This window comes from Anabrus simplex, chromosome 8 (genome assembly GCF_040414725.1).
Source record: "Anabrus simplex isolate iqAnaSimp1 chromosome 8, ASM4041472v1, whole genome shotgun sequence".
Classification (NCBI taxonomy): Eukaryota; Metazoa; Arthropoda; class Insecta; order Orthoptera; family Tettigoniidae; genus Anabrus; species Anabrus simplex.
Genome location: NC_090272.1, coordinates 224,519,155 through 224,591,243, shown reverse-complemented (window position 1 = coordinate 224,591,243; position 72,089 = coordinate 224,519,155). Strand labels below are relative to the sequence as shown.

Here is a 72,089-nt window from a genome sequence, read left to right as displayed (position 1 = left end):
CTTACATAGCTTCACCAACATCTCTCCGTTGCGGTTTGTTCTCTGGTGTGCCGGATAGTTTCCGATAATATTTTGGAACTTTCTCTCTTTACCCAGCTGTGCATTGAAATCTCCATGAAGTATAATCGTGTGTCTGTCTGGGATCTTACAAAGAACATCCTCAAGATCTTCCCAGAATTTATCTGTTCCTTCTGGGTCTCTCTTATTCGCTTGATTGGCGCATGAACATTCACAATAGTGTAAGCTTTGTTTGTGCTCTGGAAGGAGAATGTTGAAACTCGGCTACTAGATGAAGTGAAGTTAATGACCGAATCTAGAATCTTCCTTCTGTAACCCTCTGACTCAGACACTTCTTCATCAATGAATCTTGTTATTTGAATCGCTGCAATCAATATCTGATGGTGGGATAAAGTATCAGTTAGTTGTTTCAGTTTGCCAATCTTCCAAAGGGAATCCGTGTGAAAGGTAGCATAGAAATTCCGGTGTTTGTGTTGGATCTTTCCTGGAGTCTCCGATACCTCCATGCATGTATAGACAAGAAGTGTGTTTTCCACCAATCAATACTTAATTTATTGTAAATAGATTACACTAGTACCGGTTTCGGCCCTTAACGGCCATCATCAGCTAGTACATGATTAGTTTCCAGCCATTAGACAAAATCACAAGTTGCTATTATGTTAGACATCCGGATGTCTAATAATAATAATACCTCCATGCATGTCTGTACAGGCTCTTCAGAATCCGAAGGCCTGGATGATTTGCTCAACGCGAAGGTGGATTGGGTAACACCTGGGGTAGTAGCTTCTGCTGAACTTTCCTCCCTACTATAGACAGTTGAAAAACTGTAGATTGGGGTCAGTGATATTTCACACTGACCGAAATACTACCAAGGCTGTGAGCCTTGGAGAGCCTCATGATGCTTTCTGGCTAAGAGCAGGCATTTCTTCCTACTCTAACTAGGTATGGTTTTCCCGCCAATACTCGGGTGGCTGATTGAGTGGTTACCCACTGGGCGTTATTATTATTATTATTATTATTATTATTATTATTACTTAATGCCATGAAAGTTTCCGCAGTCATGGTCATGCCCGTTATTCTTACAGAAGGGTACAAGAATGGTCTTTCTCCACAAATCAGGAACAGTATCATGAATGAGTATATTATTGAGGACTCCTGTCAAATATTTGATACCATTATAGCCTAATAGCTGGGCAACTGCCCTAAATGCAGATCAGTAGTGATTGATTGAGTGATTGTATTATTTTTATAATGGTATTAAGGCAACCACTGATTGATATATCACATGACGCGTTAAAGATAAAGTTGGAATTCAAGAGGACAAATTGATGCAAGTGAAACAGACTAGTATAACTTGGAAACAATTCTCTAAACCCATGGGTAAATAGTGGAAATATCAAGATCATTTAGTAGGTATTATTAAGAAATTCAACAGAATTGAATGTCAGATTAGTGATACAAAGCTAGAACAGGTCGATAATTTCAAGTATTTAGGTTGTGTGTTCTCCCAGGATGGTAATATAGTAAGTGAGATTGAATCAAAGTGTCGTAAAACTATCGCAGTGAGCTCACAGTTGCGATCAACAGTATTCTGTAAGGAGGAAGTCAGCTCCCGGACGAAACTATCTTTACATCGATCTGTTTTCAGACCAACTTTGCTTTACTGGAGCGAAAGCTAGGTGGACTCAGGATACCTTATTCATAAGTTAGAAGTAACAGACATGAAAGTAGCAAGAATGATTGCTGGTACAAACAGGTGGGAACAATGGCAGGAGGGTACTCGGAATGAGGAGATAAAGGCTAATTTAGGAATGAACTCGATGGATGAAGCTGTACACATAAACCGGCTTCAGTGGTGGGGTCATGTGAGGCGAATGGAGGAGGATAGGTTACCTAGGAGAATAATGGACTCTTGTTATGGATGGTAAGAAAAGTAGAGGTAGTCCAAGACGACGATGGTTAGACTCAGTTTCTAACAATTTAAAGATAAGAGGTATAGAACTAAATGAGGCCACAACACTAGTTGCAAATCGAGGATTGTGGCAACGTTTAGTAAATCCACATAGGCTTGCAGACTGAACGCTGAAAGGCATAACACTCTATAATGATACTATGTATGTATTATTATTTACGTAGTTATGCACAGAATTTATTTGGTATAAATCGTGGTCGTATCATTTATTATTTGTGTGTTGTATGATCTGTCTTGTGTAACAAAACATGTGAGGTTATGTCACGAAACGTCTGCTGTTTGTATATTAATAAGAGTTTATTTAATGTAAGAACACGTAATTAATAGTAGGCCTATATAATTTATTATTAGCTGTAAACATGACGTCTAAATCCAATGTAATGTTGTGCAACACAAGATTCCAAAACAACGAATTTTTGTCACTAGAGTTTTTATACATAGGTTACTGGAGACTCGAGAAGATAGAGAAAACATGTTGTGTCATACTTTTCTAGAGCCTGGCCAGGCAAGATATATAAAGAGACAGTCTTGGGTAGTAGAGTTGAGTTGTCTGTGAGGAGTTGTTATTAAGTGTGTGAACTCATGTTGTGAGTTTGTTGGATTGATTGACATGCTAATGTGGCAGTATTCTTCTTCTCTGTCTTCTTCCAGTTTCCTGTGTACCGTTAATGAGCCACTTCCACTTCTTCCTGTCCATATACAACTTATCACAGAGAACATCATCACTCTCCATCCTCTGGCAACTAGATCAACCTTGATCATGTCCATCCATCGGGTTTTAGGTCTTCCTGCAAGTCTTTTCCCCTTCACCTGTCTTTCCAAAATTATTCTGGCTGTTCTTGTACGCTCCATCCTCATCACATGCCCGTACCACCATAGTCTGGATGTGCCGATTCTGTCTAATAGGGATGCCTTTATTCCGGCTTCTTTCCTCACTACCTCATTTCTTAACTTGTCCATCTTGGTCTTCTGGATGGTGGATCTAAGAAATTCATCTCTGATGCTTGCAGTCTTGATGAATCTTTTTGTGTGGGTGCATGCTTCAACACTATACGTCAATACTGGTAAACATCATCAGTTTGGCCGGTTTGGGAATCATGTCATCCCATAAGTGTTCTTATTTGTTGGTTGAATTCTGATCCCTTTTGCATTCTGTTTGTAATTTCCTTTCTGACCAAATTAAAACTGGAGATTACACTTCCAAGGTAAGGAAAACTATCCACACACTCTAGCTGATGGTCTACCTTAACACTTGCTGGAAGTCCTTCTCTGTTGACTGCCATCACCACTGTCTTGGTCTCGCTGATGTTGAGGTTAAATTGCTGGAACTGGGATTTCTATACGTTGAGTCTGGTCTGTACTTCCTCTTCTGTTTCACCCCAAATCATGATATCATCAGCAAAGGCCACTGCATTCAGTTCACCTAACGTTTCCTTGCGTTCTTCATTATATTGTCCATAACAGTGATGAACAGTAGTGGGGACAGTGCACTTCCTTGCTGAACTCCACTCTTGCTCTCAAACCATGATGATTGACCTTCCCCAGGTTGTACACATCTAGTACAGTCTTTGTACAACATCTGAATTTTCCTTACCAGTCCTTCAGACACATTTCTTTTCCTCAGCCACTCTCAGATCTTATCTCTTATAACACTATCATAGGCATTTTCTATATATCCAGGAATACAATGACCAGATTATTGCCTTTATCCCAATATGGGTGCTAAAAATTAGATCCATTGTTGATCTGTTACTTCTGAATCCACCGAGCTCGATAGCTGCAGTCACTTAAGCGTGGCCAGTAGCCAGTATTCGGGAGATAGTAGATTCGAACCCCACTGTTGGCAGCCCTGAAAATGGTTTTCCGTGGTTTCCCATTTTTGCACCAGGCAAATGCTGGGGGCTGTACCTTAATTAAGGTCACGACCGTTTCCTTCCCACTCCTAGCCCTTCCCAGTCCCATCGTCGCCATAAGACCTATCTGTGTCGGTGCGACGTAAAGCAACTAGAACGTCTGAATCCATATTGCTCCTCCTCTAACTGTGGTTCAATGATGGTTCTCAATATCCTTTCTATGATCTTCTCTAGAAGTTTTAGCCCATGAGACAGCAGTGTTATTCCTCTATAGTTGGTGGGTTTCCGTCCACTGCCTTTCTTAAACAGGGGAATTATAATGCCCTTGCTCCAATCTGCAGGTATTTTGTTGTTTATCCATACGGCATTCAGTACTCTGTGCAGCCACTGTATACCCTGGATGCCTGCTGCCTTTATCATGTCCGCATTCACTTCATCTGCACCTGAAGATTTTCCTTTAGGCATAGACTTAAAGGCTGTCTCAGTTTCTGTCCAGGTAATGGGAGGTTCCTCATTGTAGGCTTGGATTTCCAGTTCTGTATTTTGTTCTTGAACTGGTCCATTCAGTAGGTGGTCGAAATGGTTCTTCAGGACTTCTCTCCTGTCACTTTCTGTCCTAACCAGATTTCAATTTTCATCTTCAAGTTCCTTTATGGTATTCATTGGTTTCCTTTTAGCACTTATAACACTACACAGTAGTTTCTTATTGCCTCTGCTGTCTTCCTCCAGTTTCTGAGTGAATATATTCCATGCCTTGGTCTTTTATTCAGCAACTGTTCTTTTAACATCTAGTTTCTTGATTCGATATAACTGTTAGAGGTTTCTGATCTTTGCCTCGTCTCTAGTAAGATCCAAGTTTATTTTTCTCCTGATCCCTTTCTTTCTGCAACAGTTTTCTTTCCCTGATTGCTGCTCTCACTATTTAAGTCCACCAAGGTGTTTTCTTCTCCCTTGTTTTCATACTTGTCTTTCCACACAATTCAGTTGCTTCCTTAACCAATGTGTCCCTTAGTCTGGTCCATTCTGCCTCTCCATGTTTCCTTTCATCTCTTAGTAACAGGGTTTTTGTCCGGTTCTGATACTCAGTTCTATTATCTGTTTTCTGGAGTACCCATACTTTGATTTTTGGCATTTTCCTGTTCTGTACTTTTGGCACATAGAAGTTTCTCAGGTCTGCTACTAATAGACGGTAGTCACTGTTAAGACTCTTGCTGGGTATTACTCTGACATCTGTTACCATTCTGCTCCTTTTTCCATCTGAGATGACAATCAATTACAGTCTTTCATAGTCCATCCCAGCTGTATCGTGTTATCTTATTGCTCTGTCTCTTCTTGAACCAACTATATTTTACCACTAACCCATTCCTCATACAGAAGTCAAGGAGATGTTCACCTTCTATATTTCTTACACCATATCCATGAGGTCCCATTACGTTCTCATATCCTGTTTTATCTGTCCCAACCTGTGCATTCACATCTCCTATAATAATTACTCTACCTTTACTAATAACTTTTCCAAATCATCAAGAAACTGGTTCTTATCCTCTTGACAACATCCAGTTTGAGGTGCATACACCTGTACCAAAATTAGTTTTTCTTTCCCTAAATGCATGGTCACCTTTATTATTCTCTCACTAACATACTCAATGCCAGCAACTCCTTCTAGATCTTTACTCTTGATGAAACCAACACCATTCCTCATCTCTTTGTTATTTCCATTTCAATACAGTGTATACTGTTTTCTTAATTTCTTCATTCCTTTCCCTCTCCATTTGGTTTCACTCAGCCCCAGTATCATTAATTTCCTCCTTTCCATGAGGTCCACTAGTTCTTTACATTTTCCTGTGAGACTGAGTAAGTTGATGAAATGAAATGTTGTATGGCTTTTGCTATTTGCTTTACGTCGCACCGACACAGATATGTCTTATGGCGACGATGGGATAGGAAAGGCCTAGGAGTTGGAAGGAAGCGGCCATGGCCTTAATTAAGGTACAACCCCGGCATTTGCCTGGTGTGAAAATGGGAAACCACAGAAAACCATCTTCAGGGCTGCCGACAGTGGGGCTCGAACCCACTATCTCCCGATTACTGGATACTGGCCGCACTTAAGCGACTGCAGCTATCGAGCTCGGTGTGTATGGCTTTTAGTGCTGGGATGTGTCCAAGGACTTCAGCTCGCCAGGTGCACGTCTTTTGATTTGACGCCTGTAGGCGACCTGCGCGTTGTGATGAGGATGAAATGATGAAGACGACACGTACACCCAGTCCCCATGCCAGGGAAATTTTAACCATAATTGGTTGGTGGGAATCTTGCTGGCTCCTAAACTTTTGGGCTGGCTCCTCGATGCAGAGAAAACTTCTGCACCCCCGAGTTACACAATGTAAAATTTATGGAAAATTTCATAATTTGTATGGAGAATTTTTTTATTTTTACAAGTTGCTCCACGTCACACCGACACATAGGTCTTATGGCGACGATGGGACGGGAAAGAGTTAGGAGTAGGAAGGAAGTGGCCGTGGCCTTAATTAAGGTACAGCTCCAACATTTTCTTGGTGTCAAAATGGAAAACCATCTTCAGACCTGCCAACAAATACTGGATACTGGCAGCACTTAAGCGACTGCAGCTGTCGAGCTCGGTGTACGTATGGAGAATTAAGATGATTTCCAGATAGATTTTTCGAGTAGGCGATTTGTCGCGATCAACAATCTTCATCAATCTTAGAAGTGAAGCTTCCACGGTGTGAAGAATTATTTAATTTAATTTCCGGGTTGAACCGTGTTGTACTTGTACGCACATCATGTACAGTTTGCTGACGTGTAATTTCTGCCTGGGAGACTGATTACCTCGGATCGAGTAGGGGTATTTCATAAACTGTATATAGGATAATATCTTTTGTTTATTTCCACCTATTCAATACATTACAAGAAGTTGGCATTTACTTTAAAACATTATTCAGATGAGACATGTTTCGCCTCTCACTGTGAGGCATCTTCAGTCATTATCAAAAACCTTATTATTTTACCAGGCATTTGGTTAAAGATATTCAAAAATGTGTTTGATGATTATAAGAGAGGTAAAATTTACGTTAGTTATAAACATGTTCATGAAGTAACTAAAAATCTAATATATTGATAAAAACATATGTAGTTCTTTGTTGAATAGGATTTGTTTGATTGTACTATAGTAAAAGAAGGTGGCTTGAAGCCGTAGTCATTAATAGATGTCTAATACATAGTGAAAGGCATAAAATATCAGTTCTATGAGAATATACATTACATTCAAATGATACTAGAAACTAGTGGATTCAAAGGTAGTAAATATAAAATGTTCAATGAAATAACTATAGATCTAATAAAATGATAAACACATATGTAGTTCTTTGTTAATTAGGACGTCGTAAGATTGTACGGCTTAAAGCCGTAGTCATTAATAGATGTCTAATACATAGTGGAAGGCATATGAAATCAGTTCAATGAGAATATATAATACAAATAGGGGTATTTCAGTCGCCTTGACAAAGAATACTGCAATGTATTCGAAACGTCGGCAAACTGTACGTGATGTGCGTACAAGTACAACACGGTTCAACCCGGAAATTATATTAAATAATCTTTAACAATTATTGCACTGAAACTTCTTAAATGGGCTGATTAACTTATGATACACTGCCATATTGTTGTAAGTCATAATATTTGATTTTTACCAGGTTTCAAATGGACTAACATTAAATTTTATCTAAATTACGTAGTGTTTCGCTTTTTTGCCGGTGAATGTAGTTTAATCTCTTTGCCTTTAGGTACATTTTATAAGCTCTTCTCTGGTTGGTACATTTCCACGTTGTTGGTTGTGCCTTCATTGATAACATATGTGACTTCTCTACTGTTTATGACAAATATGTACAGTGGAACAATCAAAAATTGATCCATGAAAAATTTTAAAGCACTGATCAGGTATCATCCTCTTGGATGAAGCAGTGCAGCTACAGCAAAAAGTGATGCAACTCTCTCAGGCTGCTATTAGCCATGGGCAACTAGTGGCGCAACTAGTTGCCAGTGGATTTAAGTATCGGGCAATCAGTGGCGCAACTTGTGAATACTTGCTCGGTTCATACCGGGGAATATCCAGTTGAGAGAATGGCGTCCTACGAAGAACTTCTTCTTGAGCATCTATTAAAAAGGAAAAACCGAAGGGTTAGGAAAGTGCGGAAACATCCTACATTTGTTTCTCGGCTGACTAGAGGATTATATTATACATTGTTTGACGATCTAAATGGGGATGACAGTAAATTTTTCAATTACCTGTGCATGTCAAAGTAGTCATTTTGCGAACTGCTTGGCCACATAAAAGAAGAAATAACGGGAAACGACATACGACTAAACAAGTGTTTCCCAGTTGAGCTGTAATTCAATAATAGAGCCATATAATGGATCAATGGTACTTGTAAATGTAAACCATTATTGAATTTATATGGGCATTATATACTGTATTTCCATACAAGAGTAGTAAACGTTTTATCATACTCACACACCGAGAGAGTTGGCTGTGCGGTTAGGAGCACGCAGCTGTGAGCTTGCATCCGGGAGATAGTGGGTTTGAATCCCAGAGTCGGCAGCCCTGAAGATGGTTTTCCATGGTTTCCCATTTTCACACCAGGCAAATTCTGGGACTGTACCTTAATAAAGGCCACGGCCGCTTCCTTCCAACTCTTGACCCTTTCCTATCCCCTCGTCCCCAAAAGACCTATCTGTGTCGGTGCGACGTAAAGCCTCTAGCAAAAAATATATATATATATATATATAATACTCACCTCAAGTTCTTTAAAATGCTGTTCCAAGAATTCAGTGTTTTTATTTTGTCAGTGTAGGCCTAAGCTTCAGTTCTGGAATCCCAAGTGACCAGTTTTCATTCTAAGTCAAAAATGGTCTTCATTATTTATTTGACTTTTAAATTATTTTGCCATCTCCTTCATTTGCTGTTGTAGTTTATTTGATGTCTCCATCTTCAATAAATAAACTATCACAATAAGTAAAATATTCACTCTGCCGCAGCACGATACCAAACAAGGTAATGAAGAAAGATAATGGTTAGGTGGATCGCTGATTCAATTGCGTTCCATCGTGCGCATTACGTCAAGCTGGTGTGAGAACACGAACTTGAGTGACGTTTCCGTATGCGCGGGGAGGTACATCCGGCGACTAGTTGCGCCACTAGTCGCCCACGGCTAATAGGCTACATTTACTGCAATGCCCCGTCACGCAGTTGAGCAACTAAAAGTCGCCAGAGCAGTCGCCGGCTCAGATGACGGCCAGCAACTAGTTGCTCAGTTGCGCCATTAGTCGCCCGCGGCTAATAGCGGCCTTATTGTTTAACAACATGTTCCTGATGAAATGTAACTATCAGTACACAATGCAACTGTCTGCATATCATAACAACATAAAAGAATACAATAAAATGGAAAAAAAGCTGCCATGTTGGTTAAATAAATATGTGAAGTGAGAGACACCCTGAACTAATGCCCCAACTGAATGAGTATTTTCACTTATGAATAGTTTTTGGACACGTTATCAAACTCATCTGCCAGTACAAACCCTTAAATCAATCTTAATCAATAAGGTCAACTTTGATTACACAAGTGTCAGTTTTTATAAAATGTTGTGATAAAAAATATCCTATGGAAGAGTCATCCTTCAGAAAAATACCAGTAACCACAGTCAGTCAATATGTAAGATTGCCATACATGGTTATATACATGTAGGGTACACAGTGTGATTCAGCAACCCCTTTCAATATCGTTTCCTGCAACTCAACTAACGTGCACATGGTTATTAGGGTGCTATTCCCTTGCAGGCGTATCGTATGGTATTAATGTTCAGTGAGCACATTTTGCACACGATTCTGAACTCTAGTGAAATGTTATATCATCTGTTCGCAAAACATGATGCCTTGAAATCATGCAGCAACGTCCTTTTACCATGTAACTATATTAATGTGTCGTGTTCGTGACTGGGTGTAATGAAGAGGAGAATCAATGCATAAAACTAGGTAACAGTGCAGTATTTAATGTCTTAAACACCAAACTGGGTGGTGTATGTACTCTGCTCTCGTCGTTCTACCAGTATGTTTCTAGCAGTGTAGCATAACAGATGTGGTTAGGCGTTCGCCTAGCAATCGACTAAATGTGCCAGCGGTGGTTCAAATCTTGCATCGTTCAAATATTTTGTAATGGTATAATGTTTGAATATGTAAACACAGGCCCACGTCTGCCACATTCAAACAGTAGAATGGCGCAGTTATTCATCTTATGCCCTGTGCATACTCCGCTGGTTAGGGCCTGAATGTACTGTGATCTCTGCTGTCATTCGGCATGTTTTCCACAGAGGAATACGTTGACATGCTTCTCATTTATGGGGAAGCAAGACAAAACGCGTGAGAGGCACTATGTCTGTACCAGGAACAGTACCTCGAGAGGCGACATCCAGCTGCTACAACATTCGGCCATACTGAAAGATGCTTGCTTGTCGTTTTACGGGGCCTAACATCGAAGGTCATCGGCCCCCGTATTGAAAGATGCCTAAGGACAACAGGCGTGATTTCCAACCAGCCACCAGTCCACGACAGGCCCATTACATCACGTGAAACAGAAGAGGCCTTTCTGGAGGCAGCTCAATAATCTACACATCAGTACAAGGGCAATTGCAAGACAGACCAGCCAGCCGTCCGTCTGGCGAATACTGCATGAACATAGTTTTCACCCATACATCTTGAGCTACACCAAGAGCTCCACGGGCGGGATTTCGTAGCTCAAATCGAGTTCTGAGGATGGCTATTAGGCAGGCTGGACAATGATGCAGCATCCATATCGCATATCTTATTCTCGGGCGAATCGTGCGTCCACAATAATGGGTACGTCAATCACCTCAACATGCACTATTGGAGTCCGGACAATCCTTACTGGGTGCAACAGGCAGCCCATCACGTATGATGGGGAGTGAATGCTTGGTGTGGAATCTTGGGGGATCACCTGATTGGACCTTATTTCTTTGAGGGCCATTGGACGAGCCCACGCCACCTGCACTTTCTGTATCAGGAACTCCCACTGCTGCTGGAGGATGTGCCCTTGCACGATCGTTTGACAATGTGGTTGCAACAGGATAGAGTTCCACCACATTCGACTTTGCCCATTCGTAATCATCTGAACGAGGAACTGCCAGGGAAATGAACAGGACAAGGATGCCCTGTTTCTTGGCCTGCCAGATCACCGGATTTAACGCCGTTAGACTTCTTCTTGTGGAGACATTTGAAGAACATCGTTTACACTCAAGTGCCAGTAAGCCCCGACCAGCTCTGGCAACTCATCACAGATGCCTGCTGAGCAATTACACCTCGAATGCTTCGGCGCACAAGACGATCTATTGGACACAGGGCCCGAATATGCATAAACCAAAACGGTCATCACGTCAAGCATTTGCTGCGATAAAACATTGTCAGGGCAGTTGTGTTCTTATTATTTCCGGTCTGTATGTGTCCGGCCTACTAACTAATCGACCCTTCTTAGGACCACAAACACATTCATTCACACATAATTTGCATGAAAACGGGTATTGAACTTACATTGCGTACGGTACGTATTAAACAAATATTTCAAAAATTTGTAATCTTCGCCCCGGACTTGAACCTCCCGCTCCGCCACGCCTTTACCAACTACACTACGGTTCCGTACGACACACTGGGCAGCTTATAGCAATTATTCGGTTAACTGCAGTCACAATATCAATTTAGTGTTTCACCGGCGTGTCAGGTCATATGATCTTGAATGCACATGCATGTCTTCCAGTGTTTAATACGAGTATAACATTACGGCATCCTATCGTGGTGAGGTGGTAAATACCAAGATATCCGGTTGTGTTGTCTGAGCATACCGGCAGGGCAGATGTTTTCAGAATGGAATGAATATTGTGGGTTGCATAAAACTACACTGGAAGGGGCGGCCGAATCACGCTGTATAAAAAAGAGTACCTACATATATTCTTCCTTCTCTATATCCACTCTCTCTTTGCTGGACTGATTATTGGAAAGTATAATGTCATCCCAACCTCATGATACAGTAAACCTTAATGTGATGAGAAGATTATTTGATTTCATATTTTAGTAAACACTAATAGGCCTAGGCCTTCTAAATTTCTCTGACTGCTGGCTACAGTGTTACACGTTGGGACAAACCAACAGTACAGTACACAAATTAATGCTGTATTAAATGATACTCAAAATACTCTCTTATTAAGATTAAATTGAAATAATATCAATAATGCTGCCAGTATGACTTTAAATTTCTGCACAGTGCATAATAGTTGTAATAACCCAGAAGCTGGATCATTTTCTGTGGAAGTAATTTCTCTAGGGCTAGGATAATTTCATTACACATGTATAACCATTTTCTTCTGGCTTATCTCTTTCTATTTGCAGACCCATTACAAAATGTAGTTTTCCTTAAAAGCGGTATCCCTCTTATGTCATCCTTCAATTTTTTTATGACAGTATGGAATTTCACGGAAGAACAAGTACATTTTCCCGTAATATTCGACGTATCTCACAAAAACAAAAGTCAAGAGTATTATCATCATTAACAGCTAGGCATTATGTCAATAAGGAAGACGAATGATTGCCGACTCACCCTCCTTCATCTTCGTCTGAACTGAAGTTTATCTGAATTCCAACTCTCTTCTTCCAATCATCGTCTGCCATGTGATTCACTTTTTTCGATCACAGTAACGCCACTTTAAATAAAATACTCCACAATCTAAAACCTACGAAGTTCATTCATAATTTCCACTCCAACCATGATCTTTGTCAACTAGATAAACATGTGAACCGCGCTACGGCGCTTGTTGCAAGTTAGGCAACATTTCCGTCGTGCATGAAATAAACTTGTCAATTGCAACCAAATAGTGCGTAAATAATGCTTCGGTAATATAATCACAGGCTTTTTCCAGGCCCTTTAAAGTGCCTAACTAAACGTAGAATTGCTGCAGTTAAGGAAATAGTAAAGCTAATACATGACAGGCACTGACCTTGCAAATTTCTCGTCTCGTGCGCAAGTACGCATTTCTTGTAAATTCACCTGGCTTAGCACGTGAATGGTGTATCTCTGCGTATGGTTAATATCATAATTGAAAGTAATTCATATATCTTCAGAAAACTAATCAAATGTCACAATCCTACCCTATCGCGTATTACACACAGTACCATAAACGGTTATACCCCGCTGAGGACTTTGTCCGTAACATTGCATCAGCTTTCGGTTTTGTGTCCGATACATAGGTACCGTATTTGAGCAATTATACACATGATTTATATGATATATTAGTTACATTTCACAATGTAGTTATTGTCAAAGTTTACAAAACGATCAAAGCAGACTTTTAACAGCCACCTAGCATCAAATCAAATTTGTTCCATCTAAATCCTCTGCCTGCCACAAGGGGTGACTCCCAAGGTGTTCTCCACTTCAGAGCGTTGACTGACAATCACGAAGCATCCAGCAAAGACCAGCTTCAATACTTTCATATTTTCTATCCAACATCCCTAGGCCACCCTAAGGATGTTAGGTTTGCGATGGAGTCTGTCATTTTCACATCCTCCTTCTTTATTTTGTTGATACGATACGTCCCTTTTTCAAAAGATCAGACCTCTTCCTTTCTCCCTCTTATTTAGAATTCAGGAGGGATAGTCACGAGTATACCAGGTACTGTTGGGAGATCAGAAGAATGCACATGCCCGGTGAGGCACGAGACAAAGGGGTTTTCACTACCAGAGCCAGTGACACAACTCCGCTACTATCCAGGCGACTTTATATGTCTTCTACTGGCAGCTCTTCGCTCTTGTCAGTTGTAATCCAGCAAACTGCAAAGTGTCAGTCAATGTTTTCGTGTAGCAGATACGAGCAGATAAGAGCCGATCTGTCTGGGCAGAACAGGAAGTTCGTGCTTGTAGGCCACATTCCTCATTCTTGCATTCTTCTCATCTCTACACAGTACGTTTGCTATAGTTTTATTCTAATTTCATTTCCTTTTACTAACAACACCCTCAGAACCGAATCCCATGGCGCAACAGCCCCGAAGGGCCATGGCCTACCAAGCGACCTCTGCTCAGCCCGAAGGCCTGCATATTATGGGGTTTCATGTGGTCAGCACGACGGATCATCTCAGCCGTTATTCTTGGCTTTTCAGACCGGGGCCGCCATCTCACCGTCAGATAGCTCCTCAATTGTAATCACGCAGGCTGAGTGGACCTCGAACCAGCCCTCAGATGCAGGTAAAAATCCCTGACATGGTCGGGAATCGAACCCAGGGCCTCCGGGTAAGAGGCAGGCACGCTACCCCTAATCTGCGGGGCCAGTTAACAACACCCTCAGAATAACATAAATTAATAAAATTATAATAGTTACATTAATTTACTAAATAACATTTAGACTATAAAATTATAATATAATGTCTACACTTTTTTTTGCCCTACCAGTACTTCATTAGTCAAAAAGATAAAAAATGCACAGGCAAGGAAATTTCTTAATATGAAAAAAGTCCACTATGTGTTGTTTGTTATAATACTTATTGTTGTTATTCTCAATATAAATTTGTTGATAGCCAAAACCAACAATGTGCTTTCAATTCATGTTTGAACTGCGACAATCTCTTTAGTTTAACGGCCTCAGTGCAGTGCAGAAGTGACAAGAGCAACACTTACAAGAAGACTTTGCTGGCTATGGTGAGAACTTTCAACCCCCTGTGGGTGGGGGAGGTAGAATAACACCCACAGTATCCCCTGCCTCTCGTAAGAACTTTGGAGCGTGGGTTGGCGACCACAGGGCCCTGAGCTGAGTTCTGGCATTGCTGCCACTTACTTGTGCCAGGCTCCTCACTTTCATCTATCCTATCCGACCTCTCTTGGTCAACTCTTGTTCTTTTCCGACCCCGACGGTATTACACATGGAGGCCTAGAGAGTTTTTCATTTTCACGCCCTTCGTGGCCCTTGTCTTCCTTTGGCCGATACCTTCATGTTTCGAAGTGTCGGACCCCTTCCATTTTTTCTCTCTGATTAGTGTTATATAGAGGATGGTTGCCCAGTCGGACTTCCTCTTAAAACAATAATCACCACTACCACCACCACTGAGAACTTTCACCCACTCAAATGGCAAGGCATAACTCACATACAATTCTGAGAAAATGTATTCTGAATATTAAACTATTTAATGTAGAACTCTGAGCAAGCTCTCCGTTAGCTAAGGTTGTGACCCACAAATCGAGCATCTATTGTGCTATCGTGGGTTTGTTTTAACTTTCACCGCTCGGAACATCTTGTCTCACTCTTCTCTCTCCGTGTTCCTTCCCGCTCCACCAGAACCAAAGACCTCCACATTCCCCACACTCAGCACTCAATACTTCAATGATCTTTCCTAATCTGCCTCCCAACACTCTTTAACAATATTAATAGGGGACAAGAGCTTGATATAGCATCACATAAAAGCATATTCGAGAGGAGTGTAAATAGTCAAGTTGATGTGAAGGGATTATACCGTCATCTTGACCCACGGCGACTTGGTTATGAACATGGACGTTCTCATGGTTTTCGATTTGGACAGTTGTTATTAGTAGGCTGTGTACCTGATCTTGTTATATTTTGTTATGTTTGTTATATTTTATTATGAAAGTTTACATTTGTTAAATAGTCTGTTGACAGTGCAAGTGAAATTTGCTCAGTGTAGCTGTATCTTGTGCTTCGTGAATAAATACAAATACAAATAAAATACTTTATATGTTATTTGCATTACAAGTACATTAAAGATATGCACAGTAATATGTACCATATTTAACAACACTGTTGACTAATGTGCATACTGTCATCTGCCAGCTGTGCCCGTTGAGATGGGTGGCAATGCTGTGTTACGTAGTTCCTATGTACACCCAGCCGCAGCTGCACAGGATCTTGCAGACACCTGCTGTCTTTAGCAGCCAGCTGGGACAGGCACAAAGTTTATCAGTCAGTGAACACTCTCTGCTAGCAGGCCACGATATACAGTACAGCAACACTGAACTACTGTCAACTACTGTTCTTCTCATGCCTGGCTACAAAGGGAAGTCACTGAAATCCTAAAGCACACCAACAGCTTCAACCGTAACGAGAAATCTGAACGGGTCAACAAACATTCATTTCCAGTCCTGAAAACCTTCAATCCTAGAGGACATAGTGGCCGTGGCAGGTCAGAAAAGACAACGGGCGATCAGTTGCCTGTCTCCGCCAAGGCAGGTCGACCAACACCGGGCTCCACACTGCTTCAATCATTGGCCAAAGAATATCCAAATAGCGACCGACCCCCACCATAGCGGACAAAATGACAAGCAGTGCACCATAGCCTGCACTAACATTGGCCAAAGAACAGCCAATCGGCAACCACACCCCCACAATGGTAGACCACAGCCTGCGCTATATGTTGAGGTGGTATTGTAACACCACTTCATTCTACTGTGAATTTCGTAGCTATCAAAGGCAATTGGAGCCCTTGAAAATGCCAACACAGTTTTCAGTGAAACACAGGAACCATCATATGCTCTTGGACCACAGCCAACAAGTCTGGAAAATACAGACATTAGTTAGAATGAACATTATTAATAGACATTTCCTGTTGGAAAGGTTGTGTATTAATTTCTTGCATTTTCTAGCGTTTTTTTCAGAGTGGTGTATAGGATACTAATGAAAATATGGATGAGTTCACTGTTAGAATCAAGAAGCTTAAATCTGAAGAAGTAAAAACGAATACACTACTAAATGAAGTAGAACTTGAACATGCTGTGTTTCTATAAGTGCGGACCCAAGTGTTTCTATTAGTAACACAATTGAGGATGTGTTTCCAAATCAGTCAGCCTGATGGCCATGATCGTTAAGGCATCAGCTCTATTTTGTCTGACACTGTGGTTCAAGTCGCGTGAGTGGAAGGAAAATTCATCATCAGGATGTTGGCCAACAGGGTAAGAGAGGTGGTGGTATACAATTTCTAATCACTAGATTGCATGCCAGAATTCTGGATTCAATTCTGAACCTTTCCACAATCTTCATATTAAGAGCGGGCATATGACAGTATTGCTGGTGATTCATCCATCAGATGGAGATGTTAAGCTTTGAGTAGACCCCTTAGTGATATTCAACAGCAGTAGGCTGTGTGCCAACACTGGGTTTCATCATCATCCCACATCCATATGTTCAGGTTGCCCATGGACGTCAAATGGAAAGACGTGCACCAGGTGAGCCTAACATGTTCTCGGACACTCCCAGCACTAAAATCTGTTTGTTGATGTTCCTCATGTAAACTTCATGGAGTTAATACATGAAAATTAAATTTAAAGATTAAAATAAAACTTACCCAGGAAAACATGGGTAATTTGGTCAAACAGTGCTATTTTCTTGATAGTAACCAACTAAAAAGTTATCTTCATAATATGCAGATGAAACAAAGCAATTAGTTCATAAAGATCCACTAATTCACAGGAGATTGTTCAATTAAATCAGCAACTGCAGCACATGTTTCTAATTGTGTGTGTAACTGTATGTACTTCTTACTTCTGCCATGACTGCACACTGAAATATGATTGACTGCAATACTCACATCCTTCCTCAAATGCAATAATAATACCAATATAAACTGGGGGGGATATCCAAACACCATGAAATAAGGAATGTAGAATACGGAAATTTTGGAAATTTATTTGTTAAGGTAACATATTTAATTGATTAAAGGAACAAGACTACAGGTTAATATATGTGCGAAAAAAGCCATTGCAAATGTGCCATGCTGGTCCAATAATAACCAGTGTAATTGCCTGACTGTTGAATGCAGGCGTGCAAACATGCATGCATTGTGTCATACAGGTGCCGAATGTCAGCTTGTGGGATGGAGTTCCATGCCTGTTGCACGTGGTTGGTCAATATAGGAACGGTTAATGTCGGTTATGGATGACACTGGAGTTGTCCAATGATGTCCCATACGTGCTCAACTGGGGACAGATCGGGGGATCGAGCAGGTGAAGGCAACATATCGACACTCTGCAGAGCATGTTGGGTTACAACAGCGACATGGGGGTGTACATTATCCTGTTAGAAAACATCCCCGGGAATGCTGTTCATGAATGAGAGCACAACAGGTCGAATTACCAGACGGATGTACACATCTGCAGTCAGGGTGCGTGGAATAACCACGAGAGTGCTCCTGCCTTCATAGGAAATTGTTCCCCAGACCACAACTCCCAGTGTAGGTCCAGTGTATCAACGCCACAGACAGGTGGAATGCAGGCGCTCACCTGGCCTTCTAACCAACACACCGCCATCACTGGCATCAAGGCAGAACCAGCTTTCATCGGAAAACACAACGGACCTCCACTCCATCCTCCAATGAGTTCTTGCTTGACACCACTGAAATCACAGACGGTGCGGTGGTGATTTGGGGCAAGTGGAATCCACGCCGCAGGGCGTCTGGCTCGTAGCTGTCCTTCAAGTAACCAATTTCTAACAGTTTGTTGCGTTACTGTGGTGCCAACTGCCGCTCGAATTACTGCTGCAGATGCATTCCGCTGCACCACAGGCATACGCCGAATACAGCGGTCCTCCCTCTCGGTGGTGCCACGGGACGTCTGGAGCTCAGTCTGCTTGGGAGCGTACCTTCTCGTGACCACTGCTGCCAGCATCCATGCACAATGGAAACATTCCTGCCAAGTCGTTCTGCAATAGTGCGGAAGAAAAATTCACCTTTACGTAGCCCTAATATACAGCCTCATTCAACAGCAGTGAGCAGTTGATAATGGCCTCTTCATGATTGTGAAGGCATTCTTGACCCACTCACAGTCACTCCATCCACTCTGACAGGTAACTAACGCTTTCGCACAGTTCTGCCTGTATTTAAAGCAAGCCTGATATGCAAAGTTATGGAACCGCTAATGCGATTTGCGAAAAATTTGAATTACGTCATCTTTCAGATGTATAAACACATCTACCAACGTTCGTTAATCTAGCACAACCCCTTCTTGGTGTTTGGGTTTTTTTTTCTGCCAGTGTAATAACCACCTAAATTTTATTGCCAGCAATTAAAGAACATTGCCTGCAATTGAAATTATATTTAGTACTATATTTGGTACTAAATAGAGGAGGTATGGGAACTTCTTGGCCACATGAACATACAGTATTCCATATTCCTTTTGTGAATTATGATTTTTAGATGGAATACCAAGCCTTGCTGGGAAGAAATCTAGATTCATATAACTCAAAGATTTGCAATACAAACTGCACCTTGTATCACCACGGAGTCTGATGTAGGTGGCTAAGTTAAGTTTCTGATCATGTGTGGGGTCCTGGTTGAGGATTGTCAGAGAGTTTTCATAGTGCCTCACAGTTATAGTCATGGTGGTTTATAAAAACTATAGAGTATAGTGAATCCTTTGTTGTCTGGAAGTATGATGATATCTGGGTTGTCCCGTAGTTCTCTAAGAGCATAGAATTAGCATTTTTTTCAAGTTATGTTCCATAGGAAGGGAGAGGAGGACTCTGCAGAGTATATGAAGGGTCTATCTGAAACCTCTAATCAATCTCTCCTCATCCCAAACCAACCCCATACTCCCAAGCTCCACATGCTTCCCAAGATCAGCAAGGCCAACAATCCAAGGATATCCCATTGTTTTCAGTTCAGGTTCTTTCATAGAACCCATTTCAACACCAGTTTACCAACATCTTCAATGCTTTGCACTTTCCCTCAACTCTGACATTCGTATACTGGTCATTTTCTAGAATGTCTTGCGACTCTTCCCCAAGTTCCCTCAGACTGCCTTCTAGTCTCCATCATACCACACACTGATGAACTTAGGACCATCCAGGCTTTCTTGAATACAAGATAGCCCAGTTCATTTCCTGTAATCAACTGTTGCTCAGGTCTAGGGAGCACCCAGCCTAAACATTAGATAACCGTTTTCCATTCTCTTGTCTTGCCTGTCTTCTCCTCCCTTTACCTGACAACAGTGATCACCACCATTCTTATTCTATCCTCCACCAACAAAGGCCTCAGCCAAACATTTTGGTCCTATGTCCCTCTTTTATGTCTACTCTATCCATAGTAAGTCACTGATCTCTATCCATTTTCTATTCATATACACTATGTGAACAAAAGTATCCGGAAACCTGGCTGAACATGGCGTACAAGTTTGTGGCGCCCTCCATCGGTAATGTTGCAATTCAGTATGGTGTTGGCCCACCCTTAGCCTTGATGACAGCTTCCACTCTCACAGGCATATGTTCAATCAGGTGCTGGAAGGTTGCTCGGGGAATGGCTGCCCATTCTTCATGGAGCGCTGCACTAAGGAGAGGTAGCGATGTCGGTAGGTGAGGCCTGGCACAAAGTTGATGTTCCAAAACATCTCAAAGGTGTTCTATAGGATTCAGGTCGGGACTCTGTGCAGGCCAGTCCATTACAGGGATGTTATTGTCGTGTAACCACTCCGCCACAGGCTGTGCATTATGAACAGGTGCTCGATAGTGTTGAAAGATGCAATCGCCATCCCCGAAGTGCTCTTCAACAGTGGGAAGCAAGAAGGTGCTTAGAACATCAATGTAGGCCTGTGCTGTGATTGTGTCATGCTAAACAACAAGGGGTGCAACCCCCCTCCATGAAAAGCACGACCACACCATAACACCACCACCTCCGAATTTTACTTTTGGCACTACACACGCTCTCAGATGACGTTCACCGGGCATTCGCCACACCCACACCCTGCCATCGGATCGCCACATTGTGTACCGTGATTCGTCACTCAACACAACGTTCTTCCACTGTTCAAATCGTCCAATGTTTACGCTCCTTACACCAAGTGAGGCGTCGTTTGGCACTGACCTGTGTGATGTGTGGCTTATGGATAGCCGCTCAACCATGAAATCCAAGTTTTCTCACCTCCCGCCGAACTGTCACAGTACTTGGAGTGGATCCTGATGCAGTTTTGAATTCTTGTGTGATGGTCTGGATAGATGGTTGCTTATTACACTTGACAACCCTTTTCAACTGTCGGTGGTCTCTGTCAGTCAACAGACGAGGTCAGCCTGTAGGCTTTCGTGATGTACGTGTCCCTTCACGTTTCCACTTCACTATCACATCAGAAACAGAGGACCTAGGGATGTTTAGGAGTGTGGAAATCTCACGTACAGACTTCTGACACAAGTGACACCCAATCACCTGACCACGTTCAAAGTTCGTGAGTTCCGCGGAGCGCCCCATTCTGCTCTCTCACGATGTCGAATGACTACTGAGGTCGCTGCTATGGAGTACCTGGCAGTAGGTGGCAGCACAATGCACCTAAGATGAAAAATGTATGTTTATGGGTGTGTCCGGATACTTTTGATCACATAGTGTATATATTATTACACTCCTGTTACCTTTCTTACCTGAGCATTAAAGATAGATGTAAAATAACTTTCTAGATTATCATAATTTAAATGAATAAACTTCACTGTTTGTCTGTACTGAACTAAGATTACAATGTTTTATTATAATTTTGGATCCACCTTATTCAATACATAAAAATTTGTTGCATGTAATTACAATATATATTTTTTCAATCAGTACCAGTTTTGATACCCTACCTCATCATCATGAGCTGAATAGAAGTTTGTCGCTTAGTCAGCGCCTTTAGAGGTGAGTCATGTAGACAATTATGTTATAAGACACAGATTTCGTATCTTGCCTCATCGGTGAAGTGATGGTTTATTACATTCTTGTTATTACAGGTCCAGATTGAACTGGGAACATTGTTCTTGATAACATCACAAAGGACTTTGTGTTCGTTTTCACCTCATTAGGATTGCTCCATTAAATGATACTGTTAAAGGGACACTGTAGATTTTATTGAAATATTTCTATTACGATACTATGTGAAGTTTTAAGAAGTGCGATAAATTAAGCACATAGTGTTTCAAGACTATTTCTATTTTATAATTTGTTGTTCTTATATAAATCCACTTTATATCATAATTGAGCAAGCCAGTTTGCATATGTTTTGATCAGATTGTTGCATAAGACTTGCAAGTCTTCGACTTGTTGAAAATATGAACTTAGAGACAGTATATTTTTAACACAGTTTCATTGTTATCAATGGTTGCTAAATAGTTAGCGTGCTGGCCTTTGGTCACAGTTCGATTCCTGGTAGGGTCGGGAATTTTAACCAGCATTGGTTAATTTCGCTGGCACGGGGGCTGGGTGTATGTGTAGTCTTTACCATAATTTCATCCTCATCACGACGTGCAGGTCGCCTACGGTCATCAAATCAAAAGACCTGCACCTGGCGAGTCGAACATGTCCTTGGACACTCCCAGCACTAAAAGCCATACGCCATTTCATTTTCATTTCAATATTATCAATATGGTTTTAAATTGTGATGAATTTGGTATTGATAAACTTAGATGATTGTCAATTTTTCTACAAACTTCTATTCAGCTGATGATGACGCAGTAGGGCATAGAAACTGGTACTGATTGAAAAATATATGTTGTAATTACATCTATGCAACAAATTCTTATGTATTGAATAAGATGGACCCAAAATTATAATAAAATGTTAGAGATTATCATAATACATTAGTGCTACACAAAAAGGAAAATATAGTTTAACTTGCCATTCTACACCAAGATAATCATAATACTGGAATCAGTGGAATACTGTGTAGGAGGGGTATTGACTGGAGGATGATTGGGGTTTTAAATGAGACTATAGAATGGGTATGTGGGAATCTGGGAGTGAGATTTCTAGATCCTAATGGGTGGGTAGGAGATAGGGATCTGTGCTCAGATGGCCTTCACTTAAACCACAGTGGTACGTATAAGTTAGGAAATTTGTTTGGAAGGGTTATAGGGAGGTACATTCAGAAAAACAAGGTGATCTAGGGAGTGGTGATGATGTACAGGGATCTGGAAGTCAAATAGGGACGACATAAAAATGTTAGTGTTGAATTGTAGTATTGTAGAGAAAGGAATAGAATTAGTTTAATAGATATATACTTACCAAATATTGTAAGAGGAGCTGAATCATGGCTGAGAAATGATATAATGGATGCAGAAATTTTCTCACGGAACTGGAGTGTGTAATTTGCATACAAATTTTTATTTTTTATTTTACATGTAACTGGAGTGTGTATCGTAGAAATAGGATTGGAATGGTGGGAGGGGGAGTATTAATTCTGGTGAAAGAAGAATTTGTAAGCTACGAAAAAGTTAAAGATGACAAACATGAAATACTAGGTGTAAGGCTCATTTTTAAAGATACAGGCAACCTGATGTCTTTGGAGTGAACAGACCGGGAAAGGATAGCGCTGACGCTGATTCAGAATTATTCGATAAGATAATCAGCTATGTGAGAAACAACATGGGAACGAATGTGATTGTAGCAAGAGATCTGAATTTACCAAATGTCAATTGGGAAGGTAATGCGAACGACAGGAACCATGACCAACAAATGGCAAATAAGTTAATATGCGAAGGACAGCTGATTCAGAAAGTGATGGAACCAACTAGAGGGAAGAATATCCTGGACGTGGTGCTGGTAAAACTAGATGAGCTCTATAGAGAAACCGAAGTAATAGATGGTATTAGTAATCACGAAGCTGCTTTTGTCATAGTTAAAAATAAATGTGATAGAAAGGAAAGTCTTAAAAGTAGGACTATTAGGCAGTACAATATGGCTGATAAAACAGGCATGAGGGAGTTTTTAAAAACTAACTATGAACGATGGAAAAGGTAATTAAAAATGTAAGTAGACCCTGGGATGGGTTTAAAGCAATTGTTGAGGAATGTGAAAAGAGGTTTGTACCTTTAAAGGTGGTAAGGAATGGTAAAGACCCACCTTATTTTAATAGAGAAATAAAGAGACTAAGGAGGTGCAGAATGGAAAAAAATACAGTCAAAAATGGCTGTGAAAGTCAGGAGAAACTGAAGGAACTTACTAAGAAACTGAATCTAGCAAAGAAGTCAGATGATGGCAAGCATAATTGGCAGTCATACAAATTTTAGTGAAAAATGGAAGGGTATGTATAAGAACTCTAAGACAGAAACACGTTCCAAGAAGGACATTCCAGGAATCATTAATGAACAAGGGGAGTGCTTATGTGAGGATCTTCAAAAGGCAGAAGTATTCAGTCAGCAGTATGTAAAGATTGTTGGTTACAAGGATAATGTCCAGATAGATGAGGTGACTAATGTTAAAGAAGTATTAAAATTTGCATATGATAACAATGACATTCACAATAAGATACGAAAAGTTGAAAACTAGAAAAGCGGCTGGAATTGATCAGATTTCTGGGGATATACTAAAGACAATGGGTTGGGATATAGTACCATATCTGAAGTACTTATTTGATTATTGTTTGCATGAAGGAGCTATATCAATTGAATGGAAAGTTGCTATAGTAGCCCCTGTGTATAAAGGAAAGGGTGATAGACGTAAAAGCTGGAAATTTCAGGCCAGTAAGTTTGACATGCATTGCATGTAAGCTTTGGGAAGGCATTCTTACTGATTATATTAGACATGTTTGCAAAATTAATAACTGGTTTGATAGAAGGCAGTTCGGGTTTAGGAAAGGTTATTCCACTGAAGCTCAACTTGTAGGATTCCAGCAAGATATAGCAGATATCTTGGATTCAGGAGGTCAAATGGACAATATCACAATTGACCTGTCCAAGACATTTGATACGGTGGATCATGGGAGACTACTGGGAAAAATGAGTGCAATTGGTCTAGACAAAAGAGTGACTGAATGGGTTGCTATATTTCTAGAAAATGATCTCAGAGAATTAGAGTAGGCCAAGCTTTATCTGACCCTGTAATAATTAAGAGGGGAATTCCTCAAGGCAGTATTATTGGACCTTTATGTTTTCTTTTATATATATATATATATATCACCAATCAATCACCAATCACTACTGATCTGCATTTAGGGCAGTCGTCCAGATGGCAGATTCCATATCTGTTCTTTTCCTAGCCTTTTCTAAAATGATCGCAAAGAAATTGGAAAATTATTGAACATCTCCCTTGGTAAGTTATTACAATCCCTAACTCCCCTTCCTATAAACGAATATTTGCCCAAATTTGTCCTCTTGAATTCCAAGTTTATCTTCATATTGTGATCTTTCCTACTTTTAAAGACACCACTCAAACTTATTCTTCTACTGATGTCCTCCCACACCATCTCTCCACCGACAGCTCGGAACATACCACTTAATGACATGAGTAACGAAATGGAATCAAAGATAAGGCATTTTGCAAATGATGTTATTCTGTATAGAGTAATAAATAAGTTAAAAGATTGTGAGCAACTGCAAAATGACTTTGATAATGTTATGAGATGGAGAGCAGGCAATGGTATGATGATAAATGGGTTAAATGTCAGGTTGTGAGTTTCATAAATAGGGAAAGTCTTCTCAGTTTTAATTACTGTGTTGATGGGTTTAAGTTCCTTATGGGGATCACTGTAAGTACATAGGTGTTAACATTAGGAAAGATCTTCATTTGGGTAATCTCATAAATGGGATTGTAAATAAAGGGTTCATATCTCTGCACATGTTTATGGGGGTGTTTAGGGGTTGTAGTAGGGATGTAAAGGAGAGGGTAAAGGAGAGGGCATATAAGTCTCTGGTAAGACCCCAACTAGAGTATGGTTCCAGTGTATGGGACCCTCACCAGGATTACTTGATTCAAAAAGTTTGGGCTGGGAAGACTTGGGAGAAAGGAGACAAGCTGCTCGACTAAGTGGTATGTTCCCAGCTGTCAGTGGAGAGTTGGCGTGGAATGACATTAGTAGATGAATAAGTTTGAGTTGTGTCTTTAAAAGTAGGAAAGATCACAATATGAAGATAAAGTTGGAATTCAAGGGGACAAATTGGGGCAAAGATTTCTTTATAGGAAGGGGAGTTAGGGATTGGAATAACTTACCAGTGTAGATGTTCTATAAATATCCAATTTCTTTGAAATCATTTAAGAAAAGGCTAGGAAAACAACAGATAGGGAATCTGCCACCTGGGTAACTGTCCTAAATGCAGATCAGTATTGATTGTATGATTGATTGATTGATTGATTGATTGAATACTAAAATAAAAGAAAGAGGATAAAGTTGGATACAGAAAATAAAGTTAATCAAAGTGACTTACCTCAAACATAAGAAATATTTAAACACAGTATCATCATCTTAAACCATCTGGGGTGCCTAGATGTGATGTACTCATATGAGCTCTCTCCATCTTGTCTCATACTTGTACCACTTTTCTACCACTAACTTGTCATAGTCATGTCCTCTCTGCAGTACATCCTCCTTCACTAAATAAATCCACTTTCTTCTTGGTCTTCCCACAGATTGACTTCCTTCCACTTTTCTTTCAAATTCCCTCCTTACAGTTCTGTTTGCTGCCATCCTCCTACCGAGCAATTGGCTCTGCAGCTTGAGTCACACAGCTATCAGCTTATATTCGGGAGATAGTGGGTTCAAACTGCACTGTCAGCAGCCCTGAAGGAGGTTTTCAGTGGTTTCCCATTTTCACACCACGCAAATGCTGGGGCTGTACCTTAATTAAGGCCATGGTTGCACCCTTCCCACTCCTAGCCCTTTCCTCTTCTAGCATCACCATAAGACCTATCTGTCCTGGGCGAGTTGGCTGTGCGATTAGTTGCGCACAGCTGTGAGCTTGCATCCGGGAGATAGTAGGTTCGAACCCCACTGTCGGCAGCCCTGAAGATGGTTTTCCGTGGTTTCCCATTTTCACACCAGGCAAATGCTGGGGCTGTACCTTAATTAAGGCCACGGCCACTTCCTTCCCATTCCTTGGTCTTTCCTATCCCATCGTCGCCGTAAGACGTATCTGTGTCGGTGCGACGTAAGCAAATTGTAAAAAAAAAAAAAAAAAAAACTTATCTGGGTTGGTATAACATAAAGCAGATAATATTGCCATCATCTTCATATGTCCACACCACTTTAGTCTCGATTCCTGGATCTTGTTGAGGAGAGAATTTCCTACTCCCACTTCTGCTTTAATCTTCTCTTTCTTGATCTTATACAAGAGGGAGGGGAAGGAAAGGGAGGAGTTGTAGAAGACAGGTGGTCTAATGTTCTAAGAGGAAAGAGATTGCAGGCTAAGGGCTCTATTCAGGATCAGAATTCAGGACAGGTGTCTGTGCGAAATCGGTACGAGTCACTCCAGGTAGAACAACAGAGGGAAGATGAGGGACAGGGAACCGTTGCTGAGATGTGTGGAAGTAGGAGGAAGGGAAAAGGTAGGAAAGGGAAATGTAGAGTAGAGGATAGGAAAAGACAGGTGGAACAGGGTCATGGGGAGGAGAAAAGGGAGGAGGAAGTAGCTTCTGCAGCTATCAGGAAAGATAGGGCTGACCAGGAGGGGAGGGGATCAAATGAGGTGGGTAGGGTTGAGGCTCTGGTCATGGGGGATTCCATCGTTAGACACGTGGGGAAAGTGTGTGGAGGAAAGGGAACCAGGGTAGAATGTTATCCAGGAATTAGGTTGAGGCAGATGTTGAGGAAAGTAAAAGAGAGGGAGGAGGGGAAGGAGAAGGTGGTAGTGTTTCACGTTGGTACCAACAACGTAAGGCAAGCTGATATAAGTACCAACATAGTTGGAGATGTGTGGGATCTGGTAAATGCAGCACGGGTGAAGTTTACAAAAGCAGAGATTGTTATAAGTAGAATACTGTGTAGGAGGGATACTGACTGGAGGGTGATTGGGGATTTAAAAGAGACTATGGAGTGGGTATGTGGGAAACTGGGAGTGAAATTTCTAGATCCTAATGGGTGGGTAGGAGATAGGGATCTGCACTCGGATGGCCTTCATTTAAACCGCAGTGGTACGTATAAGTTAGGAAATTTGTTTGGAAGGGTTATAGGGAGGTACATTCAGGGAAACGGGATGGCCTAGGGAGTGGTGATAAGGGAACAGGGAACTGGAAATCAGGTAGGGATGACATAAATTGTTAGTGTTGAACTGTAGAAGTATTGTAAAGAAAGGAATAGAATTAAGTCATTTAATAGATATATATTTACCAGATATTGTAATAGGAGTTGAATCATGGCTGAGAAATGATATAATGGATGCAAAAAATTTTTCACGGCACTGGAGTGTGTATCGTAGAGATAGGGTAGGAAGGGTGGGAGGGGGAGTGTTCATTCTGGTGAAAGAAGAATTTGTAAGCTACGAAAAAGTTAAAGATGAGACACATGAAATTCTAGGTGTAAGGCTCATTTCTAAAGATAATAGGCAACTTGATATATTTGGAGTGTACAGATCAGGAAAGGGTAGCACTGATGCGATTCAGAATTATTTGATAGGATAGTCAGCTATGTGGGAAACGACATGGGAAGAAATGTGATTGTAGCGGGAGATCTGAATTTACTAGATGTCAATTGGGAAGGAAATGCGAACAACAGGAAGCATGACTAACAAATGGCAAATAAGTTAATATGGGAAGGACAGCTGATTCAGAAAATGATGCAATCAACCAGAGGGAAAAATATCCTGGATGTCGTGCTGATAAAACCAGATGAGCTCTATAGGGAAACTGAAGTAATAGATGGTATTAGTGATCATGAAGCTGTTTTTGTGGTAGTTAAAAATAAATGTGATAGAAAGGAAGGTCTTAAAAGTAGGACTGTTAGGCAGTACCATATGGCTGATAAAGCAGGCATGAGGCAGTTTCTAAAAAGTAACTATGATCGGTGGAAAACGGTAAATAAAAATGTAAACAGACTCTGGGATGGGTTTAAAGAAATTGTTGAGGAATGCGAAAACAGGTTTGTACCTTTAAGGGTGGTAAGGAATGGTAAAGACCCACCTTATTATAATAGAGAAATAAAGAGACTAAGAAGGAGGTGCAGACTGGAAAGAAATAGATTTAGAAATGGCTGTGGAAGTAAGGACAAATTGAAGGAACTTACTAGAAAATTGAATCTAGCAAAGAAGGCAGCTAAGGATAACATGATGGCAAGCATACAAATTTTAGTGAAAAATGGAAGGGTACGTATAGGTATTTTAAGGCAGAAACAGGTTACAAGAAGGACATACCGGGCGAGTTGGCCGTGCGCGTAGAGGCGTGCGGCTCTGAGCTTGCATCCGGGAGATAGTAGGTTCGAATCCCACTATCGGCAGCCCTGAAGATGGTTTTCCGTGGTTTCCCATTTTCACACCAGGCAAATGCTGGGGCTGTACCTTAATTAAGGCCACGGCCGATTCCTTCCAAATCCTAGGCCTTTCCTGTCCCATCGTCGCCATAAGACCTATCTGTGTCAGTGCGACGTAAAGCCCCTAGCAAAAAAAAAAAAAAAAAAAAAAAAAAAGAAGGACATTCCAGGAATAATTAATGAACAAGGGGAGTGTGTATGTGAGGATCTTCAAAAGGCAGAAGTATTCAGTCAGCAGTATGTAAAGATAGTTGGATACCGAGATAGAGGAGGAGACTAAGGCCAAAGAAGTAATAAAATTTACATATGATAACAATGACATTTACAATAAGATACAAAAGTTGAAAACTAGAAAAGCGGCTGGAATTGATCAGATTTCTGGGGATATACTAAAGACAATGGGTTGGGATATAGTACCATATCTGAAGTACTTATTTGATTATTGTTTGGTCGGAGGAGCTATACCAGATGAATGGAGAGTTGCTATAGTAGCCCCTGTGTATAAAGGAAAGGGTGATAGACATAAAGCTGAAAATTACAGGCCAGTAAGTTTTGACATGCATTGTATGTAAGCTTTGGGAAGGCATTCTTTCTGATTATATTAGACATGTTTGTGAAATTAATAACTGGTTCGATAGAAGGCAATTCGGTTTTAGGAAAGGTTATTCCACTGAAGCTCATCTTGTAGGATTCCAGCAAGATATAGCAGATATCTTGGATTCTGGAGGTCAAATGGACTGTATCGCGATTGACCTGTCTAAAGCATTTGATAGGGTGGATCATGGGAGACTACTGGGAAAAAATGAGTGCAATTGGACTAGACAAAAGAGTGACTGAATGGGTTGCTATATTTCTAGAAAATAGATCGCAGAGAATTAGAGTAGGTGAAGCTTTATCTGACCCTGTAATAATTAAGAGGGGAATTCCTCAAGGCAGTATTATTGGACCTTTATGTTTTCTTATATATATAAATGATATGAGTAAAGGAGTGGAATCGGAGGTAAGGCTTTCTGCGGATGATGTTATTCTCTATAGAGTGATAAATAAGTTACAGGATTGTGAGCAACTGCAACGTGATCTCGAAAATGTTGCGAGATGGACAGCAGGCAATGGTATGTTGATAAACGGGGTTAAAAGTCAGGTTGTGAGTTTCACAAATAGGCAAAGTCCTCTCAGTTTTAATTACTGCGTTGATGGGGTGAAAGTTCCTTTTGGGGATCATTGTAAGTATCTAGGTGTTAATATAAGGAAAGATCTTCATTGGGGTAATCACATAAATGGGATTGTAAATAAAGGGTACAGGTCTCTGCACATGGTTATGAGGGTGTTTAGGGGTTGTAGTAAGGATGTAAAGGAGAGTGCATATAAGTCTCTGGTAAGACCCCAACTAGAGTATGGTTCCAGTTTATGGGACCCTCACCAGGATTACCTGATTCAAGAACTGGAAAAAATTCAAAGAAAAGCAGCTTGATTTGTTCTTGGTGATTTCCGACAAAAGAGTAGCGTTACAAAAATGTTGCATGTTTGGGTTGGGAAGAATTGAGAGAAAGAAGAGCTGCTCGACTAAGTGGTATGTTGATATAGATGTTGATTCCCATAGGGAATCAGAAATATTTGTCCTGAATGAGTAAATTTATAATACCAATATAAATGGTCCGTTATTGGACATTATAAATTTTCCAGCTAACTCATTCTTGGTTGCCAGCATTTCGCCCTCGTGTGCTAGGGTGGGCTCATATTGGTATTATAAGTGGTATGTTCCGAGCTGTCTGCGGAGAGATGGCGTGGAATGACATTAGTAGACCAATAAGTTTGAATGGTGTTTATAAAAGTAGGAAAGACCACAATATGAAGATAAAGTTGGAATTCAAGAGGACAAACTGGGGCAAATATTCATTTATAGTAAGGGGAGTTAGGGATTGGAATAACTTACCAAGGGAGATGTTCAATAAATTTCCAATTTCTTTGAAATCATTTAGGAAAAGGCTAGGAAAGCAACAGATAGGGAATCTGCCACCTGGGTGACTGCCCTAAATGCAGGTCAGTATTGATTGATTTGATTTGATTGATTCCTGGACTTCAGTACTATGGTGCAAAAGAATTTAATTTAAGCTGGCTGGAATTTAGAATTGTCCCTATTAGTCACTAAATATAGTATTAGATAAAATACCATCATAAATCAGAGAGGAAAATCATATCTAATATGTATGCCATAATAGGCTGGTACGTACTCTTATACTTCTACCTGCCCATCTGTCACTAATCTCTCTCTCCTTGTTACCTTCAGCACTTCAGCATTGTACTTATCCCATTCAGATTCTCTGCCAGTATATAGTGTCATCTTGCACAGAATTCTTAGTTCTTTCTGCCTGCTGATGACATAATGTCAAATTATATTTTTTCTGTCATTCTAAACTCCTATGTGTATGTATCCTTAGTGTCCTTCTCTCTATATTTTATTCATCCATAAAGCAGATTACATATCTGAAGTGGGTATACAAACAAGTATATCTGTACATATAAAAACTCAAGTTTTATAGGTAAATAAAGTTTTGAACCCTTTGTAGAAGTTCCCCCGATTCTTAAGCCCTATTATGTTAGTTATTGCCCTTAAAAATACACCCACCTTTTTCTTCCATGATTCTGTATTCTGGATGATACATTTTTGGTATAGCTAATGGCTCTTTTTGCAGTGTTCATTATTAATATTTGAATAAAGGTTGCTCATTTTGATTCAAGTTTAAGATCAAGAGCCTCACTTGTCATGGCTGTGGAAACAGTCTGATAGCCTGTGTCCGAGGAACTCTAACTGATTATTTCAGCCTAGGTTAAGCACCCGCCCCTGAGGCCACGTGCCTACTCTTGGTTTCCTGGAGTGGAAATGTTAATTGTTGGGGAGGGGAAGTAGGTCAAACCATGTTTAAATATTTCAGCCATTAAAATCTTATAAAGTGAGGAATGTAATCCAATTAGACACAGCCAATAATCTGGGAAATTTCTCATTTTACTTCAGTACTAGCCATGTATAGACTTTAAAACTTAACTTACTGTCTGCAGGTACAAACAAAGAAATTTTCAGCCCTTTTACTTCCTTGGAAACTAGACATAACAGTTATCATTTGATCAAATAATTTATAACAGGTGTACGATTTTCAAACATGAAACTATAATTACAACACAAACATTATATTCTGATCATGATCCAAGGGCATCAACATTAAGATCATTAGCTTCATGGCTCAAAAGAGAAAAAGAACAGTGAACAGTTATAACTCCTCAAAAATGAGAGTATCAGGCAAAGAAAAGAAAGGAGCGTGAAAGACAGGTGCAGTAAATGGAACACTGTCAATATTGGAATAGAACTCAAATTGAGGAAGGGTGATCAAATAGGAGAGATTAAGGAGAGGAACTGGGCACAAGTACAGTAGAGTCTCGATTAACCAAGGTTCCGTGTTATCCAAGCTTGGTCCAAAAAAATAAAATAATGCCAAACAATTCAATTATTTCACAGCTTGAGTTCAACCACTCTCTTCTAATCAGTATCAAATTGAACGTGCATTGCAATGATTCCATTGTTTTGTGGCTCAGTCATTTGTCATAAACCGCTATCAAATTGCTGTTTCACATTTTCATTTGTCAGCGCTGTAATCACTGTGTTGGCTGTCGGTCAAATGAGTGGGAAAAGAAAACATGTAGTGGTATGATGAACAGTATGAATTAACTGATGGAGCCATTATCAGCTTAGTATTCCAAGATAAAAATTATGACATAAACAATGTAGAAAGCAAAATCTGACATATTGATGGTTTGACTGTGGTCAAAAAGACAGTGACTGCTCTATTCAGGACAGCAAGATGATGTATCACTGTCCGACATTAGGATGCTGCGTTGTCTGCGCAATATGATGGCAAAAAAGTGAGGCAGCATAATCAATCTGAAGACTGTTAAAGGCTAACGAAAATATAAGCTTAATTATTTGATACATACAGTATTGTTTATTGGGTTTTTTTAAATGTATACATACCATATTTTTAAATACCTAGAGTTCATTTTAACTTGATTTGTTCCTTCTTTTTCGTGTAATGAGTAAAGGGACTGTCTAATTTCTAATCAGTTTTCAGTAACAACACTGATCAACATCAACACCAGTGGTCACCACTTGTAGCACAGACATCTAGACGCGGTATGTATGAACAGCACATTGTTAGGTCCCCTGAGTGTATAGTTTATTCATTATCCCTGTTGGTGTTTGCTTGCTTGGTTATTGATATGGCTGTGTGTAAAGGCCGTGTTGTGAACGCTAGCAATTTTTCCTTTAATTATAAGAATGATTTCTGCAATTTATCAGTTTTATCAATGACATGAGTTGATTTCAAGTACAGACTTTGTGAAAGGTGTGGGCATAATATAAAATTAAGTATGAACAAGAATCACATAGCTTTTACAGGTTATCACCGAGTTGAAGGCAGTGGTCAATGTCGTTGGTATGTTAATGGACAGGAAATACACTTTTTTTTTGGTGACTTTAAATAGTTATTATATGAAATTGATTACTTTGTTGTTCTGCGGTGTCTTCTACCAAAACCTCTCACCCCTATTATAAAGCTTAAATTGCATTTCAATATTCTGCTAGCAAGTTGTACCCTCCCTGCATTACAGCAAGTTTCATACCAAATATTCTCCTTTACAGATTTTATTTACTTGTGTTTCTATTATGCACGGGTTGGTAACGGAATCTGTCAGTGTGAGAGGAGTAAGTAAAGCGGATCTGGGGGCGTAAGCTCCCAGGTCATGGCCGCGATCTATTAACAAGCTGAAGTTGGGTGACAGCAGCGCATTCTACCTGAATGCTGAATTAATATTTCCACTATTTAAACTTCATTATTATGCTATTTAGGGTGGTCAGCAGGTAGTGAAGTTCTCCCAATCAACCTTTTACCCAACGTAGTCTTGGTCCATATTAACTTGGATAATCGAGACTCTACAGTACGTAGAATAATGCCAGACACAATTAGTAACTTGTTTCCACCACACAAACAAGATACAAAATTAACTCGTCTTTCAAATTTCATATTAAGCAGTCTCGTTCTGAAGCACCTCTCTGGACAGGAATATTGACCACTTTGAGAACATGAACACTGCCATCAGTAAAGGATGGAGTTGCACTATCCTCCAAGTCAGTTGAGCTTGTCGGAGGATTCCAGGGCATGGCATTCCGGGAGCTGTACTGTAGGGGAGAAGTCTGTTCTAACTGATGCTGCTCCTCTGCCTGCATCACAACCTGGAATAGCTCCCTCTTGATTGTGTTCTGATATGGAGGTGGCAGCCTCTTGGTAGTCTCACACATGCTGGCAAAGAACATATCCAGTGGGTCTGTACATTTTTTCTGAGGCTGATCCACAGCTGTCAGGTATCGCACCACTGTCTGCGTGTCATCACATCCTGGAGTTACTACTTCTGGTAGATGATATTCAATTTCTTCTTCTTCTTCTATATCTATCTTATTAACTGAGCAATCACTTTCAAAAGGTGTGATCTGAGACGTATCAGGAGCACAAGATATATTCCTGTAACACACCAAGAACAGCCAAGATAAAGGATTCATTCAATCACTAGTCTAGCATCAGATGAATAACTGAAGTTTTTCCAAAGATAGATATATCCTGGTACTAAAAGTGGATATCCTGAATGTAAGGGTTTCACACTAAACTTATTTATCACCTCTCTCAATACTAGCTGTTATAATTTACAAATATGAATACCTGTGCAAACATAACATCAGAGAGCAAGCCAGGACTTCAGAGTACAAAAAGAAAATAAACAGATCTAAATACCGGTAACAGTTTAAAAGTTCACAGAGCTAATACGTTTGTACAGTAGAACTTCTCATAACATACATCTCTGAATAATGGACAATTCTAAATAATGGACACTTCATAATTCCCTGGCAGAAATACACGTTTTAAAATTATACAGTTATTTCTAAATAACAGACACTCTCAATAATGGACGTGCACACAAAAGCTATACTCCAGCGTTAGTTTAAAACTTCTAGATAATCGATACTGTGAAAGAAAAGGCTTAAAAATTCCTGCAATTCAGAGGTAGACATAATGCCTTTCAGCATTCAGACTGCAAGCCTCTGTGAATTTATTAAATATCTCTACAATCCTCCATTTATAACTACCTCTGTGGCCTTGTTTAATTCCATACCTCTTACCAAACCAAACCCCATGGCACTACAGCCCTTGAAGGGCCTTGGCCTACCAAGCGACCGCTGCTCAGCCCGAAGGCCTGCAGATTACGACGTGTCGTGTGGTCAGCACAATGAATCCTCTCAGCCGTTATTCTTGGCTTTCTGGATTGGGGCCGCTATCTCACCATCAGATAGCTCCTCAATTCTAATCACGTAGGCTGAGTGGACCACGAACCAGCCCTCAGGTCCAGGTAAAAATCTCTGATCTGGCCAGGAATCGAATCCGGGACCTCCGGGTAAGAGGCAGGCACGCTACCCCCTACACCACGGGGCCGGCTCCATACCTCTTATCTTTAAATAATTACAAACTGAGTTCAACCATTGTCATCTTGATCACTTCTTCTCTTATCCTCCAGACGGAGTCCATTATCCTCCTCCATTCACTTCATATAACCCCACCACGGACGCCTGTTTATGCGTACAGCTTCATCCATCGAGTTCATTCCTATCGTAGCCCTTACATCCTCATTCTGTGTACCCTCCTGACATTGTTCCCACCTGTTTGTATCAGCAATAATTCATGCTACTTTCATATCTGTTACTTCTAATTGATGAATAATACATCCTGAGTCAACCCAGCTTTCACTACTGTACAGCAAATTTGGTCCAGAAACAGACCAGTGTAATGATAGTTTCATCCAGGAGTTGACATATTTCTTACAGAATACAATACAATACAATACAATACAATACAATACGATTTATTTTGTCTGGCAAGATTAAGGCCATTAGGCCCTCTCTTCCATCTAACCAGAAAATACAGTTTCTACATGTGCAAAATTGAAATAAGTACACTTACAATTGAAACATCTTGCAACTACTAAACAATACAATATTATGATTTAAAAAAGGAAAAAATAGGAGAATGATGATGATGATGATGATGATGATGATGATGATGATTATTATTTACACAATTATGACATGATTAGCTAATTTCTATTATCCTTGGTAATAACAGTGGGATTATATAAAGTCTATAGTTTGAGGAAGGCTAAATCTACAATATTTCCATAGCATTACTTAGTAGGTAGCGGTGACAAAGTTGCCTAAAACTAGCAGGTGAGGCTCCTCTGACAGAGACGGGTAGTGCATTCCATTGTCGTGCTGAAGAAATAACAAATGAGTTTGTGTATCGTGTGGTGCGGTGAGGTGGAATAGATAAGAGTGCATCAAATTTTGACCGTGTTCCAAAACTGTGATTGGATGAGAGGTGGTGAAATTGACTGTACAAGTAGGGAGGTGTGCATGAGGAGAGTATTTGACGAAGAAGGCATAAAGCATGAAGATTACGGCGCTGTTTGAGTTTTAGCCAACCGAGCTCATCATAGGCAGGTGTAACATGGTCAAAGTAACGTAGGTCACATATATAGCGAACACAGGCGTTTTGCGCGCGTTGTAGTTTGTCGTTAAGAGTAGTAGTCAGTTTAAACCTAGGAATTTCATTTTTGTCCGTATTGAACTGAGAAAGGATGATAGGAAAAACTTTTTAAGTAGTAGTCAGGTCGTTGTACACGGCATCACAGTAGTCGAAGTGAGGCAATACTGCTGATAGCAACTGCAAGCTCACTGCATTAGCTTTACTGCACCTTGATTCAATTTCTCTCGCTGCTGTTCTTAGGTTTCTTACCTACTGACATCACTTACGTCTTGGAAACGCTAATTTTCATATCTTGCACCTATTTTTTTCAGTTCCAAGGTATTAGATTGCAGGCTTTCAGCACAGTCTGCCATTAAGACCAAGTCATTGGCATACGCCAAACTGCTTACTACACTTCCACCTAACTGAATCAATCCCTCCCTCCCACATTCTACCTCTCATTGGATGATCTATGTAAACATGTATGATTACAGTCTTAAGTTCCTTAAACCAAGAACTCATTCTACCATCAATTCTCACTGCAGCCCGATTGTCAATGTAAATGCCTTTGATGGCTTTTAATAATCTACCCTTAATCCAATAATCCCCCAGTATAGCTAATATCTTTTCCCTCTGTACTTTTATTTTTCCAGTTAAGGACGTGAACTCTATTGAAAATTCTTGTCTCTGTGGGACGAGGGTGATGATTAACTGATAGAAGCTGTAAAAAGTCAGTTAACGACTGCTTGCTGCATGTGAATGTTGCAGTTTCATTCTCTCAAACACATTTTGTAGCTTTCATAAGTTCAAAGCCTCAAATTCGGTTGACAATGATTTCTAGTCAACAATAAATATCTTCTCTTAGGTTTGCAGTGTGTTTTAATAAGATTTAAACTCCTCCATTGTTTTACAGGTGTTCTACTTCAGCTTCATTAAGAAGTCAGCTTTTAATATTCAATAAGTCATCATCATCATCATCATCATCATCAATGTCCCACTCCAGTCGCCCAGATGTGGTTTACAAGCCTCCTCCACTCCTTTCTGTCATTCCACTTTTCATGCTCCATTACTTCTGCCACATCCAATCCAGCTTCTCTAATGTCCTTCAAAATCTGATCCATCCACCTTCTTGGTCTTCCAACTGGTCTCTTTCCCTTAACTTCTCTTTCCAATTCCCTTCTTCCTACCCATTCCTTTCCCATTCATTTTACATGTCCGAACCATTTCAGTCTTGCTTTCTGTATGTTCTGTACTAACGGTTCTATATTCAGCTCTTCTCTGATTTTAATATTTTGAATTCTATCTCTTCTTGTCTTTTTAACTGATGTTCTTAAAAATTTCATTTCTAGTGCTTGGATCTTACTATCTTGTCTCTTATTAGTTACCAGTGTTTCTAGTCCATATGTTACAATTGGTATGAAATACTGTTTATATAATGTTAATTTCGTTATCTTAGGTACTTTGTCATCCCATATAAGTTCTTAGCCTTGATGATAAAATGTTGTACCTTTACTTAGTCTGTTATTAATTTCAGGGTTGATTTCATTACTTCCATTAATAATGCTACCCTGTATGTATCAATCACTACTGACCTGCATTTAGGCAGTCGCCCAGGTGGCAGATTCCCCATCTGTTGTTTTCCTAGCCTTTTCTTAAATGATCGCAAAGAAATTGGAAATTGATTCAAAATCTCCCTTGGTAAGTTATTCCAATCCCTAACTCCCCTTCCTATAAAGAAATATTTTCCCCAATTTGTCCCCTTGAATTCCAACTCTATCTTCATATTGTGATCTTTCCTACTTTTGAAGACACCACTAAAACTTATTCATCTACTCATGTCCTCCCACGCCATTTCTCCACTGACAGCTCGGAACAAACCACTTAGTCAAGCAGCTCGTCTCCTTTCTCCCAAGTCTTCCCAGCCCAAACTTTGCAACATTCTTGTAACGCCACTCTTTTGTTGGAAATCACCCAGAACAAATCGAGCTGCATTTCTTTGGATTCTTTCCACTTCTTGAATCAAGTAATCCTGGTGAAGGTCTCATACACTGGAACCATACTCTAGTTGGGGTCTAACCAGAGACTTATATGCCCTCCCCTTTACATCCTTACTACAACCCCTAAATAACCTCATAACCATGTGCAGAGATCTGTATCCTTTATTAACAATCATATTTATATGATTACCCCAATGGAGGTCTTTTCTTATATTAACACCTAGGTACTTACAACAATCCCCAAAAGGAACTTTCACCCCATCAACACAGTAATTAAAACTGAGTGGACTTTTCATATTTGTGAAACTCACAACCTGACTTTTAACCCCGTTTATCATCACCATTGTCCACCGTCCATCTCACAACATTATCAAGGTCAGCCTGCACCCGCTCACAATCTTGTAATTTATTTATTACTCTGTACAGAATAACATCATCTGCAAACAGCCTTATCTCTGATTCCATTTCTTTACACATATCATTGATATATATAAGAAAATATAAAGGTCCAATAATACTGCCTTGAGGAATTCCCCACTTAATTATTACACGGTCAGATAAGGCTTCGCCTACTCTAATTCTCTGAGTTCTATTTTCTAGAAATATAGCCACCCATTCAATCACTCTTTTTTCTAGTCCAATAGCCTCATTTTTTCCAGTAGTCTTCCATGATCTACCCTATCAAATGCCTTAGATAGGTCAATTGCAATACAGTCCATTTGGCCTCCTGAATCCAGGAAATCTGCTATATTTTGCTGAAATCCTACAAGCTGAGCTTCAGTGAAATAACCTTTCCTAAACCCGAACTGCCTACTGTCAAATCAGTTATTAATTTTGCAAACATGTGTAATATAATCAGAAAGAATGCTTTTCCAAAGCTTACATACAATGCATGTCAAACTGACTGGCCTGTAATTTTCAGGTTTATGTCTATCACCCTTTCCTTTATACACAGGGGCTACTATACCAACTCTCCATTCATTTGGTATAGCTCCTTCAACCAAACAATAATCAAATAAGTATTTCAGATATGGTACTATACCCCAATACATTGCCTTTAGTATATCCCCAGAAATCTGATCAATTCCAGCTGCTTTTCTAGCTTTCAACGTTTGTATCTTACTGTAAATGTCATTGTTATCATAGATAAATTTTAATACTTCTTTAGTATTACTCACCTCCCCTATCTGGACATTATCCTTGTAACCAACAATCTTTACATTCTGCTGACTGAATACTTCTGCCTTTTGAAGATCCTCGCATACACACTCCCCTTGTTCATTAATGATTCCTGGAATCTTTGAACCTGTTTCTGCCTTAAAGTACCTATACATACCCTTCCATTTTTCACTAAAATTTGTATGACCACCAATTATGCTTGCCATCATATTATCCTTAGCTGACTTCTTTGCTAGATTCAATTTTCTAGTAAGTTCCTTCAATTTCTCCTTACTTCCATAACCATTTCTAACTCTATTTCATTCCAATCTGCATCTCCTTCTGAGTCTCTTTAATTCTCTGTTATAATATAGTGGATCCTTACTATTCCTTACCACCTTTAAAGGTACAAACCTATTTTCACATTCCTCAACAATTGCTTTAAACCCATCCCAGAGTCTGTTTACATTTTTATTTACCATTTTCCAGCGATGATAGTTACTTTTTAAAAACTGCCTCATGCCTGTTTTATCAGCCATATTTTACTGCCTAATAGTCCTAATTTTAATACCTTCCTTTCTTTCAGATTTATTTTTAACTACGACCAAAACGGCTTCGTGATAACTAATACCATCTATTACTTAGGTTTCTCTATAGAGCTCATCCGGTTTTATCAGCACCACATCCAAAATATTCTTCCCTCTAGTTGGTTCCATCACTTTCTGAATCAGCTGCCCTTCCCATATTAACTTATTTGCCATTTGTTGTTCATGCTTCCTGTCGTTCGCATTACCTTCCCAACTGACATTTGGTAAATTGAGATCACCCGCTACTATCACATTCCTTTCCATATCATTTCCAACATAGCTGATTATTTTATCAAATAATTCTGAATCAGCGTCAGCGCTACCCTTTCCCGGTCTGTACACTCCAATTTCATGTTTTTCATCCTTAACTTTTTTGTAGCTTACAAATTCTTCTTTCACCAGAATGAATACTTCCCCTCTTACCATTCCTATCCTATCTCTACGATACACACTCCAGTTCTGTGAGAATATTTCTGCATCCATTATATCATTTCTCGGCCATGATTTAACTCCTATTACAATATCTGGTAAGTATACATCTATTAAATTACTTAATTCGATTCCTTTGTTTACAATGCTTCTACAGTTGAGCATTAACAATTTTATGTCATCCCTACTGATTTCCAGTTCCCTGTTATATACTGTTATACATTCTCCAACTGTTCTCTATCTAAGTTCACTTGGCTTCTCTTTTTCTCTTTTCCACAGTGCATGACTATAGTTTTTTTTTTTTACTAATTGCCATTCCAAACTCCTTCACATTTTCATTCCAAACGTCCAGTGTCTCCTTTGTACTTCCTTTTCTCCATTTCCCCAAATCACCACATAATTTGCAAATACCAAAGCATTCACTTCATCACTACTGATACTCTGTTTTACACGTTTTATGATTTCATCCATCAATATAATAAACAAAAATGGCAACAGTGCACTTCCTTTCTTGAGACCTGTTTTTTATAAAATGTTTCAGTCACCACTCCCCACTTGTACACTGCTTTTACTCTCGTGATACAACATTTTTATCTTGTTAACTAATGATTTTGGTACATTCCTTTTCAGTAGGCATTCCCATACATGTTTTCTCTTAACTGTATCATAAGCTTTATCCAAATCCAAAAACACGAATATGATTTCCTTGTTCCTTTTCAGATGTTTTTCCATTATCATTTGCACTGTAAATATCAAGTCTATTGTTGATCTATTCGGTCTGAAGTCATATTGTTCTTTCTCTAACTGTGTTTCTATTATATCCCTCAGTCTTTTGTCTATGATTTTCTCCATTATTTTTAACCCATGTGATAATAGAGTTATACCTCTATAATTTTCACATTTCTTCCTATTTCCTTCTTTGAACAGTGGAACAATGCTTCCTTGCTGCCAATCTTCAGGTAACCTTTCATCCTTCCATACGGCATTGAGGGCTCTGTATAGCCACTGCAGTCCAATGCTTGCTGCTGCCTTAATCATATCAGCATTGAATTTGTCTTTTCCACTTGCTTTACCTTTGGTCATTGCTTTCGCTGCTCTTTCAAGTTCCAACCATGTTAATGGGTTCTCTTCTTTTTCTCCATCTATTATTTCCATTTTCTTATCTCCTCCTTCCTCCGAGCAGTTGTCCTCATTATAAAGTTTTTCAAAATACTTTGCCATCACCATCTGAAGACCCTTTTTGTCATGTACTAGGATCCATCTTCTCTCTCTAATGCCTTGATTTTTCTTGATTTATTCTATTTGATTTTATTTTAATATTCACTAAGTATGAGCTTGATTATGTCAGGTGTTTATGTTAAAATATTTGGGGGTAAGATTTTCATAATTATGCATGTAATCATTCATAATTACATGTATTTTATAAATACTACTGTATATTTATGAACTCATAGCCATCCATTGCAATTAACATAGAAGTCCTACAGTCAGTATTAAATAAGTAATAATCACAAAATATAAATATAGAAGCTTATTTGTAATAATATTACCCCCTATGGGTGGGGGTGGTAGAATAACACCCACATTATCTCCTGCCTGTCATAAGAGGTGACTAATAGGGGGCCACAGGAGCTCTGAACTTGGAAGCGTGGACTGGCAACCATGGGGCCAAAAGCTCAGCCCTGGCACTGCTTCCACTTACTTGTGCCAAGCTGCTCACTTTAATTTATCCTATCTTTTCCGACCCCAATGCTATTTGAGCATTTGAGGGCTAAGGAGTCTTTTATTTTCATGTCCTTCATGGCCCTTGGCTTTCATTGGCCAATACGTTCATTTTTTGAAATGTCAGATTCCTTCATTTTATCCTATCTTTTCTAACCCCAACGCTATTTGAGCATTTGAGGGCTAAGGAGTCTTTTATTTTCATGTCCTTCATGGCCCTTGGCTTTCATTGGCCAATACGTTCATTTTTTGAAATGTCAGATTCCTTTTTCTCTCTGATTAGTGTTATATAGAGAATGGTTACCTAGTTGTACTACCTGTTAAAACAATAATCACCACCACCACATCTAATGAGATTCATTTGGGGATGTATGAGTTATTGTTCAAGTACAAAGAAATCCGTAATCAAAAATGTCATAGAGCAATAGTCAAGTGATTTGAAACCTTTCAAACTGTTAGAACTATCACTGTTGTGGTTGATCGAGTTTCTCTTTTGAGGACGCAGTTTGTGGTTCAGGTGTGGGTTAAGAAGTGGGTTACAGTAATCACGTTCAAATTCATGAATCAATAGGCAATGGTTGAGGGGTCTTATAAACTGTCCTGAGAGTCGGAACACTAGTTCCTGTAGAAGAGAAGTAGGCATCTCAGACATATTCTGATTCATGGCCCTCATTGTGCTATGGCTAAGGAAAAAGTCAGTAACTGCAGAATTAAACAAATGTGGAGAGTTTTGTATCAATTCTGCAACATAATACAGCCATTAAAAGCAGTAACATGACTTTTTGTTCAAAACATAAGGAAAAATCAGTAACTGCCTTTGCAATTCTTTCAACGTCTACAATGACAGAAAGCAGTACATAGAGACTGCACTGTAGAAAGCATTATCTGCAGAAGTACTGCATTTTAAGCTTTTACTTTCATTCATTCATTCCATGCACAACATTGACAGAGGACAGTAAATACTGGCTACAATACAAGAAAGCAGTGTCTGCACATTGCTACCTTAAAAATAAAATTCAGGAAACTCAATCGTCAAAAAATTACCAGTATTTCGCCCAGAGTGCGGTATGGGCTCATTAGTAGGATACCGCACCTTTCCAAGACACTGGCCGGCACTGCACTGTGCTTATCACGTGTATGGCTTACAGTGGTGTCGCTACCGGTGTGCTAGCCAGCCAGTGTCTTGGAAAGGTGCGGTATCCAACTGATGAGCCCATGCCGCACTCTGGGCAAAACACTGGTAATTTTTTGACAATTGAGTTTCTGAATTTTATTTTTAGCTATCTAGCTATCTCAATCAGAAGCCATATTTTTTGTTACATTGCTACCTTGTTTATTTCTTGTTGGTAATCTAATCATTCTAGTAAGATGCTGTGCCATAAATACATTTTCCTGCTTGTTTTATAGTTAATACATTAATTTTAATGTCATCCATACAGTAGAAAGTAATGGGAAATTGATTAAACTTTAATTAGTAAATATTCAAGATAAACTTAAATATTATAAATTAAGTGGTCCACCTATTCAATACAATATATAATTTATTATATTTAGTACATGTTTCGTCCCCTAACATTAATATATCAGAAATACAAAATAGATATTATAAAAATTGGAAAGACACATTGAAATATTGATGTATGGTTACGACATTTCAAATGAGATCTTAGAAATTTTGTTAAAATTGTAAGTCATATGATAGATAAAACAGTTAAATTGTCCATTATACTCTTGATGATATTCTTGGAAAACACCAGTTGTGCTTTATAAAATCTTAAATGATCAATTGTCGTAAATAGCACACTTGATTTGTATCTCTTGATGAAAGATTTGTTAAATCTTTGGTATGCATTCCTTAGATAGTATAATATATTGAATGCTTCAGAATTTAAAGTCAACTCAGGGCCGTAGTGGCAAAGTTCTTTGTAGTAATGGATATAATTTTATTCCTTATTATTGGTCCCGATGTGCAAAGAAGGACTCACTTCTAGCGAGGTAAGTGTGCATCTGCTTTAAAACAAGTACTGGTAGTTACTACGCTGAGCGGGGAGTGGAATAAAATTATATCCATTACTACAAAGAACTTTGCCACTATGGCCCCGAGTTGACTTTAAATTCTGAAGCATTCAATATATTATACTATCTAAAGAAAGCATACCAAAGATTTAACAAATCTTTCATCAAGAGATACAAATCAAGTGTGCTATTTACAACAATTGATCATTTAAGATTTTATAAAGCACAACTGGTATTTTCCAAGAATATCATCAAGAGTATAATGGACAATTTAACTGTTTTATCTATCATATGACTTACAATTTTAACAAAATTTCTAAGATCTCATTTTAAATGTTGTAACCATATATCAATATTTTAATGTGTCTTTCCAATTTTAATAATATCTATTTTGTATTTCTGATATATTAATGTTAGGGGACGAAACATGTACTAAATATAATAAATTATATACCGGTATTGTATTGAATAGGCGAACCACTTAGTTTATAATATTTAAGTTTATCTTGAATATTTACTAATTGATTATAGTCAATACGGTATTAGTAATACTTGAAATGAAGCTGTTAAAGCTTATCACTTGTGAACTTTAATCTCCATATTCTCATTTTTCAAATTCAGGTAGTCCCTGCCCTTTTCCTTAGTATGGCAATATACAACCCACCACTGGTCCCTAAACTGTTAGAGGAGAAATTCTCATAGGGACTATGTGTACGAAAGGTAGAATCCTACTTGACAGAAATTTACCTTGCTCAGAATGTTTGAACATGCCTTGGACCTCTTAATTAATAACACATACCATAATAACATGTTTTTCAATTTGAAGAATAATGAGTGGTACTGTATATCTGTGCTTTTGGTTGGCTTTTGTCTGATGAGTTTTGTAGTAGTCTTTCTGGTCCATATGGGATACTTCTTGTAAATTATTTGCTTATAGAATTATTATTGTAGAGCTCAAAAAAAGGACTGAAGAGGCAGTGAGACCTACACAGACGAGGGTAAGAAGAGAAGAAGAAAGACAATTTGTTGCAGATGAAAAATGACTGAAATTGAAATAATTGATAAAGAGATTTAACCTATTCAATACAATTTTAACTGTAATATTCTTCAATACGGAACAATGAAATTTTTAACTTTAGAAATGACTGAAGTTCTTTACATCCTATAATATACTTACTCCCTAGAATTCATGAAAGGTAAAATGAATTCCATCTCTGTACGATATTTCCATTGTGCAAAAGTTCTATCTGGCTGGTCATTCAGACATCTCTTTTCTCTCTTCAGTGCCTCCCTGAAGCAGTCACGAAGTTTCTTCCATTCAACTTTCAAAATTTTAGCTGAAAATTAAATTATCTTAATGTTAGTCATTTCTTTTTCTCAGATTGGAATATAATTTTATGCAAAAAAAAAAACTCTCTCACACAGTGCTCAGTCTGAGTTTTTTTTAAGAGCTGAAAATCAGCCAAATATACCATAAGTTCACATTTATTTGTAGTCTGTCTGTTAGGTCATCAGCCCAGAGGCTGGTTGGATCCTCAAATAGCACCAGCAAAGGTTATGCGGTTATGAGGAAACCCCAAAAACCAATCGCAGCACCAAAATGAGGCGTACTAGGCAAGATGAGGAGTGAGGTAGTTTGCCATTGCTTTCCTCACTGGGTCAGAAAGTACTATTGCAGCACAACTGACCCTATGAGCAGCACCTTTCATAACACTCAGATGCACTAGTCATGCTCTGAATGTCATTACTCAGCACTACCCATACCCCAGCAACTTCCATATTGTCACAGCCATGGATGTTGACTGGGACTTCGATGGAAGCTACACTTTACTCTGGCCTGTGCCAAGAGATGGATGCAAAAGTACTGTATCCATCAAGAAATGACAGCAGGCATGTTATTTGTAGTACCTACATAAAATACACTGCTTATGCAAAAACGTACAGTTAGATATTTTAACATCTCTTTGCATACAGCTTTGATGTTACAAAACTTTTCTACCACAGTGACAACTCTATTAAATAAGGATATAGAATTTGATTTAAAAAAATGTCTGTACACACAATCATGAATGATCTGCATTTAGGGCTGTCACCAGGTGGTTGATTCCATATCAATTCTTGCTTAGTATTTTCTTAAATAATTTCAAAGAGCTTGGAAATATTGCTGTATTCATGGTTTTCTGATTCAACGTCTTTTTTTTTTGTTAAGTTATTGCAACAGTTGCCTCAATTAATCACTGTCAACGTACACCAGTGATCTTATGATTCGATGATTGAAGTCTTGCGCAATGATCAGTGGCGGTACGTGGTATTGTTGCAGTGTTGCACAACTCCCAATAGTTTTACACTTCATTTGTCGTCTTTTCTTCTAATGTTTTGGTTTAATAAACCTAACATATATTCGAAAACATGTTAAAATGAACCATCTTTGGTCGTTCGCTATACTAATGCTTCGTAACGGACCAACAAACACTCCTGGCTTCGAATCAAACTCAGGGGGTGTGCTTTCCTACGGCAACTCCGTAGCAGACAGCGCAGCACAGTATACCTCAGCAGGGACGAGCCAAGCCTGCATAGCATCAGGTAGCATGCTCGCCAGTATTAGTCTCAGGGAGTTGCACAAGACTAGCAAGTCCCCTATCGAGAAGCAATTCCAAATGACCCCGTTAGATTGCGCCACTCTGGAGATTACTTAATTCCTACTTTCTCTCCTCTCGCAAAGGTAATTTCATTTCCATTTTTTTAGTTTAAAATTTTTGCTTTACGTTGCACTGCCGCAGATAGGTTTTACGGCGACGATGCAATAGGAAAGGGCTAGGAGTTGGAAGGAAGCGACCATGGCTTTAATTAAGGCATAGCCATAACATTTGCCTGGTGTGAAAACAGGAAACCGTGGAAAACCATCTTCAGGGCTTCCGACAGTGGTGTTCGAAGCCACTATCACAGCTACGCGATCCTAACAGCACGCCCAACTTGCTAGGTGATTTATTTCCCGCGCCATACCACACCACCCCCAATATTAGACCTACCAACATCTTGTTTCAATGATAAACAGGACGGCAAATTTTCTATTCAAGTGAGACAAAAGTAACTGTGCCAGGCTGAGTGGTTCAGACGGTTAAAGTATAGATAAGAAATGTGTTTTTCCACCATTCAATACACAATTTATTTTAATAGATTAAGCTAGTACCGGTTTCGGCTCTTTAACGGCCATCATCAGCGAGTACATGTTTTGTTTTAGCCATTAGACAATTCACAAGTTGTTATTGTATTAGGCATCCGGATGTCTAATGGGGGATGGAAATGTATACAATAGCATATAATAAATTTAAAGAGCCGAAACCGGTACTAGCTTAATCTATTAAAATAAATTGCGTATTGAATGGTGGAAAAACACATTTCTTATCTATACTTTGAATCTGTCAATACGGAAAATGAAATTTATAAATAATAATCAGATGGTTAAGACGCTAGTCTTCTGACCCCAACGTGGCAGGTTCGATGCTGGCTCAGTCCGTTGGTATTTGAAGGTGCTCAAATACGTCAGCCTCGTGTCAGTAGATTTACTGGCATGTAAAAGAACTCCTGCAGGACTACATTCTGACACCTTGGCGTCTCCGACAATTCTAAAAGGTTGTTAGTGGGACGTAAAGCCAATAGCATTATTATTAAGAGTAACCGTAGTTACAGTGTATAATTAGCCTCTTATTTCCTGGGTTGTAATTGCCAGATATATTTCAGTTTTAGTAGGAATGTAGTTCATTACTTAATGATAATATAGTTTCTTGTTATTTCTGTAAGCTATAACAATGTGACACTGAAACTTTTGGTGCAACACCCAGTTTCAGATACCACCAGCCACCACTGGCAATGACGCAGCATACAAACTGAGAAAATACTGAGTGCTGGTTCTTCCCAATATACTGTAAAAATAGATAATTTTGAGTGGTCATGAGCATGACTCATACTTGCAGGGTAGGCTAGAGAGCTGACTTGAATTAATTGTCGAATGTCAACTAAGTTATAAATAATAAGATTCATTAAATTAATAAATAGAATAACCTAATAGCCTACCTACTTACTAGCTACTTAAATTATGTTTTGACTACCTTTTTAACACTGCAAATAAATCCAACTATTATTTTAAACCTCCCTGTAAGAAGAGGACAGTGAATGCAAGTAGGTATTATTTTCAAATGAGCTGAGAGCGAGAGTCCATTATAGTGTATCTCTCGCTCGCAGTGGTAGTTTGGCTATCCGCCAATGTCCAGTGTTCCAATTATGACCTGTAGGTTGTTTCTTACTGATCCATGAGTGCACCACTTAGCACTGTCTGCTATGAGACAGCTTAATCATGTGCCATGAGCTCGCAGTTACTGCAAATCGATTCACTCGGACAGTTGAATGAATCAATACACTGCTTCGAATCATACACTCAGTAGCCAACACTAACACAATAGTGTCAGAAGGGAGAAGGTCTGGCAGTGTTTGTGAAAGATGAAGGTGCCTGAAGGACTTGTAAATAAAGTCCAGATGATGTACAGCTGCATGTGGGTTGAACAGGGACACTCATCACAGTTCGAGACCAAGAGTGGCATCCAAACGGTCAGTGTAGGCCTACTGTTCCCACGGCTGTTTATTGCAGTTATGGATGAAAAAATGAAGAGCATTAAAGTAATGTCGGGTGCGGTAGTTACCTTTGATGACAACATCGTGATCTGGGGAGAAACAGAAGATGAGGTGCGGGCAAGACTCAACGTGCAGAAGACCAAGTTTCAGGAGTTCTACCTCAAGATCAGCAAAACGAATACAGTAGTGATGGCAGTGAACAAAGACAGCCACCATTTGGAGAGTGTGGACAGTTTCACCTATCTCAGCAGGATAGCCTCCAAAAACAACTTAGCCTACTGATAATCTCTTACTCAACAGAACCTAACCATAAAACTAGTGATAATAATTAATATATACACCCCCATGCTGAGTGATTATTGGTATTAATATGACGGCATCATCAGTGGCGTATGCTGGGATCAAGACGTGGGCTACACTACCACTAGACTTAGGTTACCCCTTTTCGATGGTTGGTTTAGTGAATGTCAAGTCTTCAGTGTTTTGAGCTGCAGCCAATAGCCAATGGAGTAGCCTCCTGTGTTGTCAAGGCTGCTTCACAAGCTACTGTTCTGGCCTCTGCTACTGTCAATGCTCAACCTTTGATCAGAGGAGACTGTAGCCTACGGTTTAGCAAATTAAAGTCTGGCTTCATGGCTAAATGGATATAATGCTTGCCTTTGGTCTGAAGACCCCGGTTCAATTTTCAGAATCAACCCCTCATACTGTTAATTCCCCTGGCTTGGGGACTGGTATTTATGACGTCTTCGCCATTCATTTTATCCTCATCAGGTCACCACCAAGCCTACACAGATGCCGTGCACCATTATTATTATTATTAATATTATATAAAAATGTTGAATTTTACAGAAGTCGCACCTATCGTTCACTGGTTAATTAGCTTCCTCGGGAGATCAGTGGTTCAATTTCAATCAACAAAAGAGAACACTATAACTGAAAGACTGCATTTCATTTTAGCAGATCTACCAATAAAAGAAAACTATATTGCACTATAACAGCAGCCCTGCAGCGTCTTCCTACAAGGATGTAGAAGTAAACGGGAATGAAATACCAGCACTCTCTTATCTATATAATTAAGTCAGAAGTATGAGGTGAGGAAGTATATACGATGAGTAACGCATGGTTGATAGTTAGCAGTGGAGAAGGACGAGAGTCTGGGTTGCAATATCAGTTTCCGATGTCTTGCTCTCAGAAATATGTGCAACGTTTTTTCTCACTGCTTTCAAGTGTTCTAAATGGAACAATGTGTCAGATGCTTACATTATAGTGTGTTTTAGACTTCCATCATTCTCAATTAAGGTTTGGGCTTCACTGATAGCCTTGGTAGCCCTCAGTATACGCCACTAAGCATCATCATCGTCCGACTTCATGACTAACTGGTTAGCATACTAGCCTTTGATGTCAGGTTCGATTCCCGGCAGGGTCAGAGATTTTAATCTTCATTGGTTATTTCCCCTGGTTTTGGACTGGCTTTTTGTGCCATCTTCAACATTATTTTTTATCTTAGGTAGGGCCCCATCCTCATAGACAAGCAGGTTTCCCATGGGCGATAACTTGGAAGATCTGCACCAGACATCTCAAAAGGCCACAAGCCAGTATTATTATTATTATTATTATTATTATTATTATTATTATTATTATTATTATTATTATTACACCTATCATAATTTTGAAATGTCTATTCATTTCTTCTGAGGCTATGAGTCATTAGCTCCCTGAGGCTAAACGTGCGGTATCACAATTGATCTAAAAATGTACGGTATTTCCTCATTCTGCGACATTCCCGCGTCTCACTGTTAAAAATTTGAAAATCTTTAAAAGACTTATAAGACTAGAAACCGAATTTCCCTCTTGGGGACTTGAGCGCAGGCGCAAAATGTCTGCCTAACGACAAGCTAAGCTACGCTATGTACTTTGAGTTGACAATAGCTTGGCTTGGCACAGCACGGTTGTATTAACAAGCCAAGCTTTGGTTTTCTATTCGCTGATCATCCGCTATAAATACGAGGTATTCCTAATTATATGAGCAAAAATCCGACACTTCAGCTGTAATCTTAAATGTACTTACGGTCCTGTTGCAAAGCTTGTCCTATAGAACTCCAAGCCTTTTCTTTGGCATTTGTATCTTTGTAAATTTCCAAAGTTTTATCATAGAGGCAAGGATGTGAGCGGACCTCTTTAATGAGCTGGTCCATAGAACCTTTAGATCGTCTCAGTGGTCCCATCGAAGAATTTAAATAACATAACTTTAAACGCAGCAGTATCTATCTCCGGCATTAAACTGCAGGCTCACTACACATGCGCAGACGATTGTTATGATGTGGGACGTCATACCGTATGCTATGGTCGTAAGTTCTGCGTGAGTCCACGAACTCAAAATTTGTTGCTGGCGTAACCGTACTACTCTTGGTCGGATTCATATTAGGTATTACAAGTGTCTGCGGCCATCATTCAGCCTGCTGACTTGTTCGTACGCACGTACGAGTGCAGGTGCTTGTTAAATGAGAGTAGGCCTACCGGTACCTGTGTTAAAAGTGATAACTGTAGAATTGCGCACAGTTGTGATTATAGAAAACGTTGTAAGGTGCAAAATATTTTTATTAATCTGACCCGTTGGCTGAATGGTCAGCGTACTGGCCGGATCGGTGATTTTAATCGCTTCTGATTAATTCTTCTCGCTCGGGGACTGGGTGTATGTTCTCGTCCCAACACTCTCCTCTTCATATTCAGACATCATACCACACTACCCACCACCACAGAAACACGCAATAGTGATTACATCCCTCCAGTAAGGAAATCAGAAACGAAATTGTCCCCACTAAGTGGGGCACATGGTCCTGAGGTTCCCTCCGTCTACATCAAAGATGAATACCAGGTTAATTTCTGGAGGCACTCTGCTCCACTCAATTTTTTTTACAAGTTGCTTTACGTCGCACCTACACAGATATGTCTTATGGCGACGTTGGGATAGGAAAAGCCTAGGAATGGGAAGGAAGCGGCCGTGGCCTTAATTAAGGTTCAGCCCCAGCATTTGCCTGGTATGAAAATGGGAAGCCACGGAAAACCATCTTCAGGGCTGCCGACAGTGGAGTTCGAACCCTGGATACTGGATACTGGCCGCAGTTAAGTGACTGCAGCTATCGAGCTCGGTGACTACCCCACTCAAAGCCGAGGTTACGGTTAGATAATGTTATTGGCTTTACGTCCCACTAACTACTTTTACGGCTTTCGGAGACGCCGAAGAGCTGGAATTTAGTCCCGCAGGAGTTCTTTAACTTGCCAGTAAATCTACTGACAAGAGGCTGTGGTATTTGAGCACCTCCAAATACCACCGGACTGAGCCATTTGGGATCAGAAGGCCAGCGCCTCAACCGTCTGAGTCACTCAGCCTGGCGTTACGGATAGTGAAAGCCTTTGCCTTCCACCCCTCCATGGGCCTTCATGCTTTGCTTTTATCTAAGAATTATCTTCAATTGAAAACAGTATTGAAGGGATGATAAAAGGAAAACGAGGAAGAGGAAGGAGACGATATCAGTTATTAGACAGCGTTAGAAAAAGAAAGGAAGATTATGCAGAAGTGAAGAAAAGGGCACAAGATCGAGAGATATGGAGGTCACAACCATAATTGGACCTGCCAAATGGCAGAACAACCTATGATGATTATGATGTAAACAGTATAGAACCACTTGGAGAAGACGCACACAAAGTCATGCAGATATAGAATTGAGACATTCAACTTGAATCTTGAAACAAGTCTTGGAGTGTTCAGATTTGAATGTAGAGTAGTTGCTTCTGAAATTTAGCAGGCCTGCCTGCTGCTCTTGCACCTTGAAGATAATAATGTTCAGTACAGTTTGAAGGAATTAAGGCCAAATAAGCCAAATAGGAAAGAATTAGGTACTCTACCGGTATTGAAATCAGAATACAGTACGGTACTGTATAGTGTCGACCTTAAAACTCTACAGCTGTGAAACGTCACTGGTTGTCGGATAGAGAGAATGGCATTCTATCCGCCTTTGCAAAAACTTTTCTCATATCAACAGAGTGGTATCAAAACATTATTCTCACATTGACATTCGAATTGGAATAGCAGCGATCACACGGCTTATAACGTATCCACTGTACTGTAGCCTACATGAAGCGATGAGAGTACGGTAGGCCTATGGAATGCGAGATATCTGTCACACACCTGAGGAAGGACAATTTGTATGGTTTAGGGCTAGTATCATACCGCTACCCTATAGCGGCCCTTGCATGATCAATATTATTGACAATATCAGTATTGTCAATACAGTCGTTTACTCCTGTCAGTATCGCCATGCCCTACACGATCTGTATTACTGTCAATAATTGTATCAATAAATGTGCTCAGTACGTTTGTTTCCAAAATTCGGACAAGTGAAATTGTGAATTTTTGTGGCTTTGCCTTTTGAAAACATGGACGATCGAAAAAAATGTGTAGCCATAATTATGGCTATCTGAAGTATTCGTCGAGTGGATGAAATCGGTGGATGAAAAGAGTGGTTGAAAAAACGTGAAGAATATTCTCATTTGTGACTGTTGAGGGAAATCAGGTTGACAGATGCGATGGATTCTCACAATTATTTCAGAATGAAAGAAAGGACGTTCATAAAATTATAGCAGATGGTAGAATCACTCTCGAGAAGGCAGAACAGAAACGTCATTTATTGCTTTCTCGGCAAACTGTCTCTGCTTGACATACAAAGTGAGCAGTTCCGAGTTTTCCAAATATGAACATGCCTTTTGTAGTAGCTCATTTTGTTTAGCAATCGGACCTTGCGTTCTAGCTTTTTTATTTCGAGAAGTTTGGCGAGAAGGTGTTACAGGGATGAATCGAAGGTACAGATGAATTGCATACCAGCTGAAAGGGGATGAGGCGGTCAAGAGCAGCAATCCCAGCTGCTTTATTACTGTATTTACGGTTTGAACAATTCCACAGTTCTGCAGGCAATTCAAATTGCGCAATATTGGTCCGAAGGGCTTCGTCTTCCGTCTTCGTCATCTCGTCACATACATTATTTCTTCCACCTGAGTCGTTTACCGCTTCAAAGTCTTCAGACATCGCCTCAAGGTCACTCGTATAATCATAATACACCGCACAAAGGTCACTTCCGTTCCCTACGAAAGCGCGGCAACAACTGAGCACTGACAATATTATTAACGTCCGCCCCTATACGATCAATAATATTGACAATATCCCCTCCACTTTTTAATATTGACGCCCCGAGATCAGAAAATCTGGATTTCATCAATATCGCTTCAATATCTGCCGTCAATACTTTTTTGTCACCTAACACGATCAATATTATTGTAAATATCATACTGTATTGTCAATATTAATCAGTAGCGGCGATTGGGGGGGGGGGAGTCGCCCCTCCACTTTGTGCAGAAAATATTACATTTTTATTCCATTTTAGCCGGCTGTAACTAAGAATTATTAAACAAAGCAATTTGTACAACCCATGTTGTCTTATCAGCTATTTTTTTTTTCCTTAAATGTTTTTAATTGTTAACATAATTTAGCGGAAATACACACGAAATGTCTCATCGGCCGCATTTGAAATTTCTCTCACTTGACTTCCGTACCTATCAGTGTTGCAGTGTTGCCATAATGCACATCCGAATGGAACTGAAATTTAGATTTTCGGCATTTATTTCTTAAACCTGAAACACTACGACTATACGATGAATGAGATATGTATAGTCTATAGTACAAGATGTACATTAAAATGTTAGTACGTACATGTGGTGTGCCACCGAAATCGTGTTCGCGAGTCACCTACCGACACATGTGGCATAGGTTCGCCATCCCTGATCTAGGTCATCGGCCCCTAATGGTACAAAATGTAATGACAGTTTAAAAGTTCAAAATCATTCACTGACCAGAATAAAAAATGTGATGAAGAATGAATGGATGGATATGAATTTAAAACAAACAGTGGATCTGACCCAGAATCTATCATAAACAATAGTATTGCTGACCAAGGGACTGTTTCTAAAGCACAATCCTAAACTGGGGATGCTTGTTGTCTAAAGGGGTCCAAAATCCAGGTCAACGGTCCCTCATAATGGTACTTATTGCTAGTAAAGTATAACCATGGTATTTGTCATGTTACGGTACTAATCAAAAGTAGCATAAACTCACGGTGTTACACAAATGATGGTTCTCCTCATGGGCAACTATGCCCAGGGGCAAGGCGGGGACACGGCCCCTCCCTAGCTCTCAGGGAAAGGAAAAAAATCTCATATAGTCAGGTTTTTTCCTTACAAGAAAATGATTTAAAAATTGGTATTACGTAGAAGTGGTAGGGGATACCATGTGTGGTATTCTACCGTGTAATACAAGTCGCCATTCATCTTCCAAAATATTAAAAATACCACATACCCCCAGGTCTAGGCCCCCCCCCAAACTATCCTATGGGCGCCCATGGTTTTCCTCACAAGTATTGTACGTCGCACAGATAACGCAAACCCATAGTGTTTTTCACATAATGGAGCCACTCATAGGCAACACAAACCGATGGTGTTCCTCACCTAGGTGTACTAATCACAGGTACTGTAAACCTACAGTGAAGCCACTCTCTGCTGCCACTAATCACAAACCTGTTGTGTACCTAACATAGTGGTATTACTCGCAAGTAAAGACAACCATGGTGTTCCCCGTGTGATGGTACTAATCACAAGTAGTTTCATGGTTCTAATCAAATCATCCCTTGGTTGCCCCTTTTAGTCGCCTCTTACAACAGGCAGGGGATATGGTGGGTGTATTCTTCAGCTGCGTCTCCCACCCACAGGGGGTGACCAACATGAAACACCAGACAAAAACAGTGGAAACTCATTTAAAACATAGCACCATTTGAACCCACTGTATACAGAAGGCAGATTTCTGGCAAATGATAATAACTTTAGGAAGATTATGATGAAGACTTAGTACAGATAGACAGACGATAAGAACTGGTTTACCATGGTGTTTGTTTTCTGTCCACACAAAATTGTATATGCTAAACTGAAATGTTAATTCCAGATAGATCCCCAGCCAGAAGCATATTCATGCTTAAAGGAGAGAATATTCTACAGAGGAACAATTAAAATAGGGTGATAACACAATTATTTATTGGGCAAAGAAACAATTGTAGCTGCCTCACCACCAAAAGATTAAACAGTAATGATATACTGTATGGGCAGTTTGGAACATAAAATACATATAGGATTGGTTAGTACCACAAAATCTCTGCAGAATTTACACAATCTGAAAATTATATTGTTTTCCATATATGAAATATTCTCATACTTTTAAATGAAGAAAGAACATAGGAATTCATGGGAATCTGAAAAATTACACGCTAGCAAACAATTCTGACTTACAGAAGAGATATGTTCCATTCTAAGCAGAATGAAATAAATTATATCAAATTATATTTGTCACCTAATTTATAAGGTAAATAATAATAATAATATATAATATTGGCTGTGGCATCATACACAACCATTAACCCGGCTCAAGAGAGATAGAGTCATCTTCCCTATCCTTCACAAGAGTAATTCTTGTCTGGCGCATCCACATTGCGGGGGTGGGTATCATCCTCATCAGTAGGCCGGTGTGAAGGAGAGCTAAGTTCAGGAAGAGACCCAGTCTCACGGGGTGTAACGTGGAACCCATGCCCAGGGTTACGGGTGAAGACCTTAACAGCATCTTAGGCAGAGAAGAACTTTGGAATGGTGAAGATGGTGGATGAGGCAACCCATCCTCTCTGGAGAAAATTAGAAGAGGAAACCACTGCCTTGTGGAGGAGAGGGATCTTCAAAGGCTAAGGGAGGAAACTCCAAAAAAAAAAAAATCCTCAGATGCATTAGGCTTAGCAGGTCAGCAGATGAATAAATTTGTACTTGCTTTCAACTATAATACAAGCCTTGGATGGAAGTTTAAAACTGAAATTGGCAGTCTCTGGCTTCAGTTGCACAGTATGATGGTAATGCTGATGTTTGTGCAAGTGTTAGATCAGAGAACAAAACTCGATTTGGAACAATAAATATTTTAACAATGATTGGGAAGGAAAATGAATTGATTGACCTAATGGAGAGACGAAAACTCGACATCCTGAGATTAAGTGAAGTAAAATGGAAAGAGAAAGGAATGAAGAAACTAAGAAAGGAGTACACCTTGTACTGGATGGGTAACAGTAAAGAGAAAAGGAATGGAGTGGAATTTGTAGTGAATCAGAATGTTGAACCAATAGTTGAAGTTGGGTATGTAAATGAAATAATTATAATAATGCACATACATGTAAACAAGGAACTACTGAAGATAGTACAGGTGTATGCTCCACAGACAGGATGTAGCATGGAAGAAAAAGAAGAGTTCCTCAATGAACTGGAAACACATATTGTTGGAGATGGGATCATGATAATGGGAGATCTGAATGCTCATGTGGGAACTGATAGAATGGGATATGAGAATGTTCTGGGCTGACATGGGTATGGCATAGAAATTAAGATGGAGAGAAACTGTTGGACTTCTGTGTCAGAAATAACCTGATAATAAAGAATACATGGTTTATGAAGAAGAATAGCCGTAAGATCAGCCAATATAGTTGGGATGGACAGTATGGAACACTCATCGATTTTATAATAACAGACAGAGAATGGGGAAGATACGTCATGAATACGAAGATAATCCCCAGTGAAAGTATGGAGGATGATCATAGATTATTAATTGTGGAATTAAAACAAGTAAAAATCTCTAAAATTGCATTGAAGAAGAAACCAAAGACCAGGATTTGGGAACTGGAGGAGGAGGATAAAAGAATGGCATTCCAAGATTGTATAAAAAGGAAGTTGCCTAACATGGAAATACAAAGTGGACAAGAAGAGTGGGACAATTTCAGACAGACATTTGTGGAAGCAGCAATTGAGGTATGCAGGAAAACAAAAGCAAATGTTAAGGGAAAGGAGACATGGTGGTGGACAGACAAAATAAAAAAAGACATAAAAGAAAGGAACGAGGTGAAGAAAGAAATGGATAAGAAAAAGCAGAAAACATTACAAGTAATAAATCTCATTGTAGACCGTATTGGACATCAGATATGAACATTAAAACAAGAATAATAGTTAACACCACCTTTCCAATACTTATCTTTCCTATATTTAGGAAATAAACATTACAACAGGCGTTGTAAGATGGGACATGTTTCGCTTAACAGTAGTAAGCATCATCAGCCGAAAATAAATCTTAGCCTAAAGTTAGGTCAGGGCCCTGAACCTAGTGTCCTTAACATATATGGCACCCTAAGAATCAACATTTATATTTATAAAATGAAAATAGGCTTAAAACTAGTGTGAAAAAACATGGAATGTACATGACGAAAAGGGTCTTCAGAAGATGATGGCAAAGTATTTTGGAAAACTTCATAATGATGATGACTGCTCGGAGGAAGGAGGAGATAAGAAAATGGAAATAATAGATGGAGAAAAAGAAGAGAACCCAATAACATGGTTGGAACTTGAAAGGGCAGTGAAAGCAATGACCAAAGGTAAAGCAAGTGGAAAAGACGAATTCAAGACTAATATGATTAAGGTAGCAGCAAGCATTGGACTACCATGGCTATACCGAGCCCTCAATGCCACATGGATCAAAGGATACCTGAAGATTGGCAACAAGGAAGCAATGTACCATTGTTCATAAAAGGAAAGAGGAAGAAATGTGAAAATTATAGAGGTATAACTCTATTATCACACGGGCTAAAAAATAATGGAAAAAGTCATAGACAAAAGACTGAGGGATATAATAGAAACACAGTTAGAGGAAGAACAATATGACTTTAGACCGAATAGATCAACAATAGACTTGATATTTACAGTGTGAACGATAATGGAAAAAACCATCTGGAAAGGAACAAGGAAATCATCTTCATATTTTTTGGATTTGAAAAAAGCTTAATATACAGTTAAGAGAAAACATATATGGGAATGCCTACTGAAAAGGAATGTACCAAAATCATTAATTAACAAGCTAAAAATGTTGTATCATGAGAGTAAAAGCAGTGTACAAGTGGGAAATGGTGACTCTGAAACATTTTATACAAAAAAAGTCTCAAGCAAGGAAGTGCACTGTCACCATTATTGTTTATTATATTGATGGATGAAATCATAAAACATGTAAAACAGAGTATCAGCAGTGATGAAGTGAATGTTTTGGTATTTGCAAATGATGTGGTGATTTGGGGAAAGGGAGAAAAGGAAGTATAAAGGAGAGTGGACGTTTGGAATGAAAGTCTGAAGGAGTTTGGAATGGTAATTAGTAAAAAGAAAACTGTAGTCATGCACTGTGGAAAAGAGTGAAAGAGAAGCCAAGTGAACATAGATGAAGAATGGTTAGAGAATGTATAACAGTTTACATATCTGGGTAGCATTATTAATGGAAGTAATGAAATCAACCCTGAAATTAATAACAGACTAAGTAAAGGTACAACATTTTATCATCAAGGCTGAGAGCTTATATGGGATGACAAAGTACCTAAGATAACTAAATTAACATTATATAAACAGTATTTCATACCAATTGTAACATACGGACTAGAAACACTGGTAACTAATAAGAGACAAGATAAGCAGTAGAAATGAAATTTTTAAGAACATCGGTTAAAAAGACAAAAAGAAATAGAATTCAAAATATTAAAATCAGAGAAGAGCTGAATATAGAACCGTTAGTACAGAACATACAGAAAGCAAGACTGAGATGGTTTGGACATGTAAAAAGAATGGGAAAGGAATGAGTAGCAAAAAGGGAATTGGAAAGAGAAGTTAAGGGAAAGAGACAAATTGGAAGACTGAGAAGAAGGTGGATGGATCAGATTTTGAAGGACATTAGAGAAGCTGGATTGGATGTGGCAGAAGTAATGGAGCAAGAAAAGTGGAAGGACAGAAAGGAGAGGAGGAGGCTTGTTAATCACATCCGGGCGACTGGAGTGGGACATTGACGATGATGATGATTTCTGATTTTACGTGCCACTAACTGCTTTCTTGGTTCACAGAATGCAAAATGACCTTGATAATGTTGTGAGATGGACAGTAGGCAATGGTATGATGATAAACAGGGTTTAAAGACAGGTTGTGAGTTTCACAAATAGGAAAAGTCCTCTCAGTTTTTATTTCTGCATTGATGGGGTGAAAGTTTTTTTTGCTAGGCGCTTTATGTCGCACCAACACAGATAGGTCTTATGGTGACGAGAAAGTTGTTCATGGGGATCATTGTAAGTACCTAGATGTTAATATAAGGAAAGTTCTTCATCAGGGTAATCACATGAATGGGATTGTAAATAAAGCGTACAGATCTTTGCACATGGTTATGACGGTATTTAGGGGTTGTAGTAAGGATGTAAAGGACAGGGCATGTAAGTTTCTGGTAAGACAGGTCCGGACCTGCCTCTTACTCTTTTGTCAGAAATCACCCAGAACAAATCATACTGCTTACCTTTGGATCCTTTCCAGTTCTCGTATCAAGTAATTCTTGTGTGGGTCCAATATACTGAAACCATTCTCTTACCTGTGATGATTCCAGTTCTTTACTCATATTGTTTGTATACATATGAAAGTATAAAAGGCCAATAATACTGCCTTGTAGAATCTCCCTCTTAATCAGTAATGTTTCGTCTACTCTAATTCTCTAAGGTTTTTTTCTAGATATTTTGTCTCCCATTCAGCTACTCTTTTGTTTAGTCTGATAGCCCTTATTTTCATCAGCAGCCTGCCATTATATACCCTATCAAAAGCCTTTGAATATAAAATATCTGCTATACCTTGCTGTCTGCTTTTCCTAACTCGAAATGTCAGTTTGTAATTTCATAAACGTGTTTAATACAATCAGAATTACAATTTCCCAGAGCATAGAAGCAACACGTCAAGCTGATTGGCCAGTATTTATCTGCATTATGTTTAGCACCTGTAAATGTCTTTATTATCTTAGGCAAATTTCAGTGCTCCTCCAGTATCAATCAATCAATCAATCAATCAATCAATCAATCAATCAATCAATCAATACTGATCTGCATTTAGGGCAGTCGCCCAGGTGGCAGATTCCCTATCTGTTGCTTTCCTAGCCTTTTCCGAAATGATTTCAAAGAAATTGGAAATTTATTGAACATCTCCCTTGGTAAGTTATTCCAATCCCTAACTCCCCTTCCTATAAATGAATATTTGCCCCAGTTTGTCCTCTTGAATTCCAACTTTATCTTCATATTGTGATCTTTCCTACTTTTATAGACGCCATTCAAACCTATTCGTCTACTAATGTCATTCCACGCCATCTCTCCGCTGACAGCTCGGAACATACCACTTAGTCGAGCAGCTCTTCTTCTTTCTCTCAATTCTTCCCAACCCAAACATTGCAACATTTTTGTAACGCTACTCTTTTGTCGGAAATCACCCAGAACAAATCGAGCTGCTTTTCTTTGGATTTTTTCCAGTTCTTGAATCAGGTAATCCTGGTGAGGGTCCCATACACTGGAACCATACTCTAGTTGGGGTCTTACCAGAGACTTATATGCACTCTCCTTTACATCCTTACTACAACCCTTAAACACCCTCATAACCATGTGCAGAGATCGGTACCCTTTATTTACAATCCCATTTATGTGATTACCCCAATGAAGATCTTTCCTTATATTAACACCTAGATACTTACAATGATCCCCAAAAGGAACTTTCACCCCATCAACGCAGTAATTAAAACTGAGAGGACTTTTCCTATTTGTGAAACTCACAACCCGACTTTTAGCCCCGTTTATCAACATACCATTGCCCGCTGTCCATCTCACAATATTTTCGAGGTCACGTTGCAGTTGCTCACAATCTTGTAACTTATTTATCACTCTATAGAGAATAACATCATCTGCAAAAAGTCTTACCTCCGATTCCACTCCTTTACTCATATCATTTATATATATAAGAAAACATAAAGGTCCGATAACACTGCCCTGAGGAACTCCCCTCTCAACTATTACAGGGTCAGACAAAGCTTCACCTACTCTAACTCTCTGAGATCTATTTTCTAGAAATATAGCAACCCATTCAGTCACTCTTTTGTCTAGTCCAATTGCACTCATTTTTGCCGGTAGTCTCCCATGATCCACCCTATCAAATGCTTTAGACATGTCAATCGCGATACAGTCCATTTGACCTCCAGAATCCAAGATATCTGCTATATCTTGCTGGAATCCTACAAGTTGAGCTTCAGTGGAATAACCTTTCCTAAAACCGAATTGCCTTCTATCGAACCAGTTATTAATTTCACAAACATGTCTAATATAATCAGAAAGAATGCCTTCCCAAAGCTTACATACAATGCATGTCAAACTTACTGGCCTGTAATTTTCAGCTTTATGTCTATCACCCTTTCCTTTATACACAGGGGCTACTATAGCAACTCGCCATTCATCTGGTATAGCTCCTTCGGCCAAACAATAATCAAATAAGTACTTCAGATATGGTACTATATCCCAACCCATTGTCTTTAGTATATCCCCAGAAATCTGATCAATTCCAGCCGCTTTTCTAGTTTTCAACTTTTGTATCTTATTGTAAATGTCATTGTTATCATACGTAAATTTTATTACTTCTTTGGCCTTAGTCTCTTCCTCTATCTCGACATTATCCTTGTAACCAACAATCTTTACATACTGCTGACTGAATACTTCTGCCTTTCGAAGATCCTCACGTTCACACTCCCCTTGTTCATTAATTATTCCTGGAATGTCCTTCTTGGGACCTGTTTCTGCCTTAAAATACCTATACATACCCTTCCATTTTTCACTAAAATTTGTATGACTGCCAATTATGCTTGCCATCATGTTATCCTTAGCTGCCTTCTTTGCTAGATTCAATTTTCTAGTAAGTTCCTTCAATTTCTCCTTACTTCCACAGCCATTTCTAACTCTATTTCTTTCCAGTCTGCACCTCCTTCTTATTCTCTTTATTTCTCTATTATAATAAGGTGGGTCTTTACCATTCCTTACCACCGTTAAAGGTACAAACCTGTTTTCGCATTCTTCAACAATTTCTTTAAACCCATCCCAGAGTCTGTTTACATTTTTATTTACCGTTTTCCACCGACCATAGTTACTTTTTAGAAACTGCCTCATACCTGCTTTATCAGCCATATGGTACTGCCTAACAGTCCTACTTTTAAGACCTTCCTTTCTATCACATTTATTTTTAACTACCACAAAAACAGCTTCATGATCACTAATACCATCTATTACTTCAGTTTCCCTATAGAGCTCATATGGTTTTATCAGCACCACATCCAAAATATTTTTCCCTCTGGTTGGTTCCATCACTTTCTGAATCAGCTGTCCTTCCCATATTAACTTATTTGCCATTTGTTGGTCATGCTTCCTGTCGTTCGCATTTCCTTCCCAATTGACATCTGGCAAATTCAGATCTCCCGCTACAATCACATTTCTTTCCATGTCGTTTCCCACATAGCTGACTATCCTATCAAATAATTCTGAATCCGCATCAGTGCTACCCTTTCCTGATCTGTACACTCCAAATATATCAAGTTGCCTATTATCTTTAGAAATGAGCCTTACACCTAGAATTTCATGTGTCTCATCTTTAACTTTTTCGTAACTTACAAATTCTTCTTTCACCAGAATGAAAACTCCCCCTCCCACCTTTCCTATCCTATCTCTACGATACACACTCCAGTGCCGTGAGAAAATTTCTGCATCCATTATATCATTTCTCAGTCATGATTCAACTCCTATTACAATATCTGGTAAATATATATCTATTAGCCAGTATTAGCCATTTCCTCTAACTGAACATTATCCTTAATCCCAGATATCTTTACGTACTGATGACTGAATACTTCTGCCTTTTGTAAGTCCTCACATTTGCACTACGCTTGTTCATGTCCTTCCTGGAACCTGTTTCTGCCTTAAAATACCTACACATGTTCTTCAATTACTTCCAAGTTGTTACCAAAATCTTCCCAAGACTTTTCCTTGGATAAAACGTAAAAAGAAGGCGTATCAGAAATGGCTCCAGACAAGGACTGATGCAGACAGGGAATTGTACATAGATGAAAGAAATGGAGCAGAACAAATAATTGTTGAATCCAGGGAGAAATCTTGGGCAGATTTGGTAATAACTTGGAAAGGCTAGGTTAAATGGCAGGGAAATCTTTCTGGATGGTAATAAATAATCCTAGAAAGGGAGGGAAAAAGGAAATGAATAGTGTTTTGGGTAAATCAGGTGAACTCACAATAAATCCCAGGGAATCACTGGACAGGTAGAAGGAATATTCTGAAAATCTTCTCAACATAACAGGAAATCTTTCTGTTGACGTCGGCAAACAACCAAACTCATGAGGATGAGGATAATGATTTCAGTGGAATTACACTTGAGAAAGTGGAAAGGATGGTAAATAAACTTCATTGTCAAAAAGAAGCAGACCTGAAATATAGTTAGAAGATAGGGATGAAATGGATTCACAGAGTAATAAGATTAGTATAGAATGATTGGACAAAAACAGTAATTGCACCTATCTATAAGCAAGGGAACTGGAAGGATTGTAACAACTTCAAGGTATTTATTTCATTGATCAGTATATCAGGCATTTTGGAAGGGAGGGTACGATCAGTGGCTGAGAGTAAATTGGATGAAAAGCAGTGTAGTTTCAGATCACAAAGTGACTGTTCGGATCAGATTTTCAGTATGCGCCAGGTAAATGAAAAATGCTACAAGAGGAATAGACAGTTATGTTTATGTTTCATAGATCTAGAGAATGCATATGACAGAATACTGAGGGAAGAGTTGTTTGACATTCTGGGGACTGTGGGGTTAAAGGCAGATTATTAAAAGCAATCAAAGGAATTTATGTTGACAATTGGGCTACAGTGAGGATTGATGGTAGTTCAAGGTACTTACAGGGGTTGGACAATGCTGTAATCCTTCACCTTTGTTGTTCATAGTTTACATGGATCATCTGCTGAAAGGTATAAAGTGGCAGAGGGGGGAAATATAGTAAGTTGTTTGGCCTCTGTCGACAACTTGGTCTTTATGGCAGATTGTGCTGAAAGCCTGCGGTCTAAGATATTAGAAACTTGAAAGCTAATGCTTTGAGTTCTCAGTTGCTACCAAAAGTATTCTGAAAGAAGAAAGCCAGCTCCCAGCACCAGCCCCTTCTCAGTCCAACTATTCATAAGTTAGAAGTTACAGACATTTAAGTAGCAAGAATGATCGCTAGTAGAAACAGGAGGGTACTCGGAATGAGGGGATAAAGGCTAAGTTACGAAAGAATGTGATCGATGAAGCTGTACAGATAAACCCAGCTTTGATATGGTGGGGTCATGGAACATAAATGGAGGGGGACAGGTTACCTAAGAAGAATAATGGACTCGGTCATTGAGGGAAAAGAAGTAGAGGGAGACCAAGGGAACGATGGTTAGACTCAGTCTGTAATGATTTAATGATAACAATATAAGTTTTGATTCATCCTCCAATTCAATACATATTCATACCTCCCTGAGGGGTTTAAAAGGTTATGTCATAAAATTCATACATATTTCAACCCTATTTGTAGTTCATCTTCAGTGCAAAAAAAAAAATGTTCAGCTTTAAAATATTTACAATGGTACAAGTGTTACAATTTTATTTTATGTTTAGGCAAAATAAAAAAAACATAGTGCAAAGGTCAGTGAAGGCCAAATACAATACAATACAATACAATACAATACAATCAATACTGATCTGCATTTAGGGCAGTCGCCCAGGTGGCAGATTCCCTATCTGTTGCTTTCCTAGCCTTTTCCTAAATGATTTCAAAGAAATTGGAAATTTATTGAACATCTCCCTTGGTAAGTTATTCCAGTCCCTAACTCCCCTTCCTATAAATGAATATTTGCCCCAGTTTGTCCTCTTGAATTCCAACTTTATCTTCATATTGTGATCTTTCCTACTTTTATAAACACCATTCAAACTTATTCGTCTACTGATGTCATTCCATGCCATCTCTCCGCTGACAGCTCGGAACATACCACTGAGTCGAGCAGCTCTTCTTCTTTCTCTCAATTCTTCCCAACCCAAACATTGCAACATTTTTGTAACACTACTCTTTTGTCGGAAATCACCCAGAACAAATCGAGCTGCTTTTCTTTGGATTTTTTCCAGTTCTTGAATCAGGTAATCCTGGTGAGGGTCCCATACACTGGAACCATACTGTAGTTGGGGTCTTACCAGAGACTTATATGCCCTCTCCTTTACATCCTTACTACAACCCCTAAACACCCTCATAACCATGTGCAGAGATCTGTACCCTTTATTTACAATCCCATTTATGTGATTACCCCAATGAAGATCTTTCCTTATATTAACACCTAGATACTTACAATGATCCCCAAAAGGAACTTTCACCCCATCAACACAGTAATTAAAACTGAGAGGACTTTTCCTATTTGTGAAACTCACAACCTGACTTTTAACCCCGTTTATCAACATACCATTGCCTGCTGTCCATCTCACAACATTTTCGAGGTCACGTTGCAGTTGCTCACAATCTTGTAACTTATTTATCACTCTATAGAGAATAACATCATCCGCAAAAAGCCTTACCTCTGATTCCACTCCTTTACTCATATCATTTATATATATAAGAAAACATAAAGGTCCGATAATACTGCCTTGAGGAATTTCCCTCTTAATTATTACAGGGTTAGATAAAGCTTCACCTACTCTAATTCTCTGAGATCTATTTTCTAGAAATATAGCAACCCATTCAGTCACTCTTTTGTCTAGTCCAATTGCACTCATTTTTGCCAGTAGTCTCCCATGATCCACCCTATCAAATGCTTTAGACAGGTCAATCGCGATACAGTCCATTTGACCTCCAGAATCCAAGATATCTGCTATATCTTGCTGGAATCCTACAGGTTGAGCTTCAGTGGAATAACCTTTCCTAAAATCGAATTGCCTTCTATCGAACCAGTTATTAATATCACAAACATGTCTAATATAATCAGAAAGAATGCCTTCCCAAAGCTTACGTACAATGCATGTCAAACTTACTGGCCTGTAATTTTCAGCTTTATGTCTATCACCCTTTCCTTTATACACAGGGGCTACTATAGCAACTCGCCATTCATCTGGTATAGCTCCTCCAACCAAACAATAATCAAATAAGTACTTCAGATATGGTACTATATCCCAACCCATTGTCTTTAGTATATCCCCAGAAATCTGATCAATTCCAGCCGCTTTTCTAGTTTTCAACTTTTGTATCTTATTGTAAATGTCATTGTTATCATATGTAAATTTTATTACTTCTTTGGCCTTAGTCTCCTCCTCTAACTGGACATTATCCTTGTAACCAACAATCTTTACATACTGCTGACTGAATACTTCTGCCTTTTGAAGATCCTCACATACACACTCCCCTTGTTCATTAATGATTCCTGGAATCTTTGAACCTGTTTCTGCCTTAAAATACCTATACATACCCTTCCATTTTTCACTAAAATTCGTATGACTGCCAATTATGCTTGCCATCATGTTATCCTTAGCTGCCTTCTTTGCTAGATTCAATTTTCTAGTAAGTTCCTTCAATTTCTCCTTACTTCCACAGCCATTTCTAAATCTATTTCTTTCCAGTCTGCACCTCCTTCTTAGTCTCTTTATATATCTATTATAATAAGGTGGGACTTTACCATTCCTTACCACCCTTAATGGTACAAACCTGTTTTCGCATTTCTCAACAATTTCTTTAAACCCATTCCAGAGTCTGTTTACATTTTTATTTACCGTTTTCCACCGATCATAGTTACTTTTTAGAAACTGCCTCATGCCTGCTTTATCAGCCATATGGTACTGCCTAACAGTCCTACTTTTAAGACCTTCCTTTCTATCACATTTATTTTTAACTACCACAAAAACAGCTTCATGATCACTAATACTATCTATTACTTCAGTTTCCCTATGGAGCTCATCTGGTTTTATCAGCACGACATCCAGGATATTTTTCCCTCTGGTTGGTTCCATCACTTTCTGAATCAGCTGTCTTTCCCATATTAACTTATTTGCCATTTGTTGGTCATGCTTCCTGTCGTTCGCATTTCCTTCCCAATTGACATCTGGCAAATTCAGATCTCCTGCTACAATCACATTTCTTTCCATGTCGTTTCCCACATAGCTGACTATCCTATCAAATAATTCCGAATCCGCGTCAGTGCTACCCTTTCCCAATCTGTACACTCCAAATATATCAAGTTTCCTATTATCTTTAGAAATGAGCCTTACACCTAGAATTTCATGTGTCTCATCTTTAACTTTTTCGTAGCTTACAAATTCTTCTTTCACCAGAACGAACACTCCCCCCTCCCACCCTTCCTATCCTGTCTCTATGATACACACTCCAGTGCCGTGAGAAAATTTCTGCATCCATTATATCATTTCTCAGCCATGATTCAACTCCTATTACAATATCTGGTAAATATATATCTATTAAATTACTTAATTCTATTCCTTTCCTCACAATACTTCTACAGTTCAACACTAACAATTTTATGTCATCCCTACTTGATTTCCAGTTCCCTGTTCCCTTATCACCAAAATCAAGAATGATTGACAATACTCTATTAATTCTACAATCTACTGGATTTATACAAAAAGCTTATCACTTAAAATGACGTGATTGAGAAAAGTTAATGTTCAGTCTGTGACGAGTAAGACCCTGGAATTGTTTTTTGAAATGAGTAACTATGATTGTCTATAGTTATAATGTTGTGAGTTTGTAGTTCAATCTAGGATTGAAAATTCTAAATGTACATATAACTGTGGTACATGAAAACATTGTGCATTATGATCTTACACAATGTAGTAAAATATCGAGAGTATATTCTCTTGTCTTGTGTATAAAATTGCAATAAACTTAATTTATTCTTCTTATTGTGAAGTAAACTGAATCTTGCAATATTTCTTTACGATAAATGTGTCGGAATGTGAAAGGAGGTTTCATAAATCTAGTAGATTCTAGAATTATTAGAGCCTTGACAATTGTACTTGATTCGGCATTCAACGTTATTTGGCCTTTGTCTGTCGTGTGCTTAGCCTTCATGTTGTGGAGCATGTGACTATGAGTGATCAGCTGTTGCTTGTGTTTGTGCAAGAAACTTCACCTTTTAACCCCTTCAGGGAGGTATGAATATGTATTGAATTGGAGGATGAATAAAAACTTATATTGCCATTGATGCTTTCACGGTCCGTACTTATAGACATGATATAGGCTTTTGGGCTTATGCTGTGTCAAGAAAGTAAGGGTAAAACCAAGGACAAATTGTCCCCACTTTTACTTCCTGGGGTATACAAAATTCCCTGTACTTGTGATAAGATATACATTGGCCAAACATGCCAGTCCATTGATACTCGTATCAAGGAATATGAACGTAATATTCGTCTCAACCAGCCAGACAAATCAGCAATAGCTGAGCACGCTCTATCGTTGGATCATGATGTCATGTTCCAAGGTGCTCGAGCTCTTACCCACACTAGACTCTACAGGTCCAGGATTATACAGGAAGCTGTGGAAATACGTAGAAATCCTAACAACTTCAACAGGGACGCTGGCTATCAATTGAGTAATACCTGGTTGCCAGCCATTAAGGATTTACATAGGTAGTTCACTTTCCTATTATTATTTTGTTTTGGTGTTTTCCAAATTCGTACGTTCCTCATCGCCAGATGTTTCATTCCAGGCTTGTGTCAATGTCATACCTTCATATGTGCGTACACATGTTATGTTATGTGACCCTCTCAGACTGATTTTGGTGGTTCTGTCAGCTTCCGCTTCAAAAGCTAGCGCTGTACCGCATCCAGGGAGCCATCTGTTGATGAATGAATGTACCATTTCCACTTTTATTACAACATCTAAATTCAAACACCTCATTGTTTGAGAAGCCTTTCTCGTGGACAGTTGAGATTTTCTTCTGATGATGCAGAGCAAAGTTTTCTGCAAAACGTTAAGAATTTCACCTTATTTTTTTGACACGGCATAAGCCCAAAAGCCTATATCATGTCTACAAAAACTGATATTGTTATAATCCATCCAGTATTGTCAGTTTGGAATGAAGCTAATATTATGTAATATTAATGATTTTTTTTATGAGTCATCAGTCCATAGACTGGTTTGATGCAGCTCTCCATGCCACCCTATCCTGTGCTAACCTTTTCATTTCTACGTAACTATTGCATCCTACATCTGCTCTAATCTGCTTGTCATATTCATATCTTGGTCTACCCCTACCGTTCTTACCCCCTACACTTCCTTCAAAAACCAACTGAACAAGTCCTGGGTGTCTTAAGATGTGTCCTATCATTCTATCTCTTCTTCTCGTCAAATTTAGCCAAATCGATCTCCTCTCACCAATTCGATTCAGTATCTCTTCATTCGTGATTCGATCTATCCATCTCACCTTCAGCATTCTTCTGTAACACCACATTTCAAAAGCTTCTATTCTCTTTCTTTCTGAGCCAGTTATCGTCCATGTTTCACTTCCATACAATGCCACGCTCCACACGAAAGTCTTCAAAAACATCTTTCTAATTCCGATATCAATGTTTGAAGTGAGCAAATTTCTTTTCTTAAGAAAGCTCTTCCTTGCTTGTGCTAGTCTGCATTTTATGTCCTCCTTACTTCTGCCATCATTAGTTATTTTACTACCCAAGTAACAATATTCATCTACTTCCTTTAAGACTTCATTTCCTAATCTAATATTTCCTGCATCACCTGCCTTCGTTCGACTGCACTCCATTACTTTTGTTTTGGACTTATTTATTTTCATCTTGTACTCCTTACCCAAGACTTCATTCATACCATTCAGCAACTTCTCGAGATCTTCTGCAGTCTCAGATAAAATAACAATATCATCGGCAAATCTCAAGGTTTTGATTTCCTCTCCTTGGACTGTGATTCCCTTTCCAAATTTCTCTTTGATTTCCTTTACTGCCTGTTCTATGTAAACATTGAAAAGGAGAGGGGACAAACTGCAGCCTTGCCTCACTCCTTTCTGGATTGCTGCTTCTTTTTCAAAGCCTTCGATTCTTATCACTGCAGACTGATTTTTATACAGATTGTAGATAATTCTTCATTCTCGGTATCTGATCCCTATCATCTTCAGAATCATAAATAGCTTGGTCCAATCAACATTATCGAATGCCTTTTCTAGATCTACAAATGCCATGTACGTGGGCTTGTCCTTCTTGATTCGATCCTCTAAGATCAGACGTAAAGTCAGGATAGCTTCACGTGTTCCTACATTTCTTCTGAAGCCAAATTGATCTTCTCCCAACTCAGCTTCAACTTGTTTTTCCATTCTTCTGTAAATAATACGTGTTAAAATTTTGCAGGCATGAGATACTAAACTAATGGTGCGGTAGTTTTCACACCTGTCAGCACCGGCTTTCTTGGGAATAGGTATAACAACATTCTGCTGAAAATCGGATGGGACTTCTCCTGTCTCATACATCTTGCACACTAAATGAAATAACTTTGCCATGCTGGTTTCTCCTAAGGCAGTCAGTAATTCAGAGGGAATGTCATCAATTCCAGGTGCCTTGTTCCTATTGAGGTCACTCACAGCTCTGTCAAACTCTGACCTCAAAATTGGGTCTCCCTTTTCATCAGCATCAACAGCCTCTTCATGTTCCAGAACCAAATTATCTACATCTTTACGTTGATACAACTGTTGGATATGCTCCTGCCATCTTTCTGCTTTGTCTTCTTTCCCTACGAGTGGTTTTCCATCTGAGCTCTTAATATTCATACACCTAGAT

At 39.2% G+C, this 72,089-nt stretch overlaps 2 protein-coding genes across 3 annotated transcripts in view; both read right to left on the bottom strand.

Moving 5' to 3' along the window:
* The window catches only part of Mekk1 (mitogen-activated protein kinase kinase kinase 4), a 258,470-nt gene extending 245,430 nt beyond the window's left edge, over positions 1-13,040 (bottom strand). For both annotated transcript variants that reach the window (XM_067152711.2, XM_067152712.2), the window contains exon 1: positions 12,517-13,040. In XM_067152711.2, the coding sequence (XP_067008812.2) occupies positions 12,517-12,587 (71 nt within the window). In that variant the 5' untranslated portion in view covers positions 12,588-13,040. The remainder of the gene's footprint in view (positions 1-12,516) is intronic.
* A 20,051-nt stretch (positions 13,041-33,091) lies between these two features.
* LOC136878730 (uncharacterized) lies at positions 33,092-51,529 on the bottom strand. The gene is made up of 3 exons (XM_067152177.2): positions 51,313-51,529; positions 45,793-45,952; positions 33,092-34,657 (listed from the first exon to the last, which is right to left on the bottom strand). Exons 1-3 carry the CDS (start codon positions 51,467-51,469, stop codon positions 34,159-34,161), a joined length of 816 nt encoding a protein of 271 aa, XP_067008278.1. The 5' UTR covers positions 51,470-51,529; the 3' UTR covers positions 33,092-34,158.
* Between the last annotated feature and the right edge of the window lie 20,560 nt (positions 51,530-72,089).

Coding starts and splice junctions, on each gene's coding strand:
- LOC136878730 (XM_067152177.2), bottom strand. CDS start 51,469: ATGGGACCACTGAGACGATCTAAAGGTTCTATGGACCAGCTCATTAAA. Junction 45,953..51,312: donor ACAAGCTTTGCAACAGGACC/GTAAGTACATTT, acceptor TTTAATTTTCAG/CTAAAATTTTGAAAGTTGAA. Junction 34,658..45,792: donor CCTTTCATGAATTCTAGGGA/GTAAGTATATTA, acceptor GGTGTGTTACAG/GAATATATCTTGTGCTCCTG.